At 49.7% G+C, this 71,833-nt stretch overlaps 2 protein-coding genes across 2 annotated transcripts; both read right to left on the bottom strand.

Annotated features, from left to right (window-relative positions):
* Positions 1-31,481: 31,481 nt before the first annotated feature.
* Positions 31,482-34,025, bottom strand: LOC129388048 (lactosylceramide 4-alpha-galactosyltransferase-like). Its single transcript, XM_072286669.1, has 3 exons — positions 34,011-34,025; positions 33,141-33,344; positions 31,482-32,556 (listed from the first exon to the last, which is right to left on the bottom strand). The coding sequence occupies exons 1-3, from the start codon at positions 34,023-34,025 to the stop codon at positions 32,101-32,103; spliced, it is 675 nt and encodes a 224-aa protein (XP_072142770.1). The 3' UTR covers positions 31,482-32,100.
* A 6,195-nt stretch (positions 34,026-40,220) lies between these two features.
* LOC126520821 (lactosylceramide 4-alpha-galactosyltransferase-like) lies at positions 40,221-45,419 on the bottom strand. The gene is made up of 3 exons (XM_055063373.2): positions 45,187-45,419; positions 43,100-43,303; positions 40,221-40,774 (listed from the first exon to the last, which is right to left on the bottom strand). The coding sequence occupies exons 1-3, from the start codon at positions 45,226-45,228 to the stop codon at positions 40,319-40,321; spliced, it is 702 nt and encodes a 233-aa protein (XP_054919348.1). The 5' UTR covers positions 45,229-45,419; the 3' UTR covers positions 40,221-40,318.
* Positions 45,420-71,833: the final 26,414 nt, after the last annotated feature.

Below are 71,833 nucleotides of genomic sequence, written 5' to 3'. Positions count from 1 at the left end.
AACGTGGAAAGCGGAGAGGGCGATCTAGAATGGACGAGAGGCGTGAAGGCTAACCAGATTAATGTTAATTTCGTGCGATTTCTTTTATAGAGTTTTCACAATATTTCGTATATTCATTATCTTTTGTTGCTGTTGTTGTTTTTCATACCAATAATTTTGGGAGAGCCGTCCCTATCTTTGACCAAAATTCCCATGTTTCATCTTCAAAAAAAAAAAAAAATGACATTAAGAAAGGGAAGAAATGACTTATTCGTTTGCTACCCTGCGGTGGGGTGCGGGAGAGTGGGTTGGAAAGGGGTTAAAGAGAGAGTATATATATATATATCAAACCACGAAAAAATAAAATAAAAACGGGTCAGGTGCTGCCATAATGACCATTCACACACTCCGGCGCGGATCTCAAAACGCGCAGCAACGTTCGCTTGCACGGCTCTCTCCCGTTCGATTAAGTTTAGATTAAGATTAATTTTAGATTAAGTTCCGTCGGTGCTGCATATAATTCTTTCTCCCGACAGAGGCCGGTCGTCCAGCTGGTTGCGCACGACAGTAAGTGAGCGTGCGGGAACACTCACTCATGCAGAGGACCCAATCGAAACACTTTCCGCGAGAACGCATTTCGCAGGTCCGCAGTGCATCGCGTGCCACCGTCACGTGACTCAAAAAGCGAAACTATAGAGATCACGTAGAACGATCGCACATGAAACGCTACACGTTATCCCTAATTCGCGTCGTTGTACCCGCCACATTGGATTCGCAGACAACGTGCGGCCTAAAAACGTGGCGGGGCGCATGAGACACGCGGAAGCTATTCCTGACCGCACTCCTTATACATATGAAACAATGAAACGGCCACAGCCTCAACCGTTCTCCGAGCTGTGGTGCGCGGCCGTTTATAGCCTTGTAAAACGAACCTCGCGCACGGAAGCTTCCAATAAAACCCACGGGAAAGGCGTAAGAATGTGCAGCCACCAGCGAAGGTTTTTCACACGTTCCTTCTTATTGCGTTCGGCCACCTCGTTTTAACGCCTCGCGTATATATAGACGCAGACTCGACGGGCCCGTCCCTCACAAACACACTTTCAATTCCTCGCGGGCCTCCCAGCTGCTCATCGTGTGTAGTACACGCATGTACGCGCGCGTATACCGTCTCAGCCGGAGATCATCAGCGTAAAACGCTCACGCGTCTCGAACAAAGCGAGACCAATCTCGTAAACGCGAAAAAGGGGGCGTGTCCCAAATTCGTGCGCGCCGCATTACCGGACGCCGCGGCAGCCGAACATACTACTGAGGCAGTCGTTGCAATAAACCGTCAGTCGAGTAACAAAAAAAAAGAAAAGTTAGCCAATACAACGTAGCCAGCTGGTACTCCGCATCACCGAAGTATATAACTACTCCGAGACAAAGGAAAAAAAAAACAATTCTGCGAAACACGGCGTTATTTATAGTTATTTATAGAGCACGACGGGACGTTGCAAACAGTAGCGCAGGAGAGGCACTGTATTTGCGGATGCAGTGTTTTATATCGCTTCCTCCTGTAAGACAAAGGAACCAATAGTTCCCATGGCTGCTCACGCTTCTTGTCCTGTCTTGTGCGCGCTCACTCGTTCTCGCATTATTCCTACCCGCTGCATTGTGATAGCTTCCTACGCCTAGCACGGTGCCGCTTGCGAGGCGGCATTCTATATAAGCAAGGGCGTCGACTGCGGCTTTCGCTGTCAACTTTGGCATCGTCGGCACCCACGCCGAGCCGCAAACGGCAACCGCGAGGCGTATTTATATGCACTGGATATGCACACGGGTATACAGTCATTAGCATTCGCGCCTCGTTGCGAGTGAGTGTGTTTTTATATATGGACGTATGGAAGGTGTCCCGAGGCGGCGCGGGCAGGTGATATGCGAATGGCAGCCGAATTAATTCGGATAGCTGTGCTGCCGGGCGAACGCTTGCCGCACTGTTTTATGCGCCTCTCCGCGGTGTGCACGGGTGATGCATGCGACGGGGCCTTGGAGTCGTCGGTTCCGCCGAGGTATATACGGCCAGCTTACCGTGGCGCGCACTCTGAGAAAACAAAAACAAAAAGAAGAGTTATAGCGTCTATCCCCAAAACGCGAGGCGCAGCGCAAGCATGCACGTTTGTTTACGTTTCGCTACGGTCTTAGATGCGCGAGCTGCTTGCGACTGCGCACGAATTTACCGGAGTCGCTCGACGCATTCAGCGTTTTGTGTCGCGGGTACTCGCACAATGCGCGAACGCGAAAGGCAAGAAATGTTGGTGAAGTGTTTATGGAAGCCCTTATGTGGGGTGAGAAGAGTTGTGTCTGAGACACCACTCAAATAACCTTAGTTAAAGGCGAGTGATATTTTAGCTATATAACCGATGATCTATATCGATGGAGCGAAATCGCCTTCAGATTAGTTGTCGCCACTATCCTCGCCAACCATATAGAGTTCCGGCCTGTATAGCGGTGTGGTAAAATGAACTTCATATCAAACGTTGCGCGGACTGAATTAAATGCAAGCTTATGCAAAAAAGAAAAGAAATGATGGAAAGTAAAGGAAAAGGCCGCATCCGTAGACACTCTGCTGTTCGTCGAATCGTGGATGACCGAGCTAGCCAGACTGCTGCTTACAACTATGCTGCCGGTAGCGTCTTCACTGTCGTAGAACAGTACATACATGCGCGCACGTTGAGCGAGACAGTTACAGTGTACGCGACAGGTTGATATATCCTCGGGTGTCGGTTTCGAAGTGTGCGTCAAGCACGCCGGCGGTGTCCCGGTTGTGCGTAACGGAGCTGCTCACGCTACCGCTGGAGCGCCCTCACGACGAACTGGCATGACGTCAGGTTCTTTCTTTCTTTCTTTCTTTCTTTCTTTCTTTCTTTCTTTCCGACGTTATTAGCCTCGGTATAGTGAAGCCTCCGCCAAATATCTCCGGCTTGCCCCAACGACACTAAAATCTGCAGATGGACGAGACACGGTCCGTCGCGTGAACACAGCTGCAGCACAGCACAGTGTGTGCACGAGCACTTCCAACACATAAAGCGATGCAGGATATTGCTATACCTTTACGCTGAGCTACAACCTCTGTGATAAGGGACCCGGCCTTACACATGGAAAGAAAGCGAGCGTGTATATATATGCTACCCTGCACGTGGGTTGGGGGAGAAAAAGAGCGAGAGGAAAAGAAATATAGCAATGATGCCAAGGAAAGCATAGTGCTGCGGTGTTGAAGTTGAAATTAGAAAATGATGAGGAAAAGGGAAAATGGAAGTAGATGAAAAGATAAGTTGTCGCCGGTGGGCGCCGGACACACGACACATATTTGGAAATATGATAGATAGAAACAGTAATAAAAAAGGAATCGTCGGCGTATACTATCATATCATTGCCGCCATGACGTCAGACCATTTGCGTCGTCAAGAACTAAGGAGACGACGAAGACCACTGCTTAGGTTGAAGAAGACGGCATTTCGGCAACTCTTGCCGTGCTGTTCGGCTTGAGTTGCAGCTTGATCTGGCACGGTAATATCGCCTGCGCAGTTTTTTTATTTATTACCGATAAGTGCTCGTGCTCATGGCTTTCGAAGTTATGGTCACACCTGTGCTGTTATTAGTACGTGAATAAACTTCCTTTTGGGGTTTTGTCTGTGAACCACAAAATAGTTTTTCTAAACGCATCCAGTTTGATGAAGTTTAGCTTTCCGTGGTACGCTACCATGATAGGTCATGCCCTGTACACATGCGACCCACACCCTAACCTCCCAGGTTTACACCACCAAGCTGTCGCTTGACTTGAGAGTCATCTCTCAATGACTTCTGCCGAAGCTTCATTCATTCATTCATTCATTCATTCATTCATTCATTCATTCATTCATTCATTCATTTTGCTCATTGCGCCCTGTGGTTTGTTGTACATAGAAAGCCACGCCGTGAAATGAAACTTCTATGAGAGGTTGCGTTGTCGATGAAACCTCCCAAGTCCTGAATTTCTTTATGTATAACCTTACAGGAAATTATACGTAGATTTATCGAAAGCCTTTGATTCATTACAGCATGAAATACTACTTGATAAATTGCAGTCGTACGGTGTACACGGCATTGCGTATGACCTCCTAGCTTCTTGCTTAAGGCATCGTAAGCAGTACGTTTCCGTAGGAACATCTACTTCAGATATCAAATGCATAAAGATGGGAGTACCTCAGGGCAGCATATTGGGGCCACTTTTATTTTGTGTTTACGTTAATGACCTACACTCCTTTACCTTAAATCCTCATGTAACATCAATTTGCTATGCTGATGACACTACATTATTAATCACCGGTAAAACAACTGACGATATACAAAAGATATCTGATGAAACAACGCCGCTGTTACTGGAATGGACAAAGTGCAATTCCTTACTTATTAATACAGCAAAAACAAAAGCAATAGTCTTCAGACCAAAAAATAAGGTTGTGAACTTGCCGTTGATTACACTTGGTCACAATGTGATTGAAATAGTAGGATGCATGAAAGTGCTGGGCGTGTATTTTTCAAGTACTTTAACATGGGGTGACCATATCCGCGAAACTCATAAAAAATTGTGCAGAACTGCGTGTATGCTAAACAAATGTAGACATATCATTCCTCAACGTATAAAACTACTACTATATAACTCGTTAGCCCTTTCTCAGTTATCCTACGCCCACCTAGTATGGGGCACAACAACAAAAACGAATCTAAACCGACTGTTCCTAATTAAAAAGAAGTTTATGCGAATAATTGCAAACGTCCCATATGATTTTCACACACAGCAACTCTTTAAACAATTTAAGGTCATAAATGTCCATGATTTTTACAATTATCGTTTACTTCAGACATACTGCTCGGCCACAAAAAAGCACAACTCTTTTTGCAGCGAGATTTCAGAATTAAGAGAAAATATTGCCGTATACACTACACGTCACCACAATATTTGGCACATACCTACTCCTCAAAACAACTATGCGGAACAATCAATCGCTTTTACTCTTCCAGCTCTGCTCAATAATCTTGCCAACAAATCTGTAGATGTGTCACAGTTGTCCAAAAAAACAATTCGAGATCAGTTCCTGCGAACTATGATGCATTTATTTATCTATTTTCTTATATTTTGCTCATTAATGTGAAGCTTTCCTTTGTATTTTGCAAAATGCTTATGTTCTCTTGTGCAGTCATTGTCCGTGCATCTGTATGAAAGCAGTCCTTTGTATGAAAATTGTTTCTTAACTACTGCTGCTGTGTAAAGGGGCAGACACCTCTTCAAACTACTAATCTCAGTTGCTTTTTGTGGCTACTCCTTCCTTGTGCATTTGTTCGAGGAGAATAAGAATTAAATAAATTAAATTATAAAGTATGCGAAGAAAAAAAAGTGTGTTTGAAGGGTGGAAGAGATTTCGCTGAGTGATAAAGACGTGGCCTTCCAGCTAGACTTATCTATGTTTACTCCATTTTCGCGGTCAAAATTTACGCCCTATATATGACGTGGTATAACGGACGAACGCCAGGTAGGAATTTGCGTTAAATTAAGGTCGCATCTTTTCTCCTACGTGCGTTGTAAAGCGCTCCGACCGTGCGACTTTTGTCGAATGCGCCTGGCGTCTAAAGCAAGCTCGGCGGTTCGTATTGTTCGCATAATGCAGTGAAACGCATGAAGCGACGCTATGAATTTGCACCTCTCCTTGGGGCGTTCCACTTTGAGTCAACGAAATAAATAAGAGGGAAAGATAGAGAGCGGCGTTACGCCTTTTAAGGCTCCTCCGCATGCGTGAATCACACACCTTCAAAAGTCAGATTTGGGTGCATTCCTTCTATTTTGCAACAGTTGCAAGACGAAAAAAAAAAAAAACAGTCTCGAAATATAAGGAAACTGACCCATTCGTTGCTTTCCAGAGTCTCAACACAAGCTCCGACTGTAGCGTACAAGCCGCACCTGACCTTTTCTCAGCAAAAACAAGAACAAGAACAAGAAAAAGAAACGCAATGCAGAACAGGCTAAATTCCATCCGGCACGAAATGACTGTCGCAGAGGTTCCAGTGTTCGCGCGCGTTGTCGCATTCGTATTCTTCCACGCAGCATTGACTGCGCCACCTTTCTGCGACAAAAGGATACGAAACGGGAGAAAAAAAGGTCGCAATGAAAGGCTGGAAAAAGATCGCGATAGAAAATTGCTTAATGTTCACACGCACAGTGAAACAGCGCAGCGCTCTCCGCTGTTATAGACGCGGCCGACGTGCACGTCGTCGCTCGAGCGCGTCCCCCCGCACGGGCAAAGCGTACGCACGCCCGCCCGCCCCAAATCCGGCCCGCGCACGTCCCGCGGAGGAACGCACGAGCGACGGCCTGCCTACTATAAAAGAATGAATGAAAAAAGTGAATCAAGTAAATAAGTAAACGAAAATGCATCGGGTGAAGCGTGGACGACGGGGTAGGACACTACAAACAGTGTCGTCGACCGACCACGCACACCTTGTACACACACGGGCGTGAAGCAAGCGGCCAAAAGAAAGAAAGAAAGAAAGGCTGCAGGGAGGGCGGTCGTCAACTCGCCTCGTCGACACCCTATAGCGGCTCCGTCGCCCGCTCGTGTCGCGGTGTCTGTGACACAACCCCCACACAAAGGGGCGACAAGTTCTACTCGCAGCATCGCGCGGAGACCGCGAAGCTTGGTTTGGGAAGGGGGACGTGGGGCCACAGTGGGGAGGCGGCTGCCGATGCAAGTGCGCGGCTGCTTTGTTCCCTCGGAACGCGACGCCGGCAATGCGCGCGCGAAGCGACGTCGCTAAGCCTAGCTGAGCCGAGCGGTCGAAGTGCACGAGGAAGAATGACGAGAAGAAGGGCGGAGGCGGCGGCGCGTCTGAGGTTCAAGGTCATCACGCTCCGACAAACCGTGCCCCGTCCGCTGCCGCTTGAGCGAGCATCGCTCAGTAGCAGCTGCATCATGCCACTCCTGTTGCACTGCCGTTCGTGAATTCTCTTCGGGCGTTCTCGAAGTATCGCAGGCCGTTGGCAGATGTAGCTGTCAAAGCCAGCAATGCTGAATTTTTTTTTTTTATTTATTTATGCTGACGGCTGCGACGACGATGATGCGAGCCGGTCGGTACTTCGGGCTCGCGAGATCATTGCTATGTGCCGAACCCATTTTTGCCGGCGCAGCGTTTCTGAGCGAGGTGTGCGTACATCTTCGGCAGGTGTCGTTGACAAATAATGCCACGCGAAGCACTTTGTCGTTATTGTTGTTGTTGTTGTTCCGGTCGTTGTTTTCTGTTGCCGGGTGGCGTCGATCGCGTGATGCACGTGTGTCTTGACCTTCGCTGCAGGGTCACTGCTGCCATTTGTCGCGCCTGTCTGTCTTCCACGGTGCTTCTGTAAACTAATACAGCCATCTCGGGCAGACAAGGCCTGTAGGGCGTAATACACGCCGCAGTGCGGCGTTGTGCAGTGCACGAATTCGGGCTTACGCTAGCAGAAAGAAATATAGCCACCTGACTTGTCTCGAAGAGGATGTGGTTTGATGAAACAATCTTGAGCGCCACCGTCTCACCGCCGCTGTGCTGCAGGTGGTGAAAAGAGAAAGGTGAGAAAGGTGACTGTTTTTTCGTATTAGTCGCAAAAATAAAATGTCTTAAGCTGTCTTCAGAAATGCAAGACGCAAGCATGCGGCTTTAACCTTATTTACAGTGGTCGTCCACTGTTGACCGATCCAATTATGAAATATCAACACTGGTCGAAACACATTGCGGCTATGGCATTCTGCTGTTGCATATGAGGTCGAGGGTTCGATGCCTGGTTCCGGCACAGCCTCACCTCTATGGGGGGGAAATGAAAAAAAGAAAGCGTGCGTACACATCGATTTAGGTGCACGTCAAAAGATCCCAGGCAGTCAAAAAAAAAAAAAAAAAAACGCAGCACTCCACTATCTAGTCACTCATAACCCACGGTGTAGTTTGGCAACGTTAAACTTCGCCTAGTTTAGTGCAGTCTGCGAAATCCCCTGTTGAGCGCTACACCTGTTGCGTTCGATTCGTTAACCATTGTCGATCGCTTCGAATCCCCGTCCTCATCTTAGCCTTGTTTCGATTCGAAGTATGAAACAGACCAGAACGAGCGCCTTGCAAAGCCGAAAGAACGCGTTTTGCCCCCGGGTTCAAAGCAGGGAAATGACTATAAGTTGGCGAGAGGTGCTCCACCGGCAGGGACCCTCCGAGTCGTGTTGTTGCTGCGTTTAGCGGAAAACGCATGTACCCACCAAGAGGGTGCTGTCTTCCAGCCGCGGAGGCGCTCCCTCGCCGTGCGATGTACTCACCTCGCTTGCCGCGGTCTGCCCGAAGGTCAACGTACGGCTCAACACCGCGTCTGCTGCCGCCGAGTGGGGCAACCGCTGGGCCAGGACAAAGCACGCTTCTTTCTTTATTTCTTTCTTTTGTTTACACGAAACCGGAATGCCGACATGACAGGCCAATTTGGACGGCTGGCTAGTTCGGTGTCGCAAAGAGATGACATGCCCCATGCTGCACTCTCACTTTTTTTTTTCTTCGCTATTGGCCTTGTTATGTATTGCGTTTTGTTGTTGTTTTCGTGTAGTGGGGTGGGGGGGGGGGGGGGTTGAGGTAAACCGCGTCCACTTCTTGCTCTCGTGACCTGCCCCTCGACCCTTTCTCCTCTTCCGCTCTGGTGTGACACTTTTCGATCGAACCTCGTTGCAAACGTTTACGTAACGAGGCGGCGCATCGCGCGAAACGAGGAAGAGGAGACACCCCGCCGTGCGTGTCGACACCGTGGCGTGTACGGACCACGCATTAGCCTGTTACCTCGAGAAACGTTTTGGTTGTCGACGGAGTTGTTCTGTGACCGCGTCTCGCGTGATTGCGCCCAGTATTTTCTTTACTTTCCTTTCTTGTTTCTTTATGCTTGTTTTCTTGATTTGTCTGCTGGGTGACCGACTCGCCGGCCGACCGACCGACTGACTCCGTTCAACTCGGCAACGTCGCAGTGACGTCTCGCGCGCCGCGGTTCGCGGCGTTGAATTCAAACGCAGAAGTTTTGCGTTCGTTGAATTATCTATTTGTCACGATGTTGGAAACGTCGGCAACAAATGTCCGCACTGCCGTTTTCCCCCAGAACGTTAAGTTGTTCCGCGAATAAACGGATGACGTACACGGTGAAGTGCATCCTTGTACCTCCTATGCATATCCCTAGCACTCGCAGAATAATGTTTTCTCATTCTCTCTCTCTCTCTCTCTTTCTCTCTAAGTAAGATAAGCGGAAGGGAAACGTAGGAAACAGTTATTCCTCCGTTTGCCTGCCAATGATCAGTCTTTATCTGCTACAAACCCCGCCCGTTTCCAGCAACGCACGTCAGATAGGATGCAGTTGTGACGTGGAGGCTGAATACCAAGGCCGCAAAGTGACGTATTGGTCTAATAACACCGTGACATAATGCAAAGCTTCGGTGCCACTGAATGCGTCGCTATACCATGTATCGAGGTTCACTGTGCGTAAGGTCTACATTTCGGGATCCGTGTCGAACGTTAGAGCGCGGGACTCTAAAATATTCGCAGTATAATGTCATCTCTGGATGGTGTGCACCACTCCAGATGCTCCATATCCATCTGCCAGTTCATGGACTCAGCGCGCGCACTTCCCTGCCAACAACTTTCTTTGCTTGGCGAAGAAAGTAACTTCGCACGGCGCTTCGAAAGTGAGACGAAGAAGCACGAAAAGGCCAGCTCGGACGGGCACACTGGGAGAGGTCGAGTCGTGCAGTGTAGACAAGTAAGCAGCGAAAAGGTAAAATAGACGGGAAAAAAAGAAAACAGAAAGAACAAGTCGTGGGGAATGGGAGAAGGTGAAAATGCTGGAGTTTGCGGTGCCAAAAATTAAAAAATGAAAGAGAAAAACGCAGGAAAAGAAATAGCAAAGGGCACTGTGTCTTCTTCTGACAAGCGCTAAAATGCGGCGAGAGGAGAAGAGCCCAAAAGGCCAGCCACGCTCGTGTCGTAGTACAACGCACACACCACCGCGTGGCGCACCATCACGCCGCTAGCAGGCCACGCACGCACGCACGACTCGCTGCCAACTCTGGGGAGAAAGGAGCTCGACTTTCTCTTTCGTGCGGGAGAGAGTACGACTAAGGCGGAATCGTGTATAACTCTCTCTCTCTCTCTCTCTCTCTCATTAGCGAGCGCGACGCGAAGAGGGCATTGGACCACATGCGACGCAACAACAAACGAAAGCCCTGCAAAAGGCCGAGAAGTAGAAGACGAGGCTGAAGGCCTCTCTCCTAGACGCATACCTGAAGGCAAAGCGTGCGTATACGAGTCTCGCGGGAACGTGCGTCTCGGAAGCTGCTGCTGCTGCTACGAGATTTGAGCACAGTTGCAATGTCGTCGCCAGGCACGCTGGGCCCAAGTACAACGTCCTGTTGCGTGTAGGGGGAGGGCGGGGGGAGGCATCAGCCGCTGCCGCTAGCTAGCTGCAGGCGCATAACCCGGTGGCCGGGTCTTTGGCGCAGTTCGGGCACAAGAGAGGAGCGAGTGCTGCTCGGTGACCCCGCTCAACGCGAGAGAAAAACAAAACAAAACAAAACACAAAAAAGCAGCGGCGCTGCGTGTCTAGTCGTGGGTGCTGCGGCCGCGCGTACGGTGTTGCGTGCAAAGGACGTTCGGCGCGGAGAGGACCAGGTGCCCCCCGGCCGAGCGCCGCAGGGGGATCCGGCGGCCGAGTTGACCGACTTCCTGTCCAGCCACTTTTGTTCTTTATTTTTGTTGCCCGCGGGTTTCTCTCACGCCCGACACCCTAAGTCGGGGCAGGCAGAGGGCCTCTGATTCGGTAACTGCGTAGAAAAGAAACGAAGCTCTGATGTGGAGGCGCGTAGCTGACGCGTCACCCCAATCGGTGGCAACACGTTCGCGTGTTCCTAACAACGGGATTTCCTGTACGTTAAAGTTCACTACTAGCATCATTAGAAGGAACCGTCGCTACGCGATAGCTCGCAACTACCACAAGAATCCTGAGTAGTATACGTGGATTTCACTGCTCTCTATTCTGAATTGTGGCTTCAAATGTTCTCGGTAGTGGCTTTGTTTATTACGCTTTATCTGCGCCATTATCGGCCACAATTTCCGAGCGATGACAGCTGTTCTAAAGACACGAGGGAAGTAAGACTCCGCTCGCATGCGTAGACATTGCGAAGTGCTGCATTTATAATGCACTATCTTGTTGAATATAGGCAGTTTGCAATGTGACAGAATTGCTTGAAGGCAGGAGGTCGAAGTTTTTTCTGGCTCTTTAGTTATTCAGAAGGACGAAGGCAAATTCGTGTGCTGCCCCTCATTGCCATGCCGGCCGAATCGCCATGCTCGCAGCTCTAGTAATTTTTGTAATAAACCTTACGGTTACTATACCTCGAAAAGTCTCGGGGCGTGGTGATCCGGAAATGTGGCCACAGTGTCGCCAAATTCTGTGCAAAAGAAAAAAAGAAAATTATATAGATATATACAAGGTTCAACATCTGAACGTATAAAGGTGCCCAACATCTCAAAGCGTGTGCAAAAAGCTTTTAGCTTGTATCGCACTGCGTTGTATCGATACTAGTTCTGAGAGTACTCCTTGCAGTAGATTGTGATTTTCGTGTATGTTGACGCAAACCATGTTTTGGAATTTACACCTCTCCCCCCCCCCCCTCGTAGAATATAGAATATAAACACTACCGCTAACATGTCGGGATGCCATGTGACCGCGCTAGCCCAGTCGCGAACGGGCAGTGAGTGGCGGGAGAATGCGAGGAGGAGGAGGACGAGTGAAAGTAGTCTGTACTCTCTTTGCTTGTTCTACGCTCCCTTTTAAGCGAAGCTACACTTCGCCTATACACTCTCGTACAGTAAAACCTCGCTATTACGAAGTCACATGGCATGGCATGGCAAGAACTTTATTTTAGTCCAGAGAAACTAGGGTCCGAGGGCACAAGCCCCCAGGCTAAGTCGGTGGCTCCGCCCACGTAGGCACCGGTAGGCCAAAGGCTTTCCCGATGTCGTGAGCTCTCCGGACGGCCAGGAGTTGATCTTGGAGGACTTCGCTGGATATGCGCCGACTCCAGTCCTCCTCACTGTTGAGATCCGAAGCCCTTTGGTTGGGGCACAGCCAGAACATATGATCAAATAGACACGAAGTGTGTCCACAACTTTTACATTCCGCGGGAAAATGCCGGTCAATTTTGTTAAGCACAAAAGGTGTGGGATAAGATTTAGTTTGAAGCATTCTTAATGTGACTGCCTGAGCTCGGTTGAGCTTCTGATGGGGGGGAGGAAAAAACCTCCTGCCTTCCCTATAGTGTGAGGTGATCTCGTGAAAAGTAGTAAGTGGGTCTTTGTAGGAGCCGCAGTCATCCTGGAGCAGTTCCTGATCTGATGCGCGGCATGTGAGATCTCGCACAGCAGAGTGAGCTTGCTCGTTAGGATTGCAGCCACTGGGGCTGACCGAGTGGCCCTGATGAGCCGGAAACCAGACTAGGTGTGAGCTATCCAGTTGGTCGTAATTATGAGTATTAATACTGTGTATAAGTAACTTGTGTGCTTCCACTGAGATGAAGCCAGCTGAGTAATTCCTAATAGCTGTACGGGAATCAGAGAAAATCGTGGAGCCTCTCCTCATTGTAATTGCAAGTGCTATGCTTGCTTCTTCGGCGGCATGAATGGAGGTCGTTCTTAGTGACGCCGCGTTTATTAATTTACCGCTCTCATCGACCACGGCAATAGCGTAGCGGTTGCCCGATCCATAACTAGTTGCATCGACAAAAAGAGCTGAGCTGTGTTGTTGGTGCAGTTTACCCAGAATGCATTTGGCCCTGGCGTCCCTTCTGCCCTTGTTGTACACAGGATGAATATTTCTAGGTATGGGGTCTACAACTAATTGTGTCTCCACCTCCTTGGGTATTTTGAACTTAGAGACGTCTCCTCCTCGAGGCAGTATTCCGACTTCATCTAGAATTTTACAACCTGGCTTAGTGTTGGAGAGTCTTGCAATTTGTGACATCGAATGTGCCTCAATGAGCTCATCTATAGTGTTATGAAGTCCTAACTTGTTGAGGAGTTCGGTACTCGTTCCGTGCGGGAGTCCCAGAGCCCTTTTGAGTCCGGAGCGTATAAGTGCGTTTAGCTTAGCCTTCTCTCCCTTCCCCCAGTTCAGGTATGATGCAATGTACGTCACATGACTGATGAAAAATGCATGATATGCTCTGATGAGATTGTCCTCCTTGAGGCCTGCATTTCGGTTTGAGACCCTGCCCAGGAGCTTTAAAGTACTGTTGGCCTGACCTGTGAGACGGTTTAGCGCCGTAGCGTTACAGCTCCTGGCGTCAATGAGAAGACCCAGAATTTTTATTTGCTCTACTCTGGGTATGACCCGTCCTGTGTTGTCTATGATTTTTATTGGCAGAGTTTCTAAAGGCACAAGGTTTCTAACACCTTGTCTCCCTTGTCTGAAGAGCAGCAGCTCAGATTTACTAGGTGATAGCCTGAGTCCGGTGCCCTTAAGGAATGATTCTGTGGTGTCTACCGCTGCCTGTAGTGTCTGCTCTAGTGCTGCGAGTGACCCCCTTGGGACCCACACTGTGATATCGTCAGCATATATGACGTGCCCCAAGCTCGGGATTTTGGACAATTCCTCCGAGAGCCTGTGCATGGCAATGTTAAAGAGGAGTGGGGACAATACTGAACCTTGTGGTGTGCCGTTGTTGCCTAAATTGTATGGACCACCTGTGACTATCCCGAGTTTGACCAGAGCTGTCCGATTAGCTAGAAAGGACCTCACATAATTGTAAAAATTGCTTCCCAGGTTCAAGGTTGAGATTTCATGTAGGATATGTTTATGTGCAACCTTATCAAATGCTTTGTTAAGATCCAGACCCAGGAAGCCCTTTACGTCCCTGCTAGGGTCGTCAATAATAGCCCGTTTGATCATTAGCATGGCGTCCTGTGTGGATAATGCCTTCCGAAAGCCTATGAGATTGTGTCTGAAAAGCTCCTGGTTTTCTATGTGTTCTATTATCCTATTATGAATAACATGTTCGGCTACTTTGCCAATACAGGATGTAAGTGATATGGGCCTGAGGTTCTCCATTGTTAGTGGTTTGCCGGGTTTCGGTATAAACGTCACCTTGGCCTCCCTCCATTCCGGTGGGACAGTGCCGGATCTCCAGTGACTATTAATTTTGACCGTGATTATGTGTATGGCATCATCGTCCAGGTTTCGCAAAAGTTTATTTGTGATGCCATCCGGACCCGGGGCAGATCTCCCATTTAAATTAAAAAGTACATGCCTTATCTCAGCTGCAGTGAAGTCACTGTCCAAGTCCGGTTGCGATATTCCGGAGTAAGGTTCGCTTATTTCTTCTTCGTTTTCATATTCATTTTTAAGTGGCAGGTACATGTGTGCGAGGTCGTTTGCAACCTCTGTTGCTGTCCGCCCTATAGTTATCTGTTTATTGACGAGCCTGTTTATGGCGAGGTTTGTAGTACCTCTGGAGAGCTTGTCATTAAGTAGGCTCTTCAATAGGTTCCATTTGCCTCCTCTGCGCAATCTTCCGTCTGTTTCTAAGCAAGTTTCGTCCCATTGTTGACGTGAAAGTTGAGCCGCGTATGTTTCGATATCACGATTAACTTGGGCGACCTTGGCTCTAAGTCTTCTATTGAGTCTGTGACTCTTCCATCTGGTTAGAAGGGCATTTTTCGCTTCCAGCATGTGAGCTAGCTTGGAGTCCATTTTTGGGACTTCGATTTCTGTTGAGACTACTTTAGTAGCTTTCTTAACCGTTGCCTTTAGCTGATCTAAAAGCTCCTCATAAGATTCGTCATCTATGCTGGTTTCCTTACGCAGCTTACGGAAGAGATCCCAGTCCACGTATTCATATTTCCTTAGTGGTGGTGGTTGCGTCTGTAAGATGATTTCAATTATGTAGTGATCACTTCCTAAATTCTCCTGCAGATTGTCCCATGAGCCTTCAATTCCCCGAAGGAATGTAAGATCGGGGGTTGTATCTCTGGTAGTGGAGGTACCAGTTCTCGTGGGGAAGTTAGCATCTGTAATAAGAGCAAATTTTAATTCACTTGCCGTGGTTGCTAAATTAGTACCCTTGATGCTCTGATGACCATATCCCCATTCTTTGTTGGGAGCGTTGAAGTCCCCAGCCACTACGAGTGGGGCTGTATCTGCCTTACTGGAAATGCGGCCCAAGAGGGTCTTAAAATCCCTTTTCCTATCTTGCGGAGAGCTATAAACGTTAGCTATATACACGTTAGCTGCTTTTTTGTTCTTCAGGATGAGTTCGATCATTTGTGCTTCTAGACCAACCTTGTACTTGGGAAGCTCGTGAGTTTCATAGGAGGTACCCTTTCGAACCAAAGTCGCTATTCCCCGACCCCCTGGAATGGTCAAGGTTTCGGAGTTGTAACCCGGTAGAGAGATATCCTCCTTAGCTAGTGTTTCCTGTAAGAGAATAACGTGCGGCTTAACTTTGGCCGATCTAATGAGCTGCTGCAGGGGAGCCTTGCGCCTTCGGAAACTCGCACAATTCCACTGCCATATTTTAATGTTATTGTTGTCGTTTGAAGCCATTATGATACCACTGGTTGACTACCCGAACCCCTAGAGTCCGCGCTCGGGCTACCGTTTGTGCCTCCGTGGACTGCCGATGCAGCCGCTGCGCTTGCCTTTGCCTTAACTTTGGGCCTTTCTAATTGACCCACTCGAGCATCTAGATTAGTGATGAGCTCCATGATTTTCGCCAGAGTCCTGTCTATTGTGGCTAACCTTGCGGCTATTCTGACTTTTTTGTGTTTGGGGGGTGCCTCACTCTCTCCCATCTCCTCTGCCTCAGAGGTTTCTAAATCTTCCTCCTCTGTTTCGCTAATGGGAACGGGGTGGGGGGCTTTACGTTTAGGTTTGCCGGCCAAGGGTTTTGGAGCCGTTGTCTCCATCTGACTACGGGGTGTTTCGGACCTCTCTTTAAAGGATTTGAAAGCCTCCCTGAGCTCAGACAGCTCTTGCCTTAATTTCCGATTTTCTGATTCTAATGCCAATATTCGGGGATTTGACTCACGTTCCGGCTGTGCCCTACCATTGGTACTCCTAGACCTTGCCCTTGTCGGTTGTCCTGGTTTCCCAAGTCCTCCGTTCTTGACTCGATCGGCCCAGGTTGCTCTTGGGGTCGACTGTGAACGGGACCTCGATCTTGCCCCAGGTCCTCGGGGTTGCTGGTCAACACTAGAAGATTCTCCAGAGCTGGGTTGTCCTCTGGATCGAGAACGCCCTCTGGAGCGGGAGCGCCCTCGTGAGCTGGAGCGTTCTCTCGTGCGAGAGCGCAAGTTGGGGTCAATTTCTTGCATGACCCCTTTGCGCTGGGGATTGTCGCTGTCTTCAATGTCGTCGGCCACCTGTGTACAGCGTGCTTGCTGTCGTTGGCGCCTTCGACGCCTTTGCCTCACAATATAAGGCATCTGGAATCTTCGACTGCATTTTCGGTCCCCAGTGTGGTGTGCGCCACCGCAAATAGCGCACTTGGGGTCGCACTGATGATCTTCAGGTGGGGAAGTGATTCCACAGCCCCTACACTTTCTAACACTTGCTGGATTGGGACACACGTCGGATCTATGTCCGATTTCACCACAGCCGTAGCACACATCTATCTGTCGTCGGTAGAGGTAACAGGGCATGAGTACGTTACCACAAATAACGTGGTTTGGCACTCTTTGTCCTTCAAAAAGTACCACCACCGTCGTAGTTTGCTTGATCCGACGTACCTCGACGAGGCCCGGATTTCGGTGAATGACGAAAAGGGTTTTCAGTTCCGCGTCGCTAATGTCCAGGTCGATACCGCGAACAACACCCTTACATGTATCTTCTCCTGCTGCGGTGTAGGCCGCCACTTCGAAGGGTCCATCCCTCGTATGGATTTTGCGTACCTTGGCGTAAGCTCTTGCGTTTTCCTCCCGCGGAGTCGATACCACCAAGATGTTTTGACAGCCGTTCGGACAGTACGTGTCCTCCGTCGTGTCTTCCGGCGCTAAGGCTGCTGCCATGGCCAGCGCTCTGGAGAGATGTACCAGGCTGAACTTTTTAACGTCGAGGCCGCCACGGGGGCGGACAATTATCTTGATGTGATCCCTCGGTAGCATCGGGATCCTAGAGGCGGTAGCGACGCGCTTAAGCACGTTCTGCGAGGTGGTCGTGCGGCGACTACCTTTCCCGCCATGGCTGGTATCCTTTATAGCCACGGATTTCCCGCCAGCGGCTAATGCGCGTCTCCTTCGGCGAGTGATGGCTGTCATCCATCCGATATCTTCCTCCGAGGTGATCTCCATGCCTTCAACAGCTAAGCCGGAGGCCATGCCTACACTCCGTCGTGCGCGTGAGGCCTAGGCCTACAGCGCGAGTCAGGGGCTGGCACCTTTTCTACGTGGCACGCAGAAAACAGTTTTCAACGAGGCGAAAAATGGACCCACCGGCAAAAAATGGGCATCCACGTAATCCTTGTGACACGAGGCGTCGATCGCCACCAGGTTCTCAGCGGTGGCACAGAAATTCGGCGCAAAAACATTGATCGAAGCGGGAGCCGATGTTTGCACGACCGCACTAGTCGGCTTCTTCTTCTTCTTCTGCCACGAAGTCACAGGGGCGGGAAATATACTTCGCTTTAACTGGGACCTCGTTGAAAGTGGAGAGAACTTAAAGGAGGCATTGTAAGGTTTGTCGTGCAATACGAACGCGCGGAATCTCGTACAGCGTGAGCCCTGAAACGTATCCGTGCCCGATAGCGGGACATATGGCAGTGGTGAAATTTTGCTGATGCTCGCAAGTGCTATCTCGTCAGTCGGTTATCTCCACGTGATGCAGTTAGATCCAAGGAGACGTCGCCGCGTGGTGGGATGACCTTTGCAGCACTCTTTGCATCTTCAATTTCGCACGAAGAAACGCAAACAGTCTCTACATGGCGCATGCTGCGCCTGGCAGATATCCCGCTTTGCAATTCGTACTAAGAGGAGTCAGGCGCGTCACTGCACTTCGAATATCCCGATCCAAAAAAAAAGAAAAAAACATGCGCTGCCATCGCAACTTCGAATAAAGCGACATTTCGAATAAAGCGATGTTGTTACAAGGAGCGTTTACCGTACCCGCGTGAAAGGGCCCGCGCAAACTGGGACGTGACTGATAAAAAGAGAGAAGCTACTGTATCTCAGTGTAACACATCCGGCGGATACACGTGACCTGAGCGCTTCGAGACGAGGCAGCGCGCGCCGCATGGGTCGGCGAGCACGCGCGCTAAGTAATAACAACCAGCAATCACGGCGGCTACGCGTGAACGAGACGCGAGCACGCGTTTCCGCAGATTCCCGCCAACTAGCCCGAGAAACGGGAGAACCTGTGCGCCGAATAAGACGGGAACTAACGAGGCAGCGCCGACCGGCCGCTTTATACGAGCTCGATATATCACCCCCACGGTTCACCCCCGCGAGGGTGCTCGCGCTGGGCACCTATTATCGAGCCAGCTGGAATCTGGAAGCGAAACGACCCCGTGGAACTTCCGGCTGCCCCCTCCCTCCTCCTTCTCCTCTTTCGCCCACGTTCCGGTCACGCGTCGCAATTAGCCCAGATTGAGAATAGATGGAAGCGATGAAAAAAAGAAAACAGTGGTTATTTAGCGGTAAATGCGAGAGAAATGCGTTAGCATTAGGTCGCACCTCCTTGAAGTCCCGGATCCACGACTTAAACCGCGTTCACCACATTGCAAGGCATTATTCATGAGCCATCTGGACACCACGCAGCGTAACTGACGGAAGTCCGAAGCAGACCTCCGTCAGTTGCACTGTATAGTACAGCAGTACAGGCTGTTACAGTGGTGCTGACGGGTACAGTGGCGTGGTGTGCTGCCTTTGTCAGAGCGTCAGCCTGCTGGTTGCCCTGGACGCCGACGTGAGAGGGGAGCCACTACAGCGACAGCTTCAGACATTGCCGTGTTACTGTTAACAGAGTGTCATAAAGATGGCAACAGCGACGATTCTGTTGTAAATGAGTACGCCACCGGTTCGGAAGGATAACCAACACGGAAAAGAAACCGGGGAAGAAAATGTAGGTGTCTATACTTTTCGGAAACGAAACACTTTTCACAATGTAGTCCTACTGTTTTTACATATGTTGTCTCCAATAATAATGCAGTCACGATTAAGTAAAAAGAAACGTGCTTAATATCAAGCTTGCTAGAAATGCTGCTTAAGCTTAACAATTGTTGCAAGCGCTAAAGAAAGCGTTGACGGAAATAGAGGATATTACTTAGAGCAGGTAAGAGGGTTCCTTGCTATGGCTTTCAAGCAGTGGTCGATTTGACACACTCCAAATAAAAGTTCATGTTGACTATGTCTCTCGACGTATTCAGAAATGCGTCTTAACTACGTTCATACCACAGTTGTAAGCGTGCCTACAATAAATTTCCTTGTGAACTGGAAGCCCACGCTTGACTTGATCTAAATGACGCCTGGCGTGAACGTGCATAAGACGCTCATCGCGTTTCCTTCGGCGCGTTCACGACAGGCGTCACTTAAATCAAGTCAAACACGGGCTTCAATTTAAGATGCATTCATGATTGCGAGGGTTACGGCCAGTGGACTCAGACACTTCTTTCAAAACGTGCCATGTATACAACGCTTCGTACTTTGTATATGTTATCGTCCTGATGGTATTGTGCAGTCATTGTGACTCAGTGTTCGCATCGTCTTTTGTTGAAAAAAACTTTTTCCAAAGAAAAAAAAAACAGGCCTGGCACTTTTATGTAGTCAGGCGACAGAATGCTTATAATAATTAAATAATTAACATAATTACACTAATGACCTTCCTGTTACCTACTTTGCGGCACATATTTCAATTTACGAAATGTAGCTGGTGAGTTCGCAATACGTATCCACAATTGGAACGTATTCTCACGATTACGCCAGTTTGTAGGTGTCCATTTTCAATGTGTCCGACGAAATGCATTGGCGTTCCAGTTACTTTTATGCTTAAATGCATAATACAGCGTTTTATTTTGAAAAATGGGAGTGGAACAGTGCAATCTTACTGTAGGTTTGATGGTGCATATCTGGAAACCGGTGGCGTCTTCAGAATACGTCCTAAGTCGATATAGCTTGCATACTCACTAGCTTCAATTCGCAAACTAAAAAAGGCGCCATAAACTAATTAATTAGAAAGTTAATTAGCGCAAATCTGTTAATTATTCAGATTAAGCATTTTGATTTATCGTAGAATTATAGGCCGCCTGATCGAGTAATTTGGACTTAGGGTTAGAATTGTGCTATCTGCCACAGGAATTTTTTTACAGCGAAGCTGTTAGCCTCTAATTGCTCGGTATCTATAGTGTCCGCGTCCGCCAACAAAAATGTGGGCCCATCCCGGCGGTAGTGCAGGGCTAGGAGCAGTGACTCGTACCCCAGTAAGGCAGAGGCTTCAAGCAGTCAGCAAAGTGAAGCGAACAGTGGAATCAATCTTTGGAACCACGCATACAACATACAGAACTGCACACGTTTCAATGAAGAACAACGACAAAGCAACCGTCCGAACCACCACAGGATTAATAATAAGGCGCTCCTGATAACAATGCGAAACACGTAGCACTCCCCGCATACGTTTCGCGGTAAAAATTACTTTTGCGCAAGCTGCCGCGGCGGCGGCAGCTTGTGAAGTGGCGAGTGACGTCCCTAGTCGTTCGTATACAGAAGAACCAGCCTAGCCATTGATTTCAGTGTTGTTCCAATACCGCTATGGGCGGCGACGTGCTGTCAAGAGTACCCTCACTCGCGTTACTACCATTACTCTAAATTACCATTACTATACCGTTACTCTAAAGGAATAAAGCACTGCATACCGTCCTCAGCAGTTGTAGTGGTGGATTTCAACAGCTTCGCTGGACATCCACTTTCGCAGAGCCGGGATGGAGAGTCAATCTTTTTTTTTAATTTGGTGCATCCCCCCCCAAAAAAAAAAAGAAAAGAAGAGCAAAAAGACAGCCTGTGTACTCACAAAGCAGTACATATACAGTACATATACAGGTTCCATGACCGCGCACCTCTAGCTAAGGACACACCAGCCGTGGCCGGCGTGCGAAGTCGCAGCTACCCGCTCGGCACGCGGTGTATACCGCGGCAGCCACCGGAGCGAGAGCGAGAGGGCGTACAGAGTGAACGATGTGCGTATATACATCGGGGCGAAGTAATTCGCATCGTTGTAGGCGTGTCGTCCCGAGTTCGTTTTGGCGGGTGAGGCAAACATGTCGGTGGAAATTAGGTTAAGGTCATGGACGAAGTCAAAAGTAAAAAAAAAAGGAAAGTAGGTACCGTCCCCGCTTCACTAGCAAGTTCCTTTCGCTGCTCGCAACGCAAACGAAACGAATCTGCGGATGCTCCCCTATACAGCACGCCGCAGCTTCCTGCCGCGAGTCCAAAACACAACCGCAACAAGCTGTGCCTTCCGACTGCACGTGCAACCGTGCACTCCTGCACGTCAAGCTTTTTTCGTTCAGAGACCGATAGTGTTTCACTCGTTGTATAGCGAAATAGTCGTAGCGGAATGCATATAGTCTCGCCTTCGTCGTAATACGGCCGCCTCACCTGGCACTCGTACTGGCGTTCAAACGATGAAGCGCCAACAGAGACAACACACTAAAAAAGAACAAAGAGAGGAAGCGCCTTGTCCTGTCTTTGTTCTTTCTTAGTGTGCTGTCTCTGTTGGCGCTTCGTCTTTTGAAAGCTATGAACCAAATAGCCCCACAACGTGTTCTACTCGTACTGGCCACCGTGTGCTACCGAACGGATTGCTGTGTAGCCGCGCTAAGCTACAACTCAGGGGCGGGATGGTGACAGATAATAGCATTGGTCGATGTTCGTGCGTAAGTTTTCTTGGAGCTTAAACAACAAACACCGCAGCTATTATAGGCTTAGGCTGTTGCTCCGTCCACGTAAGCAATAAATTCGTCTAGCGAGCCTCTCAGCAAATCCGGCCAGACGCCAAATACCCTCGAGTCGTCCACATCTCATTTTCCCAGAAGTGACTGGATGAAACGCGGTTAGCAATCGTTCGTTGTAACGAAGCGCGCGTCACACACCAGTGCTTCGCTGTCTCGGTTCCTGACGCGTTGCTTTCATCTATAGTCTCGCAATTCGTCGACACGAACTGGCGTCGACGGCGCGCCAAGGGAGGTTTACGAGACACGAAAGAATCAACTGAAAGAGCGAACCGTCATACGCCCGCCTACATGCAGCGCGTCTTTGTGTGTGATGGCTCTCTGAACTGAAATGCGGTGGTGCGCCGTATGGCCTAGTATGGCGCCGCGCAGCTGTTGCCGAGAAGGTATGTTGCATTGCGCGTGCGCGTCCGTTCGCGCTCACTATTCCGTGCCGGCCATGCCTCTTCGCGAACTCCCACCGGTGGGCAACGGCGCGCGGTGCGGCTTTGCCTAACACACCTGCGTCGTGCAGCCAAGCCGTCTTTCTGGTTCCGCGGGTCTCTATGAATGATCTTCCTCGTTCTCTTCTCGCTGGTTCCTCGTCCATTCACGGCCATCAGACGCGTGGATGGCGACTGGAAAGACGTCGCATGTTGAACGTTTAGCAATGCTACAGACAACATACGGGGTGATCACTTTTAAGTTTTCCGGAATTTTTAAAGAAACCGTCTGTAGCAGAAAGCATTTCTTGTCATTGAGCTGGATTATTCAGAGAAGTAGACATCCCTTGGACGAGAAATGGAAACACATATTCAACGAATTAACAAAAATCACTGACTAACTTCTTAATTAATTACTTGACGACATATATTGCAATTTACGAATTGTAGCCGGTGGCTTTGCTAGGCGTATCCATTTGGAATGAATTTCCAGAATGACCCCAGTTTGGAGATATACGCCATCAAGCTCGCCGTAAAAATGGACTGTTCCACTTACTTTTTTACCGAAAAATCCTCTTATGCATTTAATCACAAAGTAACTGGAACGCCCGCGTATTTCGTCCCACACTTTGAGATATAATATATCGAAACTGGTGTCATCCTGGAGATTCATTTCAACTAGATGCGTCATGCAAGCTCACTGGCTACAATTCGTAAATTGCAGTATGTGCTGTAACGTTACTAACGAATGCAATTATAGTTTTTTTAATTAGTTGAACATGTGTTTTACTTTCTCGTCCAGCTCAAGGGCAGGAATTATGCTGCCTGCCACAGGCGATTTTTAAAAATTCCGGACAACTTAAGAACGATCACTTTGTATATAGCCACTATCTAAAAGAGATGAAGATGCGGCAACTTTCCAACTTGAAGAGCCAACGGCGTAGCCAGAAACCTTTTTCGAATGCGGGTTTTTTTTTTGGGGGGGGGGCGAGGGGCAAGGGGGGGGGACGTGTTCACGTGTTCGGTGTGCCACCTCCGCGCCATGCCACTGCGAAGAGCATTGAACTAAATGCGCCAGCCAATCACGTTCGCTAAATTCTCGGGAATTACATGTCCGAGAACCGGAATTCAATGGTAAAAAACAACAATAAAGAAGAAGAGCAGTGATAGAACTTAAAATTTGCGTTGATCATTACATACGAATGGTTGAATAAGAAGCGCATGTCGGTCAGCCGTCAGTCTGGTACAGGAAGAATACAGCGACTTCAGCGCGGGACAAACGAGAGCAAACGAAAAAAAAAACGCAAAGAAACCGCGATTACCATAAATTAATGGGCTCAATTTTAGTATCGGCATAGGGCTTTAAAAAAATAAGACATACGGTCAAGTTTGCACAAGCAATCTTATTGTGTTCAAACGTGACCACGTAAGACAGAGGAATCACACGTCCGTGGCTGATGCCCCGAGCTGAGGCTTCGAAGGAAAGGACAATTGGTGAAGTGAGTGAAAGTGTAAGGCTGTCGAAACGGAGCTTTGAGAAGGCTTTCTTTTTTTTTTCTTTGCATCAAACATAGACGAGCTGAGAAAGAAAAAAAGTATCATAAACAGTCTTAAGGACGCGATATGGGTCTGCGTCGGACAAGTCCTAAACAAATCAAAATTTAACGGTGGTACGCTCTGTCGTAATCTCACATGTGCAACTTCGTATTAACGTTACAGTGACACCATTGAGAATTATAAGGGAAGTGCAGATTCTGGAAGTCAGAATGCGATAACAATGGTAACCTTGTGATGATCTAACTTTTGCGCTGTTACGCATGTTGTTGCTGACGCCATCCGTAAGGGCTTCCACGAAAATGTGAGCTTTTCAATAAACGCCACTTGCAGAACTTCCCATGGGTCCCGTGTTTGAAAACCCGGACACACCGATTGTCGAACAGCGCCAGGGTTCTTCTGACTGTCGTGTCACCTTTGAACAACAAAACTGGTAACAGATAGTCACTTTTTGACCTCAACGATATGTAACATCCTAGGACCGCACTGTAAGCAAAACCAGAGAGTATTTTCAATCAACACCTTTCTTTTTCAGCACAAGTAGCTATTTCAAGCTCTGTTTAGCGGGTAATGCGAGACGAATTTGATCTTGTTGCTCACTGGTGACTTGACAGTGTCTGGACACGTCGCACTGGAAGAACTGAAGAAGTCCGAAGCTCCTCCTTTTTTTAACCCTTGTGCTTTTTAGCACTGCCTGGGGAACTGTGCCACGCGTAGAGCTTGGCAAAACTATGAAAGCCATTTCGCGATTGACGAGATATTATTGTCGTGTCTAGTGGCAGGGCCATTGTGGTGCGTCTCGTGCTTTTTGCATTAAGAGAATGAGAGTTCACCTCAATCTCTGGGCCGGACGGGTGGGGGGGGGGGGGGGAATCGTAGCATCGAAAGTTACGCAGGGTCATCACTACGCAGTCGGGCGACAGTGGTCATGCAGGCCGCGCGCGTGAGTCTCTTCGGTTGGTCAAAGGCTGGGCTTGAATAAAGGCTTCCAGAAACGACATCCAATCGTCACTGACAGAGAAAGTTGAAGAATGTGGCCCCAGGGAGGCAGAATTAATCGATTCATCACTCATATCTCTTGTTATTTTTGGCACGTATCAAAGGCTGCGGTGGCCTACTCGACCTCCATCTAGCCCCGAAACAAATTCTTTCTAAATCGGGAAGTTGCGATCCCTTGCCAGAAACGTGTCGTCGTAGTTGACGCTCTCGTTCTAACCAGCACGTTGCGAAGGTCAGCGAAGACGAATCTAGCGGGGTCATCCTGCCAACTCACCGAGAAACGACGATCATAGGAGGCACCTACGAAAGTAACGGAATCGAACTGGCGACGCACGAAACGTGCGCGCGCGCACAGAATGACAAAGATACGCAACTCGGGCGAACGCACAGGCGCTAGACTCCCCCCTTCCCCCCGCGCCCCCTGTTCTCAATCTGTTACCGTCAGAGCCTTTGCTGCAAAGCTCGGCACTATGTACTATAGCGAACGAATCAGACGCACATACAGCCGCACCGGGCAGACGTAGCACGATCGCTCTGCACTGCGACGGCGATCCGTTCTCTTCTGCCGCGAAGGTAAGAAGATATTGGCAGCCGCCCGGCCGCATGGCGCGCGCCGGCCAGACAACCTCGCCCCGCGCGAGTCCTCTCTCCCCGTCGCGAACACGCGCTCGTCGTCAGGGTCAAAGGCCGACGCCGCTCGGTTCGAGACAAAGACGCATCGAATTAGGAAACCGCGCGCCACAGGTTTGCTTGTACCGGCACCGTCAGCCAGCGGAGCCCGAGGGATGCGAATCCCTCTTTCCGCTTTCCTCCAATCTCTCTCTCTCTCTCTCTGCTTACTCCCTCAACTCTTTTCGGGACGAATAGCTAAGCCAGACCCAGCATCGCCGAACGAAAGAGCGGAAGAGACGAATGCATCGACTCTCGCGATGGCTTTCTTCGGGGTTTCGTTTGGCGGGTGGCCGCATGCTTTCCCAGGCGCGTTCGCGCCATGCCGCTGAAGAATGGTGCGCGTCCCGGCTCGCAACGAAACCGACAGCGGGCTCGTGGAGGCGGCGGAGGAGGCGCGCACCGCAAAGGTCACGGCGCTTGCACCGAGAAACCGCTCGACGCGCGAGCGCCCGTGTTTGCGCACGCGTAGCTTAATAAACGTATGCGAGCGAGCAAGCAAGGGGGGGACCGGCCGCGTCCGACGTTTGAATGCGTTGTTGTTGCCTCGCATTCGCGGCGTGCGCGCGCTGTTCAATGTGGGCCACCCGGTCTGTTGGCTTAGCGTGAGCGTGGAATGCGCGCGTGGGTGGCCTCATGTGCCGAATTGTTTCGTTTGTTGACAGGGTTGCGTGCGTGTACTTGCCTGTGTGTGCCCGGGATCGCGAGCAGCGTCCCAACTTGGGCACTGTTGAGAATGGAGGATCGACACTACCTTGCTACCGCGAATTGTTGTTCTCTTTTGTATGGGATGGTTATTGTTAGCGCTGCGAGCACCTTGGCGGCTTTCTTCTTTTTTTTTTTTTCGAAGGATTAATTGCTGTTTATGGGCGCTGCTTCTAAATGTGGTGCCCTACAGTGTTCGGCCTCGGGACGTACCTAAGAAACGCGGCTGTTGAATTAAATTCTGGAGTTTGACGTGCCAAAACCACGATCGTGTTAATTTCGACCACCGGGGGTTCCTTTAACATTTCTTTCTTTCTTTTTCTCTTTTTATCTTTTCGCGAAACGTTTTGGAAGGGTCGCGTGCGTGGCCGGGCGCCGGAAAGTCCCCCGAAAGAAAAGAAAGAAAGAAAGCGCTCGGACGCGCGCTGCCGCAAACACTCGTGCCGTCTATCGCGCTGAAACTCCACTGCAGTATATCTCCACCTCGGAGCAGTACCGTAAACATACGCAGCGCAATACTGCGACTCCACTTTAAAACAGAAAGCGGTCAGGGCTTCGATTGAGTTGTGCGGACTGCACCGTGAGCCAGCTAGGCATACAGTCGCCGCGTTCCATTGATGGCTTGCAAATTCAGCGAAAAACCTGCGCGTTACACTTGGGCGACACACACACAAAAAAAACCATTACGTTTCTGACGAAGCCTTCTTGCAGCGTCTGCCCTCACTTGCTGGTGGTGGCAGCGCGTGCTTGACTTCACGTACTCGTTTAAAGCGCGGTAACGCTGGGTCGATGCGAGACCGACAAGACGCTCACGCCGACGCATACGATTGGCCGACTGTTCAGCACAGTGTGTTGCTAAGACCATTTTACCATACCCGGCCGACGATGACGCAAAACCGACGAGCGCGAGTTTGCCGTACTGAGACGGGCTTTCTTGTCTACGGCATCGACAAAATCAGCGAGCCGACCATCGTTCGACCGAACCCCGCGCGATCGGCAGTCGAAGCGCTCGATGTAAACACCACGGTGCCAGGCGTCAAGTCCAAGCGTCGAACAGCTGTTTGTGCTATGCAGCAGGAAACGGCCGCTCTGCTACACGAGCGCCTAGGGGGCCGGCTGCTCGTTTACACGGACGGCTCCGTGGCGAGTGATGGTTCTGGTGCTGCAGCGTGCACGGCGCCGGATATTTGCGCTACACGGCAGTGCCGCCTTCGTGTTGTGTGGTCGTCGACGGTGGCCGAGCTTGCGGCGATCGACCTAGCCGCTGATCTCCTGCTTCAGCAGCGCAGTGTTGTTTCTGCCGCGATCCTTTCGGACTCCCGCGCGGCACTGTGTATGCTGGCGAAGGATTACCTTGGACCTCCGTTGGTGCAGCGCGTCGGCTCAAAGCTCCGCCATCTCGTCAGCCAGGGCTGCGATTTGGCGTTGCAATGGGTTCCAGCGCACATCGGTCTGCTAGGGAACGAAGCCGCGGACGCTCTCGCAAAGCAGGCTCACTCCCTGCGCTTCCCCCTCGCTACCTCGGTCAGCGGCTTCGACGTGGCCAAAGCAACCATTCTGCGAACGCTCCGTGCGCAGCATCCGGACCAGCGCGTCGCCGCGGGTGCGTCACTTCGACTCCTCCCCCGCGTGGGCTTCTCCCGGGCGGACCGCTCTTTCCTGCTTCGCCTGCGCGTCGGCTGCTACAGGACGGCTGCTAGAACGCACAGGCTGCAGGGAATTGGCGACCCCGCGTGCAGCAGCTGCGCCGATTTGGAGACGCTCGACCACTTGCTACTTCGCTGCCCTGCCTTCGATGTGGAGCGCACGGACTTGTGTACAGTCCATCGGCGACTGGGACTGACTTACGATACGGCGACCGCGCTGCTATTCCCTGCAGCCCACTCGTCCATCGTGAAGCACGCTCTTTCGGCACTGCTAGACTACTGCAATGCGACGCACTTGAGAGCGCGGCTCTGAGCCCCGCACTCACATTTTTTTCCCCCTTGCCACGTTCGACCTGTCTTTCTCTCCTTCATCTTTTTCTTCCCATTCCCCCTTCCCCGTGCAGTGCTGTTGAGGTGTCCTCCTGTGAGAGACAGTTACGGCGCTGCACTCATCTCTTCCATTTCCTTTCCTAAAATCACTTCACACACACACACACAGTCGAAGCGACGACGCAGACAGCGTCTCCTCATGTATACGCAATTAATCACGCTCAAGCTGAGTCAAACACGCCTACCAAGTTGAAATGCACAAGCTTCAACCCTCTCAAGACGCGTGCACATGAAGTTCGAGCCAGTGTTGATTATCTTCGGCGAAGGTCAAGCCTGGTGCAGTCGAGTTCGTGCATCCGCTACCGGCGGACCTGAACTGAAAACTAAGCAGTTAGAACGGAGGAAACTCCTCTTATAATTCAGTACCGGCCTTACCGATTTGAAATCAGTTACTCTTCACTTCGCACGGCGCGTACACAATAAGCGACAAGTGGCGGCACAGCGCTGTGCCAATATCTGTACACGTCACCGTTCCCGTAAGCTGCCGGTCTCGTTCTCTACTTACATGGGTGGATCTGTAAGTCTTATGCCGACACATTTCTCAATTTCAGAGATCCGCGGATCCGCATCAAACGGCAAGCAAGAGCCGGGGCATTCGGTGTACAGCTGCATAAACAACCGTCTCGCTCGATTCTAACAACGGCGTCAGTGATATGGCATCCGCTTTTTCGCCAGAGAACAACACGGTTTATAAGTGAGCGCATATGCGAGCACAGTTTTCTCTATAATAATGCTTTATGGCACGCGCAAACTGCAAGTACGATTGAGTTAGAGAAAACCGAGAATCAGTAATAAATTGACGACCCGTAATATATGTGTCTGAGTCACAGTTGCCGTTGTTTAAGCACGGTTCGGTCGCTCACCACCCTTGACTCCTCTCAGGCTGGAACAACACGGCACATCTGCGCAGATATGTGTGTTTTGCTACATTCTGACATTATTTCATATCAGCGCTTGCACCTTTTCCACAATCTTTGACGCTATAACAAAGATCTGCGGCTGTATATATGTCGATGTAAACAAGTGAACCGCTTTGATAAATCCGACCCGGAAGGCTGCACTCGAATACTTCTTGAATATGCAAAATGCCTAGATAACGTGTAGAAAGAATGCAAAAGGCGAGCTCCAAGTGCACAAATCAGCGATAACAAACTCCAGGGCAGCAGTGTCGGTAAAGGGAACTCGGCGGGCCCTTATCGGCCGCGCTGTTCGCACAACAGCGCACTCAGGCCTGCTCACCCAGTAGTCGGTGAGTTCTACACGGCTCCCAGGAACGACACGCTGCCTCGAAAAAAAGCCATTAATGTTTAATCGCGATCCATGAAACGCACGACTGACGCGTACTCAACGTGGGTGCAGGTACACAAATGAACCGGCGAAAGCTCCGGCACCCTTCCAAAACGTTTTCAGCAGTGCGTGGCAGAGGGCAGCACAGGAAAATGAAAAAAAAAAAAAAAAAAAGAAGCGGATTGCGGCCGCAGCGGCCGGGATTTGGTGCCGCGACCTCGTGCTTGCTCACCACGTGCTGCACCAAAGCCACTAAGCAACCACGGCGGATGAGCGCGGTTGTTAGGCAAGTCGTAAGGCGCGAATTTGTAATTGTCCGCGCGGGAGCTCATGATCAATTAAAAAAACATGAGCACACTCCTCCTCCTTTCACAGTGGGCAAATCTGAGTTCGATCAGTGCTTCGGCTGTCTGCTCTTAGAATCATACCTGGCGTAGTCTCCTACGGTAGCTACAACACGTGGTGTACGTCCGTTTTAGGAGACTGGAACAGAACCGTTTGGACAGCTCAAGGGTTTCAGGCGTATGACCCGAGGCAGACGTGCCGAAAGGCTTAACGGAGTGATTAAGGCTCGTCTGTCCCATTGGAGAAATCATCTCCGGGTTATGACAACCGATTTGAAGTCTGAAGGAGGGTTAGCAGCTGGTGGTGAGGTAGAAAGCAATTGTGTTCGTTTAATTATTGCACTGATTCTGATCACGCCCCCTGCACACAATAGACACCGGTAATGAATAGGTAAGACCTGAAAGCTTGCTGGAGGTGCTGTACAGCGTTGATGACAATTTCCCGCATGCTGTGCACACCTGAAGCTCGATGTGACAATTTTCGTCGTGACAAACGCGCTGTCATGTGAGTAAGATGAAGTTACAGTAGCAGAGAAATGCTGTGCCCTCCCGACACGACCAAGTTCAGTTTCCGACAGACACGAATGTAAAGATTTATCCTGACTGACTGAAATTGCGATTGAAGATAAGCTACAGGCAGAATCGACGGATTCGAAGCTATAGGTTTTTGGATAGGTAAGCCTACAAGCGCACATTTAGCAGCGAAGAAAGGAACAGGCCCAGGCCCTGACGGAATGGCGTATACTGCCCTAGTCAATCTTGGTCCTCCCGAAGCGCTAAACATTCACCACATATCGACATTTGGAGAAAATCGTCCATGTGCTGAAGCTAGGAGAACGTCACGTGACTCTCGAATGGTAACGGCCAAAGAGCTTCACAAGCTGCGTCCCTCGCAACGCTAGCTTTAAGAAGCAGGTCTCGTTTGCAAGCTCATTTTGATCGAGCGTTTCCGCATACAAATGTTGTAGGGACGAGCAGAAACTATGGGTTCACCTGCAGCCACAACTGTACACAAAGGTAGAAGGTGTGAATATGAAATGTGAAGTTACTCCCTTGATGGTTACCGAGCTTAGATTTTTTTTTGCTTCAACTTGAGGAGAAGCGTGAACCTAGCAAACAGATATATACAGATATGGATCCTGTATTCATAACTCAGACCACTGAAAATATTACCCAAATTCGCCCCACAACTCTTCGGCTGTGGTACTGGCGGTCACGACAACATGTTTGTATACGTGTATATACGAGCTGTGGCATAACACCACCAACCCGCAGCAAATTTCTCAATGTTTAAACGCCCCAACTTCAATAGGAAGGAAGTTATTGCGCGCGTTTCCCACAGCAGATAAAGCCAACAGGCTTAAATAAGTATGTTGTCGCCCCCCCCCCCCCCCAAAAAAAAAGCTAAAACAGCAAGAACCAACAACCACAACAAAATAGCAAAACAAAAAATGGGCGTGTATATCCTTTGGTTTGCATCCAGAACCCATTAGCACGCTATTGAAATGTTGACTTGCTCGGGCTGTAATACTGAGCCAATTGAACTTTGGTAACAACAAGAACAGGAAAATGAACAAGTAGGGCATTTGGTTCATCTGCAAAACCGCAAGCAGCTTAAAGACCCATCGAAAATATCAACGGTGTCAAGGACGTTCGCGCGAGAACGAAGAACTCCTTCTTGGACTGCTTGGTACTTGCTGAAAGACACATTTGGCCGCTAAAGAGCACCACACACACAAAAAGAGGCACGGACACTACTGACCACGAAGACGGCACGTCCAACTGATTTACGTATTCCGCAAGCGAATGAATCAGCCACCGCGAAACACACACACAAAAAAAGCAAATCTCATCCGAAGCAAGTTCTTTTTTTTTTCGATTTCTATTTGTCTCAAGAGCTGGGATTCGTCTTCCAACTACCCGTGCCTCCCTCTGTTTGTACTTATTAGTGTGCCTATACATGCCCCCTTATATACAAATCAGTTGGAAATGCCATCCGTGCGGTCGTGAATGTCCGGGCTTCTTCAACCGGGGGGCAAATCTGTCCTCGCACTCTGCCTCAGAACCGTCCGGCCAGGTCGACCGAGATTTCCAGCGAGCGCGGGCAGTTTTCGGACGCCGCGCGCCAGTACGGCGACTCCTTCTCGGCCTTCTTGCGGGCGCTCAGCTTGCCGTAGAAGCACATGGCGTGGCTGTGCCGACACGCCTCCCACCGCGATGAGTTCGCGTCGGCGCTTTCGGCGGCGAACAGCGAGGGCCAGGCCGTGTACGCGACCGGCATGAGCACGTGCCACGGCAGCACGAGCACGCCCCGGCATCGGCGACCGGCCTCGGCCAGAGGCGCCACGCTGGCGACGCCGCATCGCTCGAGCAGCGCGTCGTGCAGCAGCGGCGGACCCAGGGACGACTTGACGCCCGGGTGGTGGTCGCTGGCGATGCGCTCCATGGCGTCGCGCAGGAACGAGTGGCCCGCCTTGAAGAACAGGAAGCTGTTGCTCACCGAGTCGCCCTTGCGCTGCACCAGAGTGTCGACGTCGAGGGTTTATACTTTGAAGGAACTATAAAAAAAAAAAGGTTAATCGCAATATTTTGCGCGTGACTTCACTGTAAGATAATTTAAACCTTAAAAGTGCACAAGGGCTTACGTTATTTTACGGTATTGGGAGCACCGAGCGGTCAATGGTGTGCGAGAACTCGGTTATGCAGCTTCGCCGACCACACGACGCATCAGTTGTGAGATTGGGATACATCTGCGAAGGAGTGTCGTTCTTTAATTTGGCTGCGTCACTTTACCGCGTGTCCCAGCTATAGGATTAGCCAAGCTGTCCAACGGGAAAGAAAAAAAAAAGATTAAAAGCGCGGTTTGTATCGCTGCTGGCACATACACCAGCAGCGAAGTGGAATACACTTCAGCAACAGCTCTGTGTGTGTCTTGTTGAGCTCTGCGCCACCAGGTGCACGGCGGCCGCGTGCCGGCGACATCGCGTTTGCGCATCCGCCCATCCAGCAGAACGCCCAGTCCGCATGCGTTTAGCCGGATACCAAACACGCTAAAACTCCCTAAGTGCCCAGCCTGTCACGTCTCCCGTGCCCGCTCACCAGCGACGTCTGGGATAGGCAGGCGTCGAATCCATGGAGCGGCCGCATGACCACGGTGTCCTTGTCGAGATAGACGCCGCCTCGCTTGTAGAGAAGCGCCAGGCGCAGCGCGTTTGAGAGTTGCTCATTGACGCCGGGGCCGTCCTTGAGAGGGTCCGGCAGGCTCCACGACCCCAGCGGTGTGCCGCGGATAATATCAGCAACCTGTATGCGGTGTGCGGTGCAAATTCCTTTATAGCTAGTGAAATGGGCAGCGGGGAAAAAATATGACGATAGGAACACGTGCAAAGGAAGAAATACGCAAACCAATGGATAAATATGCGGGTGATGAAAGGCTACCTCTTGCAGCTTACAGCTGAGGTAGTGTGCTACAAGAAAACCTTAAAAAATACACGCACACAGGAGTGGTAGTATGGGGGCACGTTGGTAGTCCGTAAGGAAGAATGAACAAGTGCGTCCTGTTCATGGAGAGAAAAACACAAGGCGGCACTAATCTTTTAGATACGCTTCCGCATCTATTTACCTCTTTTTCTCCGTGTGTACTTGCGCTTCACTATTTTTCCCTACGAAGAAAGCGGTGCACATAACGAAATTAAACACATTAGGAAATTTAGCGAAACAAGAAGGGTAAGTATACATCTTTCCAAGTCACTTGCTATAAAGCAGCCAGTCAGATCTGTCCAGCACGTGTTTGAGTTGATATATTAGAGACTGGCGATGCAGGTGCTGCTCATGGAGACAATGCAGTTATCGCGTACACGTCGAAACGACGGCGGCGACTGAACGATTGTTCGGTAGCAGTTTACGATTGAAAGCTGCAGACAGGGTTACAAAAAGGACACCGTATATAGCGGATGACTCCATCTATACTTTCGCCGCTGTCATGTTTCCTAACCGCGCTATATATGCACACGAACGGCGAGGTGGCACGCGAACCCACGACATCGCGCTCAGCAGCATAAGGCGGCACCCCAAGAGTCACCGTAGAGGGGTTAACTATATACGACGCGGTGAAGTAGTATAATTCGCTCGCTATAGGTGTGTCGTGCGGAGCTCCTTTCACTGGTTTAGGAAACATGTTAGTGGAAATTAGGTTACGCTCGCGGACTAAGTCAAAGATGAAAAAAGTAGGTCGTCGCCTAGGCACGCGCAAATTACGTTTACCGCTCGCAACGCAAGCAAGACGAAGCTTCGAACATTTCGAAGGAAGCTTTTCTTCCTCGCGTCCTGAACAACACCTCCAGGATAGCACGTTGCAACTGCGAGCGCACTCCTCCTGCAGCAAATGCTTAAGGTGATTGTGATTAGCGCGGTGGAGACAAGGAGGTAATTCGTCTCGGAAACGCAATACTTGGTATCGTGCGTTAGCCGCGGATCGGTTATTTCATGCGTTAAATGACCCTATTAAAATTTCTATTGACAACTTCGTGTTGAATTCGCACCAAAGTTCCGATTTCGTGCACACTGTGGCACGCTCACGTACGACGAATATATATATATATATATATATATACGCAGGAGCTGAGGGACGTACCGGGGCGTCGAGCCCCGCCTCCTTTTATTTCCTTATCTTGCTTTCCTGCAGCATCGCGCCTTCCACATTAGGGGCCGAATTCACAAAGCTTTTCGTTCGTAAGTGGTGTTTTAGTAGTAAAATGTCCTAGATCACTATTGTGATATCACTGCAGTAATATGTTCTACATCACTATTGGCTGGCACGAACGCTTTTAGCGTAAGCACGTTTTGTGAATACGGGCCTAGGTGATTAGTAGTCTCGGAAAGCGAGAAACATGCACTTCACGAAATGGAATTTATGCGCGTTAACCGTGAGTGTCTTGCTGGGAACGCGCTTCTTCGAGAGGGAAGGCGAGGGGCGTTTGGTTTGAGATTTCAGCTGCTTTCGTAGGAGGCCCACAGCGCGGTAATGCTGCACAGTCACCATCATCAACGCGTCATCTGTAGGCTAAGCATGATAGCTTAAAATGGCCAACCCTGGCGAGGGGCCCTTTAATTAACGTCCTCTGATGTAGAACGCACAACTAGCTAAACGCGGCCTGCTCTGTATTTGACAGGAAAGAGCGTATGGAATACGTTGAAACAGCTGTTCAGAACATAACCGGGGGGTTCTATTCTCGATATGACGAATTTCTGTAATATTATTTAATCCGCCATCTTGTCAGCTCTGATGGGCCAAGAGAACTACTACGGCCTCTGTCATTGGCTCAAAACTCCGCCATTACAGAATTTGACGATGTGGCGCTATGGGACAGTGTTCAGAATAACACCTCTATCTGCGGCGCGGAGGCTACCCTGACGACAGACAACGATAAAAGAAAAGACCCCCAGGAATCTATAGTTTAACAATACTTCGCTTTACGTTTTTCCTTTTTTCTTTAGTTCTTTATGCGTAGCCTACCTGCACGCTATCAAAGACCACGTTGGGGAGCCGCCCCAGCATCTGCCTGAAAGGCCCGTCCAGCCAGACGTCGGTGCTGTTTGCCGTCTCGACCGCGGCAATCACGTTCACGGCCCAACCGGGGTGGTGCCTCGCCGCGGACTCGATGGCGCACGAGAAGCGGCCGGTGACCTCAAACGCGTGCCCGGTCTCCAAGAACAGCACGCGGGACTTGTTGCCAGTCGCGCGCGCGGCTTTGACATTTCCTGGGCAAAACAACACCATGCTGGTGAAGGCGATGCGTTTGCGTAGTATGTTCCAGTCTCCCGAGGAATAACACATTACTAGCATACTCCAGCGCTAATAAGACATCCCATTTCCCAAGAATACGCTGACAAGCTAACGCTTTACGGATGAATAATTATCTAACGCTTCGGGGTGTATAGTTTCTGATTAGCTGTTGTACTTAAATGAGGACCGCACTGTACACCGTATGTGCACCAATATAAACGGGAACCCTTATTCCGCGCTCGAGCAGCAATTTGTATAAGCTTGCCCGAGGCCCGACATGTGTGTACAGAACACGAGTACACAGAGCATGACTGTACAAAACAGTCGATATACATGCGTGATGTCGATAAGCCTCCTTGGTGTCACGACGAAGTTGTGGTATATATGCAACAAAAACATAAAGAATAAGAAGAACGATCATATGAGTACTAGAGAGGGTACGTGTGCACATGATGCAATATCTATCAGCTCACCTTCATAGGATTTGCTGGCGACGGTGAAGTAGAGAGTAGCCATGACTATGACGGCTGCAGCGGTGAGTCTGAAGAAGAGAATAAGGCGATGAAAAAGATGTTGAAAAGAAGAGATAGAAAGAAACAAAACAAAAAGAACGTTGATCAATGAATAATACGTGACTGCGGTGCTACATGTGTGTAAACTACAGCCTATTGCTCAAATGATGCCCATATATTGTCCCTGTAAATTTTAATAACAGACCTAACTAAAGAAAAATCCCAATGCCTGCCTGCTGTTGCTAGTAGGTTATGTTACAAGAACGCCGGTTGTCCTTGAAATGTGAAAACGTTTACCTATGCGTTTTGTGTTTATAGTGTAGAGACGGAACAGAACCGATGAATGGCAATGCCGATCACAGTGTCGCATCGGTTTTTTGCCCAACAGCAACACGACGAGAAGGAAGAGGTAGGGGTGGATCCTGTCTTGCATAGGCGTGCCGGAAATTTCTCCGCCCGAACGTCTCCATTAAAATACGAAGAATAAACACGCCACAGAGTTAAAAGCAACATGAACACGTTTAGCGCTATTCCAACAGACTAACGAGGCGATTACACGGAGCAGAGATAGAATGCTACCACTCCGCCAAGTTCACCCCTCAGGCACACTGAGCGTACCTGCAATATCAATACATTGGCGGCGTTTCAGCCTAACATAACGATCCCACACGACGATCATCTCCGGAGGCGACCGCCGTTATATCTCAGCGTGGGCATCGCGCGGCGCGAGGAAGGCGTGGCGACGCGTGTGGGGCGCCGCAAATACGTTTCATGTGGCTGGCGCGATTAATGAAACGCGCTAATTCGACGACCGCCCGTAGCCGTGCCAAACGGCGGACTTACCTCGCCGCGAAGTGTCGAAGCTCGTTGGTGCTGGACAGCAGGCGTCTACGGAAGCTGACCTCACGCGCCGCCGGGCGTGTGACGAAAGCCAGCGGTCGGGACGGGGCCTCGACGCCCAGCAGAGGGACGCTCTGCATGGTTGTGATTGTGGCACGTCTCGCGAACAAGCGGGGTGCTGTTCTAATTACGATGATGATGATAGGTCCAAACATTGGCACATACCCGAAACGAGAAGAAGGGATCAGAATAGTATACTGGCTAACTACCAGACGACAATAATTAAGGCTAAACACTGAATGAGCCAGTGTTACGATGACATCAACGTGCTAGAGGGAAGAAGGTGTCGATGCCGGAAAAGCAATCGCGAGTCGCGTCGGGGCGATCGGGCATGACCGACTGAGTGCCACAAGCATGTGCCCCGGATGAGCCAACTACCACGCTGATATTGCGCTCCTTCACAAGATGTAACACCGCGAAGGGGGATCATCTTAACTTCGTAGCCTGAATAGAATTTCCGTGCAGAACTATATAGGAACAAAGGGCTGCCGCTGACGGAATGGGCTTTCATTTCAATTGCTTGCCTATAGTTCGCGTCGATCGGCAAGCTCCGCGATTGTATTAATTTAGGCGCGTTCTTGCAATGCAGTAATCGGGACGAAACGAAGCAACGGCCGTAATCGTTCACGTGGCGTGCCCTGTTTGCAACTTCGGCTCCCGCCCACTGCTTCTGCTACCGACCACTTGAACTCGGCTTGGCTGAGAAAGCGCGCCTGTAGAACCTACGCTCAAGTATGCGAGCCATCCTCGTAGCGATATTCTCCTCTCTTTGAGTTAACTTCGCGAAGCATGTGTCAAGTACCTTTGGAAGCCATTTGACGCTTGAGGCGGAGCGGTGGATTTCGAGACCCAGACTCGCATCGCTTTACTACGACGGACGTCTCTCAGTGACCAACTTGATTCCACAATTGTCCACTCCTTGTGTGTTCTGACTTTGGTTGCTGATATTATAAGTCCGGAGCAGGTCCTTGTGCGGCCGCGCGAAGCACGTCAAGCCCACCGCAAAGGCGCGCGGTGCGCACAAGGTCGCTGAAGAAATGGTCGTAATGAGAGCCGCTACAATAATGCCCTTTGGACGCCATGTGGCTTCCTGTACAAATAAATAAATAAATAAATAAATAAATAAATAAATAAATAAATAAATAAATAAATAAATAAATAAATAAATAAATAAATAAATAAATAAAACTGTATGGAAGCACTAAAGTGGGGTAAACTAATAGAGTGGCCTTCAATTGTCTAGCCGTTTACGGTCGTGCAACAACGTAGAAAATGAAGGCCAAAGTTGCTTTTCTTTTTCTTAAATTTCGTGCTTATAGAGAACAGTGTCGACGACGTCTGAAATGTCAGTCAGTTTACGCCCAATTCAGTCGTTGTTCTGCAGCAAAACGTTCCCAGCAGACAAAACCATAATTTTTCTTCACTGCCGAGCAAATTCACGAGTCTCGCGCAGGTGTTGTCGAAATCCGGGACTTACACGGGCTGCCGCCGCTGAACGAACTCCGATGGCGTCGCCACACGTCTTCTTTTGGCTAGCCATACCGCAAGTCGCAGTGACAACGAGCCACTAGTCAGTATTTCCTTTCTAGCAGGGAGAAAGAAAGACCAGTCTATAGGTGAAGTCGCAAGCCTCCCATAACGCCACGGTTGATGCAACGCAAGTGCTGCTTTCTGACGCGTCATCGCGGCATGTGGTTGAATTGCGGCATGTTATGGGTCTTCGAGCACGCCTCTCTCGCTCCGCGTAACGCTCCACCCGTGCAGCCAGGTCGTTGGCACACAGGCCGAGCTGTCGAATTAGACGCCATAACTCCCGTTACTTACGTTGCGCCACAGACGTGTATATCTTTCACTGTTCTGCTTTGAGGTGGTTCGTCGAGTAAGCCAAGTCGACGGACATGAGAATAAGTAAAATACACATGGTAAAAAAACAATCGTACCTAGCTCTAATAACCGTGTATGCATGGCCTCTTCATAGCGTAATGGTAACGCGAAACCGTTTGTACGTATAAATACAGCGCTCGCAAAGTCATCTGTCAGCTGCCTGGCCTTCCCGCCATTTTTATGGCAGAGCTTGATACGCGAGCCTAACGACAGAAACAAGAGGCGGTCTGTCTCTCGTCAGGTGAGATTGAGACAGAGCTATGCGTAGCGTTGCATACGAGCCATGCACGGCAGTGAACATGATACGGTAGCGTTGTTGTGTTCTCATAGTTAACGCGCGCGCACTCACTCGACTTCGGGCGGTGCGACTTCCTCTAATCAATAACGGTTGCGTGATTTGAGAAAGCATATACGGACAGAACACGGCTTGTCTGTCCCGTCGGAGAAGTCACTTTCGGGCTATGAATGCAGAAGGGAAGTTCGAAGGATGGTTAGCTGGTGGTGAGATAGCGTGAGCATTTAATGCTCCTTTGATTATTCAACTGGTTCTCATATCGTGCCCCTCCACCCCAATGAGCACCGGTAACCGATAGGGACAACCAATGAATTCTAAGTTTTCCTCATCTCAAACACGTGGCGCCTCGGAAGCTGGCTCGGGTTGTTGCGCGGCGTTGAGGTTATAATTTTCTCGTGCTGTGCACATCTAAAACAAGAAGTGACAATTTTCGCCGTGACGAACACGCTGTCACGTGGATAAGATGGTGTTACAGCAGCGGAGGAACATGATTGATTCTGGTACAAAGAGAGATTGGTGCTGGCATTTGCTGAACGACATTGTCGCCACTAAAGCATTCACACAAAGAAAAAGGTAACAAACGCCGACTGCCGCATGGGTGGCACATCCGGGGGATCTTGTGTATTGCGCCGACGAGCGAATCGGCCATTAGGAAAGATTTTAAAATCCAATCTCATTCCAAGCAATAAACTTCCGATTGGTGGTTGTATCAAGAGTGGTGATCCCGCGGTCTTCCGCACGTACGTGTCTGTCCCTTGTTTGTATTTATTGGCGTGAGTGCATGACCCCCCCCCCCCCCCCTCCCACTTCCTTTATATACAGATCAGTGTGGAATCACCATCCGTGTCGCCGTCAGTGTTTGAGCTTCTTCAGCCGCGTAAACGAGGGCTCCTCTTCTGGATCAGAACCGCCCGTTCACGTCGATCGAGATCTCCATCGAGCGCGGGCAGTTTTCCGACGCCGCGCGCCAGTAAGGCGAGTCCTTCTGGACCTTCTTGCGGGCGCTCAGCTTGCCGTGTAGGCACATGGCGTGGCTGTCCCGACACGCCTCCCACCAGGAGGAGTTCGTCTCGGCGGTTTCGGCGACGAACAGCACGGTCCAGGCCGTCCACGGAACGAGCGAGAGCACCTGCCACGGCACCACGAGCACGCCTCGGCATCGGCGACCGGCCTCGGCCAGAGGCGCCACGCTGGCGACGCCGCATCGCTCGAGCAGCGTGTCGTGCAGCAGCGGCGGCCCCAGGGACGACTTGATGCCCGGGTCGTGGTCGCTGGCGATGCGCTCCATGGCGTCCCGCAGGAACGAGTGGCCCGCCTCGAAGAACAGGAAGCTGTTGCTCACCGAGTCGCCCATGCGCTGCGGCAGAGTGTCGACGTCGAGAGTTTATATTTTGAAGGGACTATAAAAAAAAAAAAGGAATGTTGTTATATCTTGCGCGTGCCGTCATTGTAAGAAACTTTGAAACTTAAAAGTGCACAAGGGTGCACATTATTTTACGGTGCTGGCAGCACTGAGCGTTCCTCCGGTTGCGAGGACTCGGTTGTGCAGCTTCGCAGTGCCTTCATTGTAAAACAATTTAAACCTTAAAAGCTCAAGAAGGTGCACATTATTTTACGGTGTTAGGAGCACCGAGTGTCCCTCAGGTTGCGAGGACTCGGTTGTGCAGCTTCGCATTCTCTGATGTGCCAGTTGTAAGAATTGGCACGCATCTACGAAGGAGCTCTTTCTTTTTTGATTTTGCGGCGTCATTCTACCGCGTGTCTCAGCTAAGGTTATAGCCAAGCTGTTCAACGAAAAATAGAATTTCACAGTGCCAGATACAAATATATTAGTTATATATACGGTGTTCGGTTGTCAGAGATATGACGGCCGAACACCGCAGCTCTTAAGATCGTCGTATCTTGCACCGCATTTGTTTGTTTTCTTTTTTCTTCTTTTTCGTTTTTCGTTGAACAGCCTGGCTGATGGTAGCTGGGACGCCCTTTAAAGCACTGATGCGTCGGTGCGACGTCGTAGATTTTGATGTATCTTCTTGTAACTGGGCCGGCCCTGGTGAAGTAAAATCGCTACTTCCTCTGCCTCTGTAGCGCTCGCTCTGTGAACCGACGACGCATTCATTTCGGTCCCGTGATTGTCGAGTACGCTGGTGAAAAATGCAGTGCTTCTTTCGCTGCTGGTCGAGCATACGTATAAGACATTGCGGTGATTCTCATACTTCCTCGAGAGCGCCTGTGCTCGCGAGGAGGTATGATCATTCGGGCATGTCCCCTACAGTGTCCCTTAAAGGCGGCATTCACGCTGGTGACTGACAGAACTCGTGTGACCAACCACGACTGGCGACCAAGGAGCGAGTCACGGCGAACGAGGTTCACACACGGCTAAACAAACACGACGACCCGCCCTTTCCCGCCTCAACACGTGGCGCAACTGGACTTCACATGTGATCGCGCACCACCATCGCCACGTCAAATAACCGTCGGCGTATTATACGACGTATACTGCTCCTGTACGTGCCGCTGATTGGTTCAAAAGCTTTGCGGCTACACTCGCGGAGCTGAAAAAAGTCGAACAGCGAGCGTTTGAGCCGCAACGGTGGCTTCTCGACCAAGCAGACTGTTTGCGTGCGTCGTCTGTAGCGACTACAGTTTTGTCGTGCGACTTCCAAGAGTCGCCGGCGTGGACGCCACCTGAGTGTGACAGCATTTGAAGTGTTATGGCACCTTCCTCATTCAGGATATTGAAGTTGTACTAACGTATTTTATATCGTAGGTCCTTTGACAAAAACACTTCATCCGCGTCGCAGGTGTTTACAAAATTATTCACCTACGTAACTAAACGTAGACATTTAGGAAAAGGGGCATGCAGAGTCCCACAGTCAGATACTTTTGCCATACAAGTATTTCATCTAAAGGTGCACTAAAGGAAAGTAATAAGTCGAGCTAGATTAAAAAATCAGCCTTCTCTAATAACGAACGCGCCGACAATTGTAGCGACAACAAGGCATTTGTTAGCGATATAAGGAAGAAAATGGTGGGAGTGGTGCCACGTCTGCTGAACTGTGGTGGCTCTCCTGGGACTGACTTCAGTATTGGCTGCTTCATAGAGAGAGCCTAAAAGGAAGGTCACGTGGATGCTACGTCAACTCCTCCGTTTATGGCGCGGGAGGCTAAACTATAGGAGGAGCAGCAGCGAGACTTTCGGATGCAATTTTCGACGCATCAAAGTGACACATTGGCACATGCGAAACAATCATAGACTTCTAGACGACTAATCTACCGATCTGTCTCGTCTTAACATACTCTTTTGTTGTCCCTTTAAGATATATATCTACACGGTTGTGTTGAGTTGATCACGAAGTTTGTCGGCACGCTTACGTAAAGAAATTCTGTCGAATTTACTCTTATTTAATATATACTTATCGACAATTGTATTGTGTTGAGTGACTTCGCTGCAAAATATACACCAGTAGCGAAGTGGAATACACTTGGTAACTCCAGTAATAGCTCTGTGTTTGTCTGGTTGAGCTCTGCACCACCAGGTGGCTGCACCGTGCAGGCCACTCACGTTCGCGCCTCCGCCCATCCGGCAGAACGCCCAGTCCGCCTGCGTTTATAAGCGGGATACCGGACATGCTAAAACTCTCTAATTGCTCAGCCTGCCACGTCTGCCGCTCCAGCTCACCAGTGATGTCTGGGAAAGGCAGGAGTCGAACTCGTGGAGCGGCCGCATGACCACGGTATCCTTGTCGAGGTAGACGCCGCCTCGCTTGTAGAGAAGTGCCAAGCGCAGCGCGTTTGACAGGTGCTCACTGATATCCGCGCCTTCCTTGCGAAGGTCCAGCACACTCCACGACTCCAGCGGCGTGCCGCGGACCATATCAGCAACCTGCATGCGGTGTGCGGTGATTATTCGTTTATATCTATTCAAATTGGCAGCGGTAAAAAATAAAGTATGACGAAGGAACACGTGCAAAGGAAGAAATACGCAAACCAGTGAATAAATATGCGGGTGGTGAAGAGCTACCTCTTGCAGCTTACAGCTGAGGTAGTATGTCACAAGAAAATTTTAGAAAACACACGCACAGAGGAGTGGTAGTATGGGGGCACGTTGGTACTCCGCAAGGAAGAATGAACAAGCGCGTCCTGTGCACGGAGAGAAAAACACAAGGCAGCACTAATCATTTAGATACGCTTCCGCATCTATTTGCCTCTTTTTCTCCGTGTGTACTTGCGCTTCACTATTTTCCCCTACGATGAAAGCGATGCACATTGCGAAATTAAACACATTAGGAAATATAGCGAAACAACAAGGGTAAGTATACATCTTTCCAAGTCACTCGCTACAAAGCAGCCAGTCAGATCTGTCCAGCACATGTTTTAGTTGATATATGAGAGACTGGCGATTCAGACGCGGCCCATATGCAGACAATGCAGTTATCGCGTACATGTCGAAACGACTGCAGCGATTGAACGATTGCTCGATAGCGGTTTACGATTGAAAGCCGCAGACAGGGTTACAAAACATCACCGCCCCTTCCAGTCCGCAAAGATGGTCGAACAGCGAAGCTGTGTTAATTCCAGCGAGGGTTACACCATGCAAGTCAAACTTCGCAAGCAGTCTATATCGTAAATCTTTTGTTTCATCATTCTTTCAACTCATTTTCGCTTTTCCGTGCTTCGCGTGTTGAGCATGCTTTTCTTTTTTTCGGTTCTCCCAGGTCTTTTTTTTTTTTTGCGCATGAGGTTTGTGTGCGTGTTTTGCCAGGCTTTAACTAAACGATGCGGCGAGGGTAGTATAATTCGCTCGTTATAGGTGTGTCGGGCGGAGCTCGCTTCACTGGTTTACAAAACGTGTCAGTGGAAATTAGGTTACGCTCACGGACTAAGTCAAAGATAAAAAAGTGGGTCGTCGCCGAGGCCCGCGCAAATTACTTTTACCGCTCACAATGCAAGTAAGACGAAGCTTCGAACATTTCAAAGCAAGTTTGTTTCCTCGTGCCGCAAACAATACCTCAGCAAAGGCTTAGTTAGGCGATCCTAATAAGCTCTGTCGAGACACGGAGATTATTCTTTCCGGAAACACAGTGCGCGGGCTGTTAGCCTGAGGTATCCTACGATAGCCACCAATCTGTTACTTCCTTCACTAAAATGTCCCACCTAAAATTTTGATTCAGAACTTTGTGTCAAGCTCTTTCAAACTTGCGATGTCGTGTACCATCTGACACGCTCGCGTACGCTCAACACAGCTCCATTTTTCTGCTAATCAGTATGTACACATCACATGAGATAGGGAGTTTTCGTGGTATGCGTAGCTTCGCGTGACCGACAGGCCAAGCGGTGAGTAGTGCAGCATATTTTTGAACAATCGTGGAAGGCTGGTTGCATAAATGCAATAAAAACAGTTTCGGATCAGCTTTATGTTATAGCGCCCCTGCGCACAACATAACCGGGTTTTACTGATAAATATCGTCAAATTCCGTAATACTGTCGACTTCGCCATCTTTTCAGCCCTGATTGGCCAAGAGGGCTACGACGACCTCTGTGATTGGTTCAAAACTCCGCCATTACGGAATGTGGCAATATGGCGGGATCGGACTGCGTCCAGAACAGCGCATCATGTCTGAGGAGCGGAGCACACCCTGACGACAGACAACGTAAAAAGAAAAATTCAATGATCTAGTTAAGGAACGCTCCGAGGTCAGTGCTTCGCCACTGTGGTAGCTGCGATGTTTCTCCTTTTTTTTTAGTTTGTTTTTGTGCGTAGCTTACCTGCACGCTATCAAAGACCACGTTGGGGAACCGGCCCAGCATCCGCTTGAAAGGCCCGTCTAGCCAGACGTCGGTGCTGTTCGGCGTGTCGACCGCGGCGAGCACGTTGACGGTCCAACCGGGGTGGTGCCTCGCCGCGGACTCGATGGCGCACGAGAAGCGGCCGGTGACGTCAAACGCGTACCCGGTCTCCAGAAACAGCACGCGCGACTTGTGGCGCGCGCCTTTGACATTTCCTGGAGGGACAGCACCGTGCTGGTGGAGGCGAAGCACTTGCGCAGTACGTTCCAGTCTCCCGAGGAACTAAAATGTTACTAAGTATACTGCAGCGCTGATTAGATGTTCGATTTCACGAGGATAGGCTGATAAACTAACGTTGTACGAATGAATAGTTGTCTAACGCTTCGGCACGTATAGTTTCTAATTAGCTGTTGCATTCAAATGTGGACCGCACTGTACACCCTGTGTACACCGGCGTAAACGGTAACACTTACTGCGCGCTCGAGCAGCAGTTTGTACAAATAAGGCCCAGAGCACGGTCTAATTGTACAGAACATGGCTGTACAAAGCATTCGATGTACACGGTGTCGAAAACTTCTTTGGTGTCACAGCGAATATGCGCCATATATGCATTAAAATATATATAGAAGAGAAGAACGATAATACTGTGCTCGAGGGGGTACGTGTATACAATGATAACATGTTTGTAGAAACTCACTTGCATATGATCTGCTGCCGACGGTGAAGTAGAGAGTAGCCATGACTATGACGGCTGCAGCGGTGAGTCTGAAGAAAAGAAATGAGAAAAGAAAGACTGACAATGACACGATGAAGAAGAAGAAGTTGAGGAGGAGATAAAGGAAACGCAAAACAAAAAGCAAGGTTGAATAAAAGAATAACAGGTGACTGTGCTTCTACATATGTGCAACATGAAACCTGCTGCTGAAGTTTTGCGCATATATTGCCCATGTAAACTTTAATAACAGTCATGCTGTCTTCAGACCTAACTACGACAACAACAACAACAACAAAAAAAAAAAACCCAAACTCTCTCTACTGTTGCTAGTGTTTGATGTTATAAGAACGCTGGTTGTCTTTGAAATGTGCAAATGTTACCATAAACGCTTTGTGTTTAGAGTGCAGCTACTGAATAGAAGCGATGAATGGCAATGGCGATGACAGTGTCGCATCGGTTTTTTTGCACGACAGCGACACAATGAGGAGGAGGATGTAGGGAGGGAACCAGTTTTGCATAGGCGTGCCGGAAGTTTCTCCGCCCGAACGTCCCTTTTAACATACGGGGGATACACACGCCTCAGAGTTAAATAAAGCAACATGAACGCGTTTGGCGTTATTCCAACTGATCAACTAGGCGACAATACGGAGCAGAGATAGAATGCTATCGCTCCGCCAAGTTCGCCCGTCAGACACAATGGAGGATACCTTCAGCATCAAGTGATTTGCGACGTTTCAGCGTAACACAACGATCCCACACGACGATCATCATCTCCGTAGGCGACCGCGCCGTTACATCTCAACGTGAGCATCGCGCGGCGACGCGTGTGGGGCGCAGCAAATACGCCTGATGTGGTCGCCGCGATGAATGAAGTGGGCGTGATGTGACTACCACCCGGAGCAGTGCCCGCGGCGGGCTCACCTCGCCGCGAAGCGTCGAAGCTCGTTGGCGCTGGACAGCAGGCGTCGACGGAAGCTGACCTCGCGCGCCGCCTGACTTGTGACGAAAGCCATCGGTCGGGACGGGGGCTCGACGCTCAGCAGAGGGACGCCCTCCATGGTGGTAATTCTGATACGTCTCGCGAACAAGCGGGGTGCTGTTCTAATTACGATGATGATGATAACTCCCTATATTGGCACGTACCCACAAAGGGACATTGGCCATGAAAGGGGGGGGGGGGGAGGGGGCGTATAGAACGAGAAGAGAAGGAGGGGGAAATAGTAGATCGCAAACCACAGGCAATAACTAAGGCGAGAGTGGATGAGCGATTAATACAATAACATCAGTCTGCTCGAGGGAAGAAGGTGATGATGACGGAAAAGGATACCAGTGATCTGTGAAAGTTTGGTGATGACGAGTGTGACAGCATTGCTCCAAGACGTTGTTTCTTTAAAAAGGACGCCTAAGATCTTGAATGTAAGACTAATTTTTGATGCGGAAGAGTTGAACTAGATTTCGGTGATTAGCTAAACGTTCAGCAGGAACGCGCCCCTCCAGGCCTACATGCAAACCACGTCCTTCGAACAAGGTGTGCTTTGATGATTAAGATGACGATAACAAGCATTGCCACAAAAGGGGCGCTGTAACGTAGAGCTATTCAAATCTGTTTCTATTCCGTTTTCCTCCTTAACCCCCTACGATTGGTCAGAAATACTCGGACCACGCCCACTGCGCCTGTCTGTCACAGGACGTCGCTTAAACTGCGAATCCTCTCCTTCTGATATAACGTGTACCCGCTGATTATGCATGTACACACATTATACCAGACAAAAGAACAAAATTTTTTTTCCTCTTGTACGCCTTTTTTCGTCATTAGCCCTCAGCTATTCGTCAACAGTTTTTCGAACAGCGCCCACTTGGCCCTTCTGTCATTCGACGTCAGAGAACCGCAAAACCTGACCATGATGTACGCACTATAGATGAATTAATATGCAGAACAAAACAAATGTTTTTCGATATAACAGGCGATTGCTTCGTTCTGAAAGGAATAGAAGATGGCTGCCTGCCAATTGCTCTGTCATTGGCTGCTCAGAGCTGCCGGCGAGAATGGATGACAAAAATGTCGTATAATAAAAATAGCACATAATGACAAAATAATTAGTGGAAGTATAACATATTCCGGCCCTTTCGACACGTATACGACATCCAGCTCTGCCAACTCTTCTTCGCTGAGGATCCATCTTAGCAGCACTCACCGCGATTTTCGAGCGCAAGCCAAGCGGGGGGAATCGGACCAATCGCAAGCGCCGGCGCACATCTCCTCACCCGGTCGTCTACCTTCACTGCGCTAGCTTGGCCCCACCGAAACCCTCTCCGCTTCTGCGTGCTTCTCGCCTCTTGTCAATCAATCGGATAAGGAAAACCTCTTAAGATATGCAATACTATTCGCTTTGAAAGCAAACAAAGGTGACATCCTACGAAGGAGAAGATCGTTTTATTGGGCTGTTCAAACAACGCTGGAGGTCACCGTCCGATGCCTGCGTCGGCGGTTACGTAATCTTGACGTCAGGATATTGGGAAAAAATCAGAGTCAATTAAATTTGCGTTATATACGGCCCATGCACTATAGTTTAGGAATCCTACAAACTGCGCTTGCGTGTAGGCTGACGAACTACGGGGATTGGCCGAGAATCTAATGGTAGAACAAGATGAAAAGGAAAATTGCGGTAATATTAACAGTAATAAAATAATAATAAAATTAAGTAATAGCGTACGCACTTCCATTGACAAATTTGTAATTACTCTTCTTGACGCGACTTTGACGGCAATTATTCGGCGGTATAATGTGCATTCATCGGTAGCAAGATTACTGCGATGTGTAAGGCATCGCGCCGTGCGGATACCTTTGAGATAAGTCTGCGCCAACGACGTGCGCCTGTTATGACTTAGGAACATGAAAAGTATTACGACAAGGATAGAGCTAAAAAAAAGGAACGATTGAGACATCGCATTAATCAACACAACGAAGCGGTTACCTTACACAACCTCCACTTCGTATAAGTGGGCTTCGTTGCGCTTTGTCTGAGGGACGCAACCGGGGGCAAGTGCGCGGACTGGTTCGTCCCAAACACCGGTAGCATCGCGTACATGTCCGCACTCATAGTGGTCTGCGCCTTTCCTGCAGCTGTCACCACTGAAGTAGCAGTCTGGCACCCGAACAAAGGGAAAATTGCAGCCGCGAACCTCAGCCATCCTTGCTCCAAAATGTTGTCGTCTGCTACTGCATCCCGAGCGCACTTTCGAAAGCGCCCGCTAGGTGGCTATCAGTGGCGCTTCTATAGGCGATGCACTAACGCTAACTGGCGGAGTGCCCTTGAATGATCTACTTTAATTTCCTTGACAAAAAAAAAAAAAAGAGAGATGAACAAGCCGTCTGTTACCATAGAAAAGGAATGTCATTTTTTTTTTCGATAAAGAGATAGGTTTTCCTGGCTCGTTGCTAAATTTCGCGTCATTGGTTTTGGCGCCTGCAAAGGAGACATTGCGGACGCCGATGTCCATGACGTCACGATCAGGCAGGGGTGAATTTCGAGCTGGCGTTACCGCCGGTATTTAATTTTCTTTTCTGGCGCACCATGCCGCTAGCGACGACCACAATGGCCCATCCTTGGCATTTCCCTCTAACGGGGGCAAACGAAAGAGACCAGATGCAGTCGCGAGCCTCCCATGACGCCATGGTTCATGCAACGCAAGTACTGCTTTCTGACACAGAATCGCAGCGTGTTATTGCGTTTCTGTACGAGTCGTCGGGGAGGCCTTTCTCGCTTCGTGTAACGGTCCACCCATGCAGCCATGCAGGTCGTCGGTGCACACGCCCGAGTCTCGAATTAGACGCCATAACTCCCGTTACTTACGTCGCACCACACACGTTTATGCCTTCCATGCACCGCTCTGCTTTGAGGTGGTCCGTCGAGTGAGCCAAGCCCACGGACATCCCTGGGACTAAGTAAAAGACGCGCGGTAAACAATTTTCGTACCTCTCTCTAATAACCGTGTTTGCGCGGCCTCCGCAGTATATAATGGCGACGCGAAAGCGTTTATACGTCTGCACACAGCGCGTCGCACGTCGTCCGTCTTCCCGCGAGTAACGGTTTGCCTGGCCTTCCCTCCATCTTGATAGCAGAGCTCGATATACGCGAGCCTGTAACGACAGAAACGAGAGGCGGTCTGTCCCTCGTCACGGTGAGAGTGAGACAGAGGCTATATACGTAGCGATGCGTGTGAGCCATGGACGCACAACAACGAACCCTAAACGCCGGCGTTGTTGCGTTCTCATTGTTAACGCGCGCGCGCGCGCGCGACGGGTAAGAGTTGCACATAGACCGTTGTGGGTGCGTATGCTGCTTGCATAAACGACAAATGAATCACCGAATCAACGACCGCTTTGCGATATACGCCGCGCAAAGACCCCCGTACAGTGGGGCCCGCTAAGTGGTCTCGCGTTGACTTTGTTCTCTCGATGTCGACGACGTTTGTAGGTGTGCATATATATGTGTGTGTGCGTGCAGGTGATCACAAGGCCGCGGCGCCGTTGATTGATGTGATTCTTGCGTCGATTGCGACAGGCTTGGTGGGCGGCGCCCCCTCCTGCGTTGCCGGCGTAGGCACTGCGCGGGTCAGGGTTCTCGTGCACCGACGCCTATAGCGAGCATTACTTAGGCCACATTTGAGGCACCCCCCCCCCCCCTCTCCCTCTACCGACGAGCGCTCGCGAGGATCAAGGTCCTCATTTGCGTGCCGCGCGCTCCGAAGTGGATCACTGAGAGTAGTGCTCGAGGGAGGGGGGGGGGGGGCGAGGGGGTCGTTGTGTAACGAGAACGTTTGCGTACGCTCCCCCTGGTGTCTACTTAAAGAACAAGTGGCGGGTCTCGAACACCTGGTGCGGTGGAGATTGCCGCTCGCATCTCAGTGTGCGGCCGGTCGGGTCAGTGGCCGCAAATTGCGTTTATAAATAGGGTTTGAGTCGAGCCGCCCGTGAGCCGTATGACCATTAGTAAAACGCGAGTAATCTTGTTATTCACCTGCGGGAGAAAGTACGTTGTCGAATTGGGCCGGCGAGAGGCCCAAATTCAATCTTTTGCGTCTGAAATTCGCAAGAGCCTCCGCATTTTCCTCGCGTCAAAAGGTGCCAACATTGAATGAGATTCAGAGATTAACAGTTCGGGTTTCGCTGGTACTCTTTATACGCAAGTAATTGAGTTAAACGCTTCAATGCTAAAACGTGGACAAGCAGGGATGCCGTCAATGGTGCCATATTTGTTGCGTGCATGAAACATTCCGTTGTTATAGAAGGAATAAATAAATAAATAAATAAATAAATAAATAAATAAATAAATAAATAAATAAATAAATAAATAAATAAATAAGTAATATAATTAAGTCGACACCAGGCAGGATTATTAGCACTTTAGGCGATTTCGATTCACGCACACCGCTCTGATGCAGAGCCACTGAATGCAAGGATGCTCTTTTACCGAGCTTTGAATGTGCGTTGAAAAAACCGGCATTGGTGTATTTAATCCGGAACCCTCTACTACGCCGTCTCGTAGCTCTTCCTGTGTTGTGTTGCTTTAAAAAAACGATTAAACCGGTCACTAATGAGGGTTTGTTTTGTGTTTATGCACATTGGAGAAAGAATGAAAAGCATTTGAAAGTCAGCAAAAGAGTAGCCTGACAGTGTTGGTCAAAATTAACAGCATGGAAACTGCACAAATAACAGACAGTACTCCAAAAATCCGTGTAGTCAGAGTGAAGTCGTGAGTGTTGTGCTGTTGGGCGGGAAGTTCGGAATTACGAGCTTTCATGCCCGTCATTCGACGCCGTCGAAGAAATGCGTATAAAATATCGAATGACTAAATTACTGATATGTGCTGACGCATCTCCTTACTATTCCTTCCACTTCAGTGCCATGTTAAGGAGAAACGTAATATCTGGACGCCAAGGTCACTGGAATGTGAGGGTCAAGCCACAGAATCAGCTGAACGACTAAGTACACCCAATCCAAATAACTTACGCGTTCCAGAGCGGACAACCTCGATAACGCCAAACCAAAATTGTTAAGCTCCATTTCTCGGGACGATTTCAATCAGTCCTTTTACTAGCGCTACGAAAATATTTTCGCCTACGATGCTTCGATGCGTACATCGCGGCGTTGCATCGATCGACAACGTGTGAGATGGGATACAGAAAGCTATAACCTCCGCCAAGTGTTTCCACATTATCGCCCAGCCCACGACGCGTCCATAATAAACGCGCATACAGCTCCACAACCGCACCATATGCGAAGTGTCATAGAGCCCTCGACGATACGCCATACATCACAGGAAACGACCACGCAGTCTGCCGCTCTTTCTTGCCGCTGCGGGTCGTTAAGATCCAGCCAGTACGCCACGCCATAACCGAGACACCGAGCCAAGGGCGCCCGCATGGACTACGCTCATTCACCGCGGTCATCAAACGGCAGGTGAACTCCCGCGCGTAGACCGAAGGACCATCCACATAGACGCACGCCTCGGTATACATTCCCTGCCCACAGAGGAGGCGTGCAGCCTGTCGTGTATAGATGCGCCCATCGTCAATACGTCGTACCACGCGACGAGAAGACGTTCCTCGTTCTCTATTGCGGACAGCAGCAGAGCAAGCCCTGCAGTATATACAGTCATCGCACATATACGTATACGTTCACGCGCCGCTTACTCGATGCAAGCAGCCGGTCAACATACAGACACATACGCAGAGAAAGAGCGTCGACCGTTCGAACCAAGTCTGTGGGAACCGAGAACGACACAGTCCGATGGCCGTTCGTACGTCCCTGCGCCAGCGCCATCAAGCATTCTATAATCGCAGATGCTTCTCCCTCGATGCATGGGTCCGCCGTGCGTTATTTCATTCTCGTCTTCTTTCGTTTTTTTTTTTTTTCGAGGTGGCGATTTAGACCAGCGACCGCCGGGTGACAAAGCAAACGTCCTTCGAGCCGTGCGCTCAGCGTCTGGTCTTTTCTCCGCCTCCTGTACATGCGTGCCGGCCTCCCTCCTGGAACAACCGTTGAACAAATGCTCCTTCGTAACGTTGGAATGAAGCTCAGGGGGCTCCACGCTAATAACCAATGTAATAACGGGGCAACGCAAGAAGTCAACTGGCCTGTGTGGAAATTTGTTCCAGGAGCACATACAACGTGTCGTTGGAAGCTGCAAGATCGTATTGTCTTTTGTCCCAGTTACAGTATATATGTGCAAGGGATCGCGGTTTGTATATATTTAAACGGTTTTCTGTCTTTTTACCACGACTGGCAGTTACAAAGTCGAAACGCGAGCCTGCTGCATCCGTGCGCCCTTTCCGTATCGCCTTGTATATATATATATATATATATATATATATATATATATATATATATATATATATATATATATATACAGTCGCAGCCGTCATGTCGTTGTGCTTGCAGACGTCGGCAGAATAAGCTCCATACTCACTCATGCACACAAATATCTCTGCAGGCAGCCGTATGCTCACTCGCGTTCATAGTCCATTCAATTCGACAGGCTCATTTTTCATCCTCCAGCTGCTTCACCTTCAACACATGGGGAAGAGAAACAAAACCTTTGTCTACCGCTAGGGATTCAACCGATGCCCCTGCGACTATGGCAAATTGGGACAGAGAGACTATATTGAAGCAAAGGCAGAGAGGTCGGCCTGGGTTAGACTGCTCCAGCCTGCTACTGTGCACCGGGGGACGAGGAGAAGGGGAAGAAAAGAGGAAAATGAACGATGATGACGGCAGGTTAGAGGCATGCTGAATGCACTATCTTCCAGAAGTACTAATGGCAGGGGCTTACACATTGATGTTGCGGAAATGTTCCAGATCATTCCTCAATGAACGCTGTTGCATATCTTGTCAAGCGATCGGTAATATTGTGCGCCATGCAGAGTCCGAGAGTGCAACGTGGCATTTGCGCACGTAATTTCGGAGGCCATATACGGTCGAGAAGAAGGGTAACCGAGGCGCCAAATTTTCGTTAGTCACAACCATACGAAGCCAGCAGATAACGAAGCCAAGGAAAGCGTAAAGAAATTTATTTGTATTTTTGGGGGGAATCGAAGGTCAAGAATTATAGGTTACAGAGCAATGAACTTGGGCAAAAAAAAAAAAAAGAAATCAAGTTGCCGCCGGTAGTAACCGAACCCACAACCTCCACATTACCCGTACGTTGCGCTACCAATTGTGCTATACAGCGGTGGCTGCTCCCGCACCTTCATTATCGCATAGGTTAAGTGCACAAGATCCAACCCGAGGAGTTGCCACTCATGGCCGCGGCGGTGGACGTGCAACCTAATTTCAGCAATGGCGTCACGCAGTATGTGAAGTTTTAAGCAATGTTAGTGAATATTGTATATGACAACGACGTCGCTGTGCGCATGGCGAAGAAGTTGTCCTTAAGAAGATGACGACCGATTTGAGAGCCGACGGCTATCACAGTAAACGAACTCAGATCTGGAGTGAGGGAGTAAAAACATTATTGAATATAAATAAAATTAGGCACAATGGTTGGAGCCCCTATTCCAGGGCCCCACTGGCACGAGCGGCTCGCTGGACTTAATCCAGAAGAGCCAATTTGGCTCTCCCGACCCTCGTCCGCAAGCCATGCCTCCCAGTTCCTATTCTGGAGGAATCGGTGAAACCTGCGCCGTTTACCGTGCAACAAATCGCGCCTCCTCTGCTTTTGTGGAACAGCGCGTACACGTCGGCCGCGTAGTTTGTTCCTATACCCACTGCGGTCGCGTTATTTTTAGTTTCCGTAAGGTTCACGAGTCAGTGGGGCCGGCGAGAAAAGAGAGTCGCCACGTTTATTTCGGTTTGATTACATGCGATTCGTGGCAGACGCCACAAGTCGAGCGTTGCGAAGAACTTGTTGGGCGCGATGTACGACAGGACGCGAGCGAATTTTTTCGCTTTCCTTTTTTCCTTGATTCCGAAGCTCCTTATTACGTACACGTACATCGGGCTAAAGTAGTTATTTCGCTCGCACATCACGACATCCGCGAACACTGTTAGCAGAAGTCTCGCTTTGCTGATTTCTCTATCTCTCTCTCTCTCTCTCTGTGGCCAATCCGCCATGTTCGCGCTATTTGGGGCAACCGCGGTCACGCACTGTTAGAGGCGTTCGCGGTTAAGTGCAATGCTGGAGAACCTCTCGATCTTCGGCCGCTTCTGTCTCACTTTATTGGTATCTTTGCAAACCAATTAAACTATTCCAAAAATAACTAATTGCTAGGTTCTCCGATCAGACCAGTTAGACTCAGAGCCTTTACGAAGCTAGCTAGATATATGAATACGTGTGGCCAGAACGAACGAACCAACCAACCAACCTACGAAAGAAAGAAAGAAAGAAAGAAAGAGAGAAAGAAAGAAAGAAAGAAAGAAAGAAAGAAAGAAAGAAAGAAAGAAAGGATAGGTCGAGCCTGTCAAAACGAAGCAGGTGCACGGTTTGCTGCATCTTTCCAAACGAATTAGTTCGCGCCGAAAATGGAAAGGCAGGGCTGCAAAAGAACGTGACGGCGTGTTCCCAGAAAGCGAGCTGTACGGCGCCGATACTAGAATACAAATGAGCGAGACAGAAGCGAGGCGTCTTGGTTTATATATATTAAACAATGTGTAGAGAAATATACGTCGAAGACTGCTCGAACCTGCTGCCAATGGTTACGTGCGGTATTAAATGGGAGGATCAGCTGGACAGGTTGCGAATAACTTTCAGCTGCTGCATTTCACCTTTACAAATGGCCGCGAAGGTTCGACGACATTTCGCTAAATAAAGCAACTGGAACGACGGTACATTCTGCCGCAAATTTCGCAGCGACTATACTTCAAAACTGGTGCTAGTTTCCGAAATTAGCTAAAAGTTATAATGCCCCTATAGCGAACTCACTCGCTTCAGTTCATCAATTGCAACGAGGGCTGTAGCCTCATTACTCTAGAATTTAATTATCGAAACTTCGTTTTAATAAGCTAAGTATCTAATCTGATTTTTCGCGCAAATCATGTTCCCCTCCTCGAGTTATCAAGCTCAGGCGCGGGAGTTGTGCTGTCTGCCACTGGCGATTTCAAAAGATTGCGTTTATATTAACCGCATGCGCAGTATGGCAGGCGCACACGCACTCGAAGCTCGGCTCCAACCCGCGTAGTGTAGCTTTACGCTACAAAGGAAATAAACAACTACTATGCGACTGCCAATGGAGAGACGATACATTAAGGGACGGTGCCAACCACATAGCGAAGGTGCGGTCGCGCCGACGCCACCATTATATTAGGCCCGTCGTGCTTGCTTAGAGGCTCTGCTGCATGCCCGCATGTCCTGAAGCGGCCGTAATCACTGACAATCTCTTCCCACGGCCCCGCTTCGCGACGCTATATAACTGCAGTCGTTGCGGGTGCTTTTACTAAAGAAAACAAAAAAAGAATGTCACGGTAGTAACACTGTTCTTCAACTGGTTTTTACTTGGAAAAGTAATTACAGGCCACTTGACGACACTGTCAAGAGTGTGTGCCCGACTGTACTGAACACGTTTTGCGTAGCGCGTGGAGTAATGACGTCAGAAATATTTGAATATGTCAAGTTACCAACTAGCCCAACTTTCTTAATTAAGTAGCTGTTGTGGAAAGGTTGTCTCAACAAAATAAATCACCGATGATTATACGATACTCCATAACGCGAAATTTCAGCGCAGCTCTATACGTATTTTTATATCGCTATATATTGGCTGGCACCTACAATCTGTATGATGCGGCACGTTGCAAACGGAGTGAAGTGCGGGGCGACTGCCTCGCTCTAATCCGGAGATCGCCAGAGGAAGCGCGTGGGTGACGCGTGGGCACGATTCACAGCCGCCGCCGCAGACGGACCCCCCCGACGACGACGCTCCTCTGGCGCCATCTCGTAGCAGTCGTCGCCGCACTGCGCTTTTCTTCTCGCGCTTCGCCATGTCCTCCTCTTCCGCTTTTCGCCTCCTCCGCTTTCCTCCTCGCGTCTTTCAACCCCGCGCTGCGCTCCGCGTTCGCTCTGCCATCCTTTGCTCGTTCGCTCAGTGACGCCGGCGCCGACGTTCCCCGCAGAAATGGGCGCCTAAGCGCTGCGCTCTAAAAAAAAAAAAATACAACTTCAATTATAGCAGGCTAGAACAGACAGGAAGAACGACAAAAAGCTCCCTATCACACTTATGTAGAGAGCGATGAAGAATAACAATCAACAGCGAATAGGGCCACTGCAACTTTACGAGAATAACGTGACCGATGCAAAAAAAAATTATTAGGCACAAGGAACGGGCAAAGAAACGAAAAACAGACGCCATCGCCACCGAAGCACGTCCCCAAGTGCGCGCCCTTGAGTACGTCTTCATGAGCAAGTTCAGCAGGAGTCTACTTGGCCCTCTTGACACGCGGACGCGAATGCCGACGCAGAGCTTCACAACCGGGTCATGCAGTCCTGACCGAGACAACTGATGCGATATTCACACCTTAGGTACAACGAAGCGCTTTAATTGCGCCGGAGTAACTGCTCGTCCGACATTTGACTTCCATTTCCGAGGGGGAGACGAGTGCCACAGAGGAACCATTTTTGTGTAGTGGTATATAGCGGAGTACGAGAGACCCAGAACAAGACGCTTCGTCCGTGACTCTTTTACGGATGACGGCGCCACGAAATATTCGCAATGCCGGTCAAAGTTGCGTCACGCCCCGTCATTACAATTATACACTGCCACATATCTGCGTGCCGTCTCCATATTGTGGCGGCTTTTCAGATGTGTCTTCTACTGGTCGTTCTTTGTTTTTGTCGGGCGGCGCATTCGCGAAAACTCGCTTACGCGCCAACTTGTGGGCGACGAAAACCAAGGGACGACAGACGATGATGGCACGGTGACCTCGACCTTGCTGCGCTCTTTTGTCTCAAGCCATCCGCCTTCCTCCCTCCCTCGACGTCTCGGAAATCCGCCGCAATGCAGAAGAGGTTAGAGAGGTCGTCGACGTGGGTTTTGCCCGAGGCGCGCAGTCCCCTTCTCGTCAGACACGCCCGAAGACGAGACGTCTCGTCGGGCGTGTTCGTCTCTTTAAGCAGTGGTCGGTTCTTTTCTGCGAAGGTCCTGATGGAGCCTGCGGTGACGAGCCTGATAGGAACGATGCGCCGCCGAGGGAGGTGAATCCGGATGTCTTGTAGAAAGAACCCATAAAATCGGGTGTTGGCAGCGTTCTGAAAGCGATATTGAAGAGAAACGATGAGGCGGCAGCTTATGGCTCGTGAGAAAAAAAAAAAAGAAAGAGCTGGGGGGATGACGAGATTGCGAGGCGTGTTCCTAAAATAAGTGCACTGTTTCGGAAGCGTCTTATGTGCCCTCAAGGCGTTAGCGCGTGCCTTGGACGATCACAGCTGCCAGGTTAGGGACACATAAAGAATCAGGGGGGTATACGAATGTGGGAGTGTGTCCGTGCTTTTGCGTCTGATACGAGATTGCCTCGCGATGTGCGTGACTTGGCGCGAGTGTGCCTGCTCGGCTGTAAATGTCACATGCCGTGAGGAATAGGTTTTCTGTCAGTTTAGGCGGAAGCTTGGAGGAAAAAGAAGAAAACAAGAAATATGCAGAAACCGTCGAAGGTGACTGTCAATGTAAGACACGGAGCTATTCGAACAAGTGAGCAGAACTACGTGGTATTACACGCGAGCTACCGAAAAATAAAACGCGAAAAAGTAAGACAAAGCGATTGAGCGGAGCCTCAATCTAATGTAACCTAAGTTTTGTAACTAATTCGTACTCGGAATACAAGTAAAGAAAATTATTCAGCGCTCTCCTTACTACTTGGGCAGTGGGGTACGTGCGTGTTTGTAGCGAAGGTGTATACTGTACGCCTTTCTTGCCTTGAAGGCGGACGTTTCGGACTGAAAGGAACGATTCCGTTTCTCCGGAGACCGCCTACACCTCGGCGCGCGCGCATGCATGTCCGATGCACCTGTTTCTCAAACACATGCGCACAATGCAGACCGATGGGCGCCTTTGTATACGAGACCGAACAGTTAACGTGCGGTATTGTACGGGGCTGGCGGGTACGTATGCAAAGCGAGGAGGCGACCCACGCAACACCTCTGCTGTAAGGGCACGCGTTTATACAAAGGAAAAAACCTCGTCGCCGACTCGCGAAAAGCCTTCGTTGCGAAGAAGACGCGCGGCGGTCTGCAATGGGCGTACACCTGAGTGTACGGAGCACACTGCCCGACGTGCAACTTCCGCCACGCCAAATCTTCCTTTTCCCGCCATCGCGCCGTCTATAAGTCATCGCCAACGCTCGTCCCCGACTTTCGCGGAGGGCTTAAAGAAAGGCGAGAACGCCGGATTTCCCGGAAGCGTGCCTATATTTGTGGAACAAAAACCTTACAGCACTGAACTTGTTTGCTTTACCTTTGAAATTTTGCTCGTCAGCGTGTGCACGCGAGAGGAAGAAATGAGATTGAGGAAAAAGACAGAGGGAAGGTAAGAAGGACTAATCATATAGCAGGTATCTCAGCCAGTGTTCACGATCATGACAAGAAAAATATTCTTACGCTAGAACCATTTGTATAGGCAGGTTAGCGAGTGAGTGAGCGAGTGAGTGAGTGAAAACTTTACTGAGCTCTAGTAATTGTGTTTTTCCGCGGCTAGGGCGGATTTGGTCTTCAGGGGAGCCTTCCCCCTCGTGTCTTCCCCGGAAGTCTTCGCCCGCTGCTTCGTCCGTCCTCTATAGCAACGGTCGGCTGCCCTAGGTCCAGCGCTACGCTAGCCTCTGCTGGTTAGAATACTGGGCAAATTCGTGCTTGTTCGTGATTGGTCGCGCAAGAGGAGACACACGGAAGGGAGCCGACACCCGTGCGCTTACAAACAACTGAATTGCTTATTCTCAGCGAGATTCTTATATATATAGCGTCTCCCTTGCGCTACCAATCATGTTATAGGAACAGCTTCCGGCCAGCCACGTGATGTTGGACAGTGGCGAAAAGCTCTTTTGAGTGAAGGAAACGCTTTGCGAATTCGACCTCTGATTGGCTGCGCGGGAAGAAGGCGCGTACAGGACGTTTATGTGCTAGTGAGGACACGCCACATCGACGCAAATGCTGGTGCACTTTGAGAAATGTTTGCGGGTTTACACACCAAAAGAAAAAGATGTACAAATAATATATATATATATATATATATATATATATATATATATATATATATATATATATATATATATATATATATATATATATATATATATATACCTGCAGTTGGAAGATGATACTCCCTGTATCTGTATTCAGGCATTCAAAATAGATCAAAAGTGCACACTTGTCACACATACACAAAAATCTACATTATTTTGAGCGGCGTCCAAGCTTTTATTTTAGTCTATAGTATTGCCGACCAGCTACTCCACTTTGTAGTTTAAAGCCAAAGTTCATGCAACGTCTCGCAGCGCAACTGGAATAATTTTTTTTTTTCTCAGGCACCTATACCGTTGCGGAGTCTCTGCTTTAACGCGCTAAAACTGTAACCCGCCGGAACAAACGACGAGCTGCGCGAATGTTAATTGGCTTAATTTTTCGTCCAAACTGTGCACGTGACAACCACGACTGGCGCTGCACCACGGGACCTCAAAAGCGAAACTTCTGTAAGCCGTAGCTCAACTAGTAAGAGAAGCGCTGCCCACGACATGTTAAGTTCGACTCGCAACCTTGGCGCCTTGTCTCTTCTGCTTTTGTTCCCTTCTTTCCGGAATAAAGCGAAAAAGAAAAAAAACGGAAAGGGGGGGAGGGTGTACTAGCTGTGGCCTCGCAAATTAAAGCGCTTCAATCGATCATCGCATGCTTCCCGTAGCTTAAAGGGCTTACAAGACGGTTGGCCTCTTTTACCCGTTTCACTGCACTCAAAAACGCGCACGCGCGTCATGCCAGCAGAATGGATCTCGCGATACTCGCGATAGAATTTTCAAACCCGGCAGCTTTACTTCTGATGGTACATTGCGTGCCTACATTGAAATTCGATGCACCAGGTGGAAGATTCCGCGGGGATTGTTTTGGCAGCGTGGGGAGTAAAAAAAAAAAAAGTTCAACGCGTGCCGCGAATCGAAGGTGGCGGCTCGTCGAATGAAGCCTCTCGACAAAGGTGGAGATAGCGGGCTTTCTCTGTATACTTGGCAAGAGTCCTCCCCGCGCCCTTGCGGCGGCAGCGGTCGTTAACGTTGCGCATCTGTGGCGGTATTTCGATTTCTCTGTTCGCGCACAGACAACACAAGGCCTATACACTCCACTATACAGCGCATAGAGATAACGCGGCTCCCTCGCGTTCCTTTGAAAGCAAAAAAAGAAATAATAAGAAAGAATGAAAGAGAGAGAGAGAGAGAGACCTGTTACGGTTGACTGTCGTGGCAGTTTCCACCGCGTCCGCGGTGTACGTGGGAGCATGGATGACGTAAGATTGCTCTGGATTGCTTCCAAAGCGGTTCGCGGTTTGAAGGCTGAGACAGTTTCCCCTTTTACAGAGCGGCGAAAAATTACACGGCACTCTCCAGCAAGTAGTTCGACTGTGGAAGAACTCGCACCTGCTCCGTTTCCTTTCTTTTTTTCTCTTCTTTGTTTTTTTTTCGTGCTGTCCTTACGAATCGTAGCAACACTTCTCGCAATCGTCGGCTGCGCCCGGCTCCACCTGCACAGTGTTTAGCTGAATTTAATAGAGCGCAAGCGCCTGGCATATGCGTATATGCATACTCGGGTAGAGTCCCTAATGCGCGCTGAAACTCGACTGGTTATTAAGTGGCAACCGCGCTCGACACACCCTGTGGCGCCGACCTCGCGTTTTTATCTTCCTCTCTCTCTCATTCTCTTTCTCGCAACTATAAGGTAACTTTCCGTTATTGACCTTCAGGTAACGTAACAGCGCGGAGTGCGGTCGTTCTTTTCATTCGCTAAGCCGATCACTCTGTAAAAGGCGAACCGCTCCTTTCACGCTTATGCAACACCCCGCCACCTATCCGTGCAGTGTGGCAAAAGCTATGGTTCGCACCGATTATCCAAAAAAAGAAAAAGCGAACCAGACAAAGGGTTCATCCATTGTCCTCCTCTGGTGACCCTATATGCACTTTACGCCCGACTGAATGCAGGCTTCGCTTAAGGATTAGTACCACGCAGTGGGCGAGCCGTGCTCCCCTCTCTGGAACCTGCAGCTAGTTATTCACTGACTGGCCGACACGCGCTCTATCTAGCCTTAATTCGATGCACTGCATGGAATTGGTGAGGCGAAGCAGAGTATAGTTATCGGAAACAGCTTACGGTGAATTCCTGCAAGCTTCTCGCCTATTTCACGATGCCTTCGTATATATTTTTGGCCGTCACTGAGACACCATGCCACCAGCCTGTACTCGAAAAAAAAAAAAAGAAGGTATATTTCAGCCAGTGTATTCTGTCTCATCTCGACATCGCGCGTTGCCTCTAAGTCATCGCCTGGAGCTACAATCGCGTTCAGTATGAGCCGTAACCCGGCGTCCGCGGTCGAAGGGACCCCCCATGAGTGCGCGGCGACGCTGACGTGCGAGAAAGTTGACGAACTTAACACTGTCCCAATTTACTGGTATTCGCTGAACCAATTTTCCGTCCTCTTAATCTCTTGACCTAATATGTAAGAACTCGCATTATTGATCTCATTTAATTAGGTAGCCACGAGTACTACAGGATCACTACACTAGCACACGGCAACCGGTGTGACGTTGATCACGTTCTTCTACGAATTGTTGCCTCTCTGTCGGAACGGTTGGCCTCGCATAGTTACGCACACATATGCAAAGGCTGCCCTGAAAAACAGCATCGCTCGGTACTACGTTTATACCACATTGCCTATGTTTCCCGCGACTTCATTACAAGAGCCCGCGAGAAAATGCGGAAGCCACGTGGTATCAAGATGTGCACGCGAACGGAGACGTACGCCGCGAGCGTTTCTCCCGGAAAGGCATCGCACGCACATACGGCACACCCGGCCACGTGACCAGACTATAGATTAACACACACACACCGAGTAAGACGTGTACTAAAGCGGTAATGTAGGTCACAAACATATTCAGACCGACGAGGTAAAAAAGATGGCCTCCAGTGGCAGCAGCATGCCAAGTCGGGAGCGGCCATCATAATGGGACTGGCTTGGGGTCCGCCCGCGGGATACAAAAGAAAGAAGAAAAAAATACACGGCCTCACCGTGGGAGCACGTATGCAGAGAGCTTGCGCGGCTTTGTGCACGCGGAACAGTAGCAGAGGCAGCTCCGCGGGGCGCAATTGTAAAGGCACAACAGCACACGCGGGAAAGATCAAGGATGATCAAAATCGCAACGCGCGCGGCGTCAAGGAGAGACGAGTATCGGGCAAACGACGGCGGGACCTTCGGTTCCGCCCTGCAATGTGCATCCGCTGTGTTCCTCTCAAGTTGCTCCGACTTCTTATTTGTGTATCAAGTAAAAAAAGAAAGAAAGAAAGAAGGAAGGCAGGAAAGAAAGAAAGTGCCCGCGGGGGACCTTTTCGCGTCTCACAAAACCCGAAGTGATACCTGCGGGTGCCTCGTGCGAAGGAAACCTACATAACGCATAGAGGTGCTTCGGGAGAAGCTCCTTCGGGAGAAGCACATGTACAGGAGTTCTTTGTTTTTGACTGCTCATTGAGCGCCCTCTTCAGGATGCGCGCGACGGAGGAATCGCAGTGCCCTCCAGGGGCACGCGTCGCAAGCACGTGACGCGACATGGAGCCACGCGACATGTTAGGTTCACGCGGGAGGCCCTCTGGTCTTCATTTGCGCGTGGCAAGTATACTCTGCACGCGTGTCGTAAGTCACCTTGCGGTGACTAATTACAGTAGTCTCGCGCGCACTTTCAAGGAACATTGAAATCAAGGATCATAGAAATCTGTGAGCCCCACTTAGCATCCGTTCCGCGCGCGAGCTCACACAGAGGAGCCAATCGGGCACGAGGTTTTTTTTGCACGCGTCACACCGCAAGCGACTGCGGTGTGAAGGACCACGTGGAGCGTATACAACTACTAAACTCCACGTTCTCGGGATTCTTGCGTGACGGAATTCGAATGGTGGCGTAAAAACATAAGTGAACCTACGTTGCACAAGGTACGACAAACCTGCAGTCGCGGGTTTTCGCATGTGCATGGGCACCAATCTGAACATCTCAGCGCGATTATCCTGCGGAACTCCTGCGATACTTACGCACGCTAAGAAAACTTGTGTGGCATGTTGCGACAGTCGAAGCCACTCTAGAGCCATCTACGCCAGCATATTATTACAGTCCCATTTAGTAAATCTGCACAACGACACCGGAGCCTGTGCGAGCGCTAGGCTACGGTGTCGCGCTCTTGCGTCTACAGCGCATACTTACCATTTGTTGTGGATGTGGATAAATGCCACATGTGAGAAAGTGTTTGGACGGGCCCGGATACGGACATACCAGCCGACGGACTACGAGCGATTGGTTACGAATAAGTTCCACAGACATTCATTTATTTATCTATAAACTCCCGTGTCGCGACCCTTTCGCTAAAAAAAAACGTATAAGGAGAAAGGAAATAAAAAAAACTAATAAACAAGTAAAAAGGAAAGGATAGCATTACAGTATGTTGTTTAGCGACTTCATCGACTGCGCTGTCCTGCAAAGAGGCAGGAAACCCCAGAAACGCTCTCAATACGATTGCACACAGTTGTTACAAGCGAGTACTCGGAAGCAACATGTTAAACCAAACACGCGTCTTGCGATAGCTTTGCATGACCTAGAAAGTAAAGAAGTTTACCTTGCGCTCTAGCGACAGCTTGTACACACCTCCCAACTTCGAAAATGCTGCTCCCTTAGGGGGAGGCATTGAGCGGACTTAAGCATCTACGTTTGGCTTTCGGTACAACCTTCCGAGTGTCAAGTGTATGTAGAGCGGAAGGCTTATGCAAACGTTGGAGCCAAAACAGTTCTGCATGAGGGCGCGCTTCGAGTCTTTTCGTGTGTCGACGGCAAATCCACACGCATTGAAGACAACGCACACCCTGCGACCTTCGGCCGTAGAATAAAAAAAAATTCTTCGCCGTGCAGCGCTTTTCTTAGAACAGGAGTGAACTCGCGTTCACGGCGCGATGTATGGGCACGATAGGGATTCGCACTCGCCGCCGCGTATGCAAATGCGAGTCGTTTTCATGTCCATTTAAATTTCGTCCTTTTCTCTAATGCCGCAGCCGTTGCTATCTGTCCCGCCATTCAGTGCCCTGCTGCCGATGAGCTAGCTTTTGCATTGCAAACAAAGAAGTGCACGGCTACGAGCACAGCGCGCGACAGGACGTCACGGACTGCTGCAAGGTTCTCGAGCCTTTCGAACGGGGACGTGAACGCTTCATTACACAAGCGCGTGTATGCATTGCTTCCTTCACCAGCATCGAATTACTCATTACGATTTTTCTTTCGTTTTTTTTTTGTTTTTGCGAGCACGACAGAGAATTCCTGACTCTCTAATGAACCGGAGAACAAGTTGCACTGCGTTCGCTATCGGGCCAACCGCGCATACTGGGCCACTGACCGGCCTTTGGCCGAGGAGCGCGGCCGGCGAAGCGCTCTTCTCACTGTACGTCGGTGTTGCGGTTGCGCCTGCGTACAGTGTCCAGAACTTGCTTATCATCGCTTCACGACTTTCGATACGCCCTTCCGCGGCGTTCTGGTTTCTTGCAACTGGAGCTTGCGTCTCGCCATTAAGCTTCCGTTCTGGTTCCTGTTGTGATATAGTCCTAATCGGAAGCCGCGAGACCCAACTATGCAGGCCACGTCGCCATCTGGTTTCGAGTGAGCCTCACACACACACACAAAAAAAGAATGAATACAAGTGCACTTTAAGCAAGCAATGTTCGGGAGAGACGTGCCACATAGCCTACTCGTTCTATTCTGCAGAGGTTCCTTGATATGCTGCAGCGTGGAGCGTTGCAGCCTGTCATAGTTTGCTCCGAATGCACCACGCTTGGAGTCACCCTGCGAACAACACTGTTCTTGCGCATTTCGTTGCGATAGGAATTACACCGTGTGTCCCAGCTAACGTTAGCCAAGCCGTTCATCGAAAAGAAAAATAGAGGTAATAAATAAACACACAGTGCAAGATAAAATGATAAAACCTACGGTGCTCGGTGGTCAGAGGTCTGGCGACCGAACACCGTAAGTATTAAAGACGCATCTTTCACGGTGTTTCTCTTTCATGTTTTTTTTTTCTCGTTGAACAGCTTGGATAACGTTAGCTGGTATGTCTCCAGGTGAATTTCTGCCGTCGGTGTGATGTTCCGTGTTAATTTATGTATACATATGTTTTATATATGTTTATATCTGCCGTGTACCCAAAGTAGATACAATACTATTGAACTAGTTTTCAATACTAGTTTACAGTACAACTAATGCAATACTAGTTTTCGTCAACGTACCTTTCAAGCCCGAATTTAACCACTCTCTTCTTCGACGGTAGTCGGCGGAAACCGTGGTCGTGCCTATTGGTTCGCGCGAATACATTGTGTGTATACCATCATCAACAAAGCATATTAGCTTAGCGTTGTACCGCTCTTCCGCCACCGGCTGTCACCGGCTTCAACTGTATATAGCTGACAGCGCATGCGCAGTTGAGGCGGGAGCTTTAGCCCTAACGGCATACGGCTACGCAGACGACATTCCAATAACGCAGTTCGTTACGTGTTTCTCGTTTGTGTGCCCGTTTCGTTTGTGGATATCGTTACCAAGCGGGGAATAATGTCACCATTCTCTGTAACAGTATATACGAAACGTCTCTTGACGAGGGTGTATACTGACGTCGAGTTCCCTCCCTCTCCCCACGCAGGCACGGTCGCTGGCGCGTTCTCCGCTGGTTGCTGCTGCGGGCGGCCGGCAACGGCGTGCCGGGCCCCATGGCGCCCACCGTGGCGTCGCTGCAGTCCCGAACGGGCGCCCTGGCGCTGCACTACGCGGCCGCCAAGGGGTGCCTCGACTGCGTCGTCCTGCTCACCGAGTCGTGCCCGGAGCTTGGGTAAGTGCGCGCACAGGGCGAAACAAGAGGAACACAAATTAAAGAATAAAGACGTCGTTCACGCATTTTTTTTCTCTCTCCTAGGCGTAAAGGTTCACAGACTAACCTTGCGACCCTAAGATATATCGTCCGCATATCCAACGCTGCACTTAGATCCAAAGCAAAAGTGGCCGACACGTAATCCTGCGAGCCGCCGTAAACTACGAGTGTAAAACTTTGATTTGGGCGAGTTGGTTCATGGCTATTCAAAAGGCGCTGCTCGACTGGGGCGCAGACGAAGAAACACAAACCACAGCACAAGCGCTTGTGTTGTGGTTTGTGTTTCTTTGTCTTCGTCCCAGTCGCGCTACGCCTTTTGAATACGGGTATAAGCTGCACTTGCGGAGGCCTTCAAAAAAAACGGTACCCCCCCCCCCTCCCCTCCCCTTTGAGTTTTCTTTTTGGCCCAAGCATATAAAACCCAACAAGCATGGATGCTTGAGCCATTGCGAAGCAATCGGGAGAAAGGCTTGGAGAAGGGATAAGCTGTTGCGAGCCTGCCTATACACACTTTCCTTCTCGAATAAGCAATACTCGGCATCAGCTTCCTGTCGGCATTTACTTCTCTGGAATCGCGCTGACAGTCCTGGACGAACTTGCGCCAATAGGGTATACACTTCGCCGCGAGTAAAAATGTGGAGTACGAACTACATAATTGCAGTCGCCCCATAACTTGAAAGAACCTAATGCAAACTAAGCGTACCTCACTTCAAACGCATCACTGTCAACATACAGGGCGCACGCGCATACTCTCTCTCTCTCTCTCCTCTCTCTGTCTCTGTGCGTGCGTGCATGTTTTTCAGCGCGCGTGCGGGCGTGTGTGTGTGTGTATATGCGTGTCTCCGGGACCTCGAAGAGGTGCGACGTAATGCTAAGGGCATTTCTCTCGCATCTACCGCTACATCGACAGTGAACTTTTCTTTCTTTGTTTCTCCCTCCCCCCCCCACCCTTCACTGAAACTTGCTTTACAGGCTGCCTTTACAAAAGCCTTGCATGTCATTAACGCGCCGTCCGTCGATAGAAGGCAAATCGCGTCCGCTCCAGCGGCTTTCGCCCTTCGCGTAACGAAAAAAAAAAAAAAAAAAAACAAGCGCGACCGCTGCGCTCCTCACGGACATATCGGAAAGGTTCCACTCCATTTACGTCGCGGCCGTGCTCAGTGGCTCGGTGACGTGCGCGCCAACGTCCAGCGCCGGCTCGCGTAACACGTTAGGACCATAGACGCGGAGAAAGCGAGAGAAAGGACGCGCAAACAATTAACTGTCTCGCGCACGGTCGGCTTAATTTATGCGAGTCGGTGACTCACTTTTCCTCCGGATGTATAATGCTGCTGCTCAGCGCTGCACGCGAAGTAAATGTCTGTAAGCGGTCTCTGTTAGGTTACGAAACGCGCCGCACACACGAAAAATGCCAAACTTAGCACTATACCTACCTGACCAACTCCGTACCGCGCAGTGAAACATGGAGGAAGGAAATAAAAAATAGGAGGCCCAGTTTTAGGTCACGCAGCTATAGCCTCGGCAAGCGCATCCACCCGCTGAAGCCATTCCCTTGGCGTTTTCAGTCGCAGTACGGGCCCAACACCTGGCCTCCGAGACTCGGAGTATTGGTTGGAAACGTGTGGTTCCTGGTAGTTGTTAACCCATGTGCGCTTGTTCGGTTGTTCGGCTGCGCCCCCCCCCCCCCCCCCCCCCGCTTGCTGTATAGCTTTGCCTGCAGAGCGGGCGCACTAGAACCTACCGCGTGCTCCGACGTGAAGATCACGTGTAGGGCCGGTCCGTACGGCTTCAGTCTTGTTGTCACCCGTTGCTCCCTCCTAGCTCTTCCCTTCCGCAGGGCAGTGAAAGCTACGAGCTGCGTCAGCAGAATAACAAAAGAGAACCAGAAGGGCTCCTTCATTGACGCCCAGTAATCTGACCCTGTGCCTGACGCCGACTCTTCGTAACTGCAGGTTTGGCCGACAAGAGCCCTTATAGCCTTCGTTGCCCTGTACGGAGTAGATGAGATGGAGTGCGTAGAGAAACGGGGGACGCAGCAAACTCCTTCCACTATTTCGCAACGACAGCGGTCGTTTGCGAGGAACTTCGGAGGTCGCGTTTTCGGGGTCGCGAAGAACGTAAACCGGAATCAAGGCAGAAAGGACAAACTCTACTCTACGCCCTTGCAACTTATACACCGCGCGCGCATGAAGATAGTAATTTCACGCATGTTGATTAGCCCCAGTAATCACAGGTGGGCCTAAACTTAAAGCTCTTCCTCGATTCCACAGAGTAGAGGGTCGTCTTTCCGGCTGAAGAATCCGCTGCTTTTCAACAACGCTCCTAAATACCGATTCTTCAATTTGAAGTTCAAGTTGAAGTTTATTTCATGCAACCAAAAAAAAAACGAAAAAAAAACAGGTGTCTATAGGAAACCCGCCAAAAGGGGAAAAAAGGAGTCGCTTGAGAAACACCTCTCCGATCCATCGAATCCACACTATCGAGTGTACATTGTCACAAACCTTTAGCTCAGAATTGGCCAAGGCGTGCTACATGAGCACTGGTCCGCGCTTCAGTTGAAGCTTTGACTTTCTTCCCTCCATTTTCTGCGGAGTAGAGGTAGAATTTCAATCAATCAATCAATCAATCAATCAATCAATCAATCAATCAATCAATCAATCAATCAATCAATCAATCAATCAATCAATCAATCAATCAATCTTTTGTGACAAATAGAGTATAAACGTTTAAAGCAGGGACCCTAGAAACAAAAAAATATATGAGGAGTGCCTGTAGTAAACATATACGTGTGTCCTTCATGATCAAGAAATTAAGAAGCGCATTATTAAGAAAAGATACAAATGCACTCATTTAACAAGTTATGAGGAACATAAAGCACATTAATGAAAGTGAAGAACGCGAGCATGAAACGTGCTAGTTTACACGTACGTGCCAGAAACGAAGTCATACAGGACGCCTCTCTAAAGTTATAAGATGTTTAAGACTGAATATTGAGGGGTAAATTTAACATTCCATGAGTAGCATAGCAACCTGCGGAACACGATATGGAGAGAAGGACTGGTCTGGAATATTGAAAGGTCTTGTCGAAAATACATATGGAGGTCCTCGCTTGCACATTCATATGTGCGAGTGGTGGAAAAATAACGAATCTCAAAAACGCCCTGCCTGCTGTCTAAAAGCGGACTCCTCTGTCTCAGTTTTCGCCATTTGCGTCGCTATAATTTAAACGTAAATAATGTAAACGTAAACCCAACAAAGATGTTGTCTACAAGGGGAAAGTGTTCTCACGCATCGGGAAGTTTCTAAGTTACGCTTGGAATACGCGTGACTGAACGGTGACGCTTACCGTCATTTGAGGGGGTAAGCTGAAGCCGACCCAAGGACTCGGGTGGGTCTTGGAGACACCCAAACTTTCATCTTGTGACGTAATTTGTGGCTGCATGTCCGTCTCTCAGACCGCTGACGGGCAACCAGTGTTCGATCTGCAGATAACGATCGAAAGATAGTGATCGCACCTTTCGTGAATAACTGCTTTTTTGTTCATATTTGATGTTTCTCCGTCCTTTCTCATTGCTAATTATTACGAATCAATTAATATAACCAAATTTTAACCTCCGGAAGCTGCTATAGCGTGCGATGCGAGACGCCGGAACGGAGTTCTCGGTCTAATTTTGGCCTCTCGGTGTCTTTGAACCTCGCGGAACACGTCAGCTTACGTCAGCAAAAAATTGCCTGCCAATGACAGGCGATTGTTGCGAGCGAAAAGCTTTCCGAATACTGCTGAAAATTATGTGGCGCTTCTCCCTAGCTGCTTGATCTCTCACTGTCTTTCTCTCTGTTTCTTTTTTTTTTCTTTCGCGTTCTGTACCGTCCATCCTCTTCCCTACATCTCCACAAACACATTCGGATATACTCTTCGGCCGAGGTAGTGGACATTTCATTGCGCTGATCCTCCCGCAATGGGCCAAAGCTCGGGCTCGTGCATACAAATGCCTGCGAATAGAAGTTTATATTTAAACTGGAGCGCCGCATTAAGTGAAGCCGGCTTTTCCCTTTTTATCGCCTCACCACGTATAACGCACACGTCCCTCCTTTTCTTATCTAGGAGGGGGGGGGAGGGGAGGTACAAAGGGACGGAGTGCGTGCGTGCGTTCGACGGCGGCGGCTCGAAACTGGGCTACCTTGGCAAGATATTAATGCCTTCGATTTCTCGCGCCGCTCCATCCCGCGCTCTTAACTTTGAGCGCAATCTCATCTCATCTCGAACGAAGCGCTCTCCGCGGCGCCGACGCCGCTTTTATGCGCGGCCGCCAACGTATGCGAGCTGCACGGAACCCTGCATGCATGCCAGCTGCGCGATCCCTCCGAGCGCGCACAGCATAGTGTTCGCCGCGGTTTGCTCGATGGGGCTCGATCAGGCCGCAGAGAATGGCTTCGCTGCCCCACGATGTGCGTGGTGTAATGCCGAGCGCGTTTGCCTCGCACGTGCGCAATGCGCGAGGGCGCGCGTCATGAATGTTCTTATCTACTTACGAATGCACCGAAGTAGCGTGTGTTCAGGTGGCCCTCGTTCTCATATATGAACGGCGCCGATTGGTTGGGGGGAGGACACGGTGCAGTCACATGACGCGATAATGCGTGAGCCGTGCGATTGTGTGCTGAAAAAAAAAAAAAATGAAGACGAGAAACTAGCTGTAGCTGAGAGATGAAAAAAAAACCGCCACGCGCCGCCCCTCGTATTCATTTCCTTGTAGCTCTGAAACATACATTCATCGCAGGCACGATGCACAGGCCAGTCATG

This window comes from Dermacentor andersoni, chromosome 3 (assembly GCF_023375885.2).
Source record: "Dermacentor andersoni chromosome 3, qqDerAnde1_hic_scaffold, whole genome shotgun sequence".
NCBI classification, from domain to species: Eukaryota; Metazoa; Arthropoda; class Arachnida; order Ixodida; family Ixodidae; genus Dermacentor; species Dermacentor andersoni.
The sequence above is the reverse complement of the archived record's forward strand: the minus strand, read 5'-3'. Positions and strand labels throughout refer to the sequence as shown.

Coding starts and splice junctions, on each gene's coding strand:
- LOC126520821 (XM_055063373.2), bottom strand. CDS start 45,228: ATGCTGGGCCGGTTCCCCAACGTGGTCTTTGATAGCGTGCAG. Junction 43,304..45,186: donor TGGTCTTTGATAGCGTGCAG/GTAAGCTACGCA, acceptor CACCGCATGCAG/GTTGCTGATATGGTCCGCGG. Junction 40,775..43,099: donor GCCTTTCCCAGACATCACTG/GTGAGCTGGAGC, acceptor ACTCTGCCGCAG/CGCATGGGCGACTCGGTGAG.
- LOC129388048 (XM_072286669.1), bottom strand. Junction 32,557..33,140: donor GCCTATCCCAGACGTCGCTG/GTGAGCGGGCAC, acceptor ACTCTGGTGCAG/CGCAAGGGCGACTCGGTGAG.